Source organism: Melospiza melodia, unplaced genomic scaffold (assembly GCF_035770615.1).
Source record: "Melospiza melodia melodia isolate bMelMel2 unplaced genomic scaffold, bMelMel2.pri scaffold_46, whole genome shotgun sequence".
Lineage (NCBI taxonomy): Eukaryota > Metazoa > Chordata > Aves > Passeriformes > Passerellidae > Melospiza > Melospiza melodia.
In genome coordinates this window covers 3,164-74,513 of record NW_026948783.1, presented here as the reverse complement: position 1 = coordinate 74,513, position 71,350 = coordinate 3,164, and the positions used below count along the sequence as shown (strand labels likewise).

At 51.4% G+C, this 71,350-nt stretch overlaps 1 protein-coding gene across 1 annotated transcript; it reads right to left on the bottom strand.

Annotated features, from left to right (window-relative positions):
• Positions 1 to 25,414: 25,414 nt before the first annotated feature.
• Positions 25,415 to 67,515, bottom strand: LOC134434742 (nucleotide exchange factor SIL1-like). Its single transcript, XM_063183362.1, has 3 exons — positions 67,432 to 67,515; positions 27,846 to 27,942; positions 25,415 to 25,627 (listed from the first exon to the last, which is right to left on the bottom strand). The coding sequence occupies exons 2-3, from the start codon at positions 27,873 to 27,875 to the stop codon at positions 25,415 to 25,417; spliced, it is 243 nt and encodes an 80-aa protein (XP_063039432.1). The 5' UTR covers positions 27,876 to 27,942; positions 67,432 to 67,515.
• Between the last annotated feature and the right edge of the window lie 3,835 nt (positions 67,516 to 71,350).

The following is a 71,350-nucleotide window of genomic DNA, read 5'->3' as shown; positions in this document are numbered from 1 at the left end:
AGAGGACACAAGCAGTGCCGTGTCACAGCTGGCGCTTGAAACACTGCATGTCCTCCTGGCAATACAGCATCAACGATATTCCACCATTCAGAGGCTGCACGATCAGCTGCACAGGGCATGGATCACTCTGCCTCGCCTGTCGGGGCTCGGCTGCCTGCTCTGCCAGATGACTGAGGAGGAGAGCTGATCTGGGAGGCAGTCTTTGCTGGGGCAACCTGTGCCAGGGTTAATTTTCCTTTTCTCTAAGATTTTTCTTTCTTCTTTTCCATTTTTTTTCCATATTGTAAATAAATAAATTTTAGAGTACATAGAATTATATATATTCTTATAGATTATAGATTACTGTAAATAATTCTAGAATGTAATATAATACACAGACTGCCAGGAGCTTTTCTTTGCTGCCCAGGCTCTGCAGGGCAAGAGGCAGGAAAGGGTGAAAAGGGTACTTGTGCTCAGCAGCACAGCAGGCTGAGGGGTGGTGAGGCCCTGAAGGGGGAGAAGGGTGCTTGTGCTCAGCCAGCTGCCCAGGCATGCAGTGCTGCAGGGAAAATGGCCAGAAGCCCCTTGGCCTGTGGTGGTTCTGCTGAAGCCTTTGTGCTGCCCACAGAGCGGCTGGGCAGGGGCCGGGGCTGCGGGGATCCCTGCCAGAGCGGTGCCCAGAGATGGCCACAAGCCCTGTGCCAGGCAGGAAGCGCCATGTGTGTCCTCCTGCCCGTGTGCTGCTGGCTGCCTTGCTGAGGGCTCCCAGGTGCCTCTGGATGGGGCTGCTCTGGAGCTGCTGTGGGGCTGCGGCGCTGCTGCCGGGCAGCTTGGCCGGGCTGGGGCAGCCCCTGAGGGGCTGGGGCACTGGCAAGCCCTGGGCAATGGGCTGGCAGAGGCCACAAGCAGCCCCCTGGCAGCTGCCTGGTTCCTGACAGAGCTGACTTGCAAGAGGGATCCTGGGCATTCTGGAACTAACAGCATCAGTGTTGTTGGAAACCCAAATGCAGGGAAATCTCAGACCTTTGGTCTTGTCAGCAAAGCTTAGAATTAAACACAGGATTTGTGTGGGATCTCAGCACCTCAGGACTGATGTGCAGAGTGACCGAGACCACCCTTGGGGGGCTCGGGAGTCCTGGAATGTTGCCAGAAGTGTCTGGTGGCTGGACTTTGATCCTACACAGGAGACGACACCTGTATGAGGATGGGAGGATTTCACTGGGGTAAATGGTGAAGGGATAAGTTAATTAGAGTGTGAAACACAGGGTTTAGGATTTCTGTACAGGGGGGTCTAAAGAAGTAAGATGGAGGAATTGGGGCGTGTCCTGTCCTTCTTCTTCTTCTTCTTAGCCTCCATCTTCTGTGGTGATGTTGGCACTTTGGGATTGGTTATTACTAAAAGTGCACTGGTCAATAAGGGTAAAAGGTATTGGGGAAAATTGATAAATATTGTATACGTAATTTTGAGTATAAAGATAGGTGACCGCCCCGGGGGCGCGCAGTGTGTGCTCATGGCTGACTTGCTGTGCAGACCTCTGTCGGGCCGAGAGAAAATCTTTTATATAAATAACTAATAAACACTGAAGACCGAGAAAAAACCTGAAGCCTCTTCTCATCCTTTGGAGCGCAGGCTGCCCAAGGCCACCCCGAACCTTCCCGGGTCGTTAAAAGAGCCGAGAAACCAATAGATTTGATCTGAGACCTTGGAAAGGGCTTCCAAACACTAGGTGCTAGAAGCGAGAATGAGGATTTCTAGTTTCTAGCAGAGACATGGGGAGGAATGTTGAAGTGGAGGAAAGTTTAGAGTTTTAGAGTTCAAGATCTAGAAAAAATAAAAGTATTTACAATGGTAAACAAGAAGCTTAGGATGCGGTGCTGTAGGTTTGTGTGTCACAGCATGATTGGCTAAGGAGGCTTACACTGTAGCATGAGTCCATAAGATGAAATATTGAAGGGTTGGCTCCAAAACACAAATATCCTTGTTGGCCATGTCTTCTTGGCCGAGAAATTCTTCAAAGCTCTTGTAACTACAAGTCTTGCAGCCTTGTGAGCCATGCAGTGGAGATGTGAACCAAACTCACCCTTCCTGTCTATGTAGAAGAGAAGAAAAAGCAATGGCATCATCGAAAAAACTCAGAGGTCCGTTCTCTAGCTCATCCCAAAGTCCTTCAACTCCCCCAGAGTAGTATTTAGCTACAAATAGATGACAAGGTGTCTTAGTGCTGCCTCTTTGACTCCAGAGCAGCTGCTTTAGAATCTTTCCCATAACCCTGTGTAGTTATGTGCAAAAAATATCTCATTTGAAGAAACTTTCCCAACTGACTTGCATGGAGGCTTGTCTGAAGAGTATTTGAGGAGAAAGGCTCCCAGCAGAGGTCTGGGCTTTGGCCTAGCTGTGTCCCCTGCTGATTGTGAAGTGTGCCATCAGCTGCAGGGCTTTCTGGGCTAAAAATATCATCAAGTAACTTGGACTTGCTCTTTTTGGCCTCTAAAAGCTGGACCAAATTTTGGGGCAATTTTGGAAACCTCATCTATGGGTGGATGGAGCACCTAGGATTTTCCCAGTTGCTGGGAATGGTTCTCCAGGTCCCTGGAATATCCAGGGCCCTGGTAAGTTCCAGCAGCACACATGCCATGGCAATGAGAAGCAAAGGAACCCAGCCCTTTTTGTGCTGCCTGGTTCACTGCACCAGGGTCATGGGATGGGAACACGCAGCCCTTGTGCTGGAGCTGAGCTCCTCTGCCCAGCACTGGTGGCCGCCATCCAAGCTGGTTTTGCTTGTCCTGGTTCCCTGACAGCTGGGGCCCTGGGCAGAGCCCTGAAAGCCTGGTCTCCCCCCAGGGAAGGAGAAGAAGCCCCTGGAGAAGCTGTACCGGGTGCGATGCTGCTGCAGCTGCTGCTGCTGCTGCTGCTGCTGGAGACAGCGAGGGAGACATCAAGGATGAGAAGCTCTTCCTCAGCCTGGCCACTGGAGGCTGAAGGTGATGGACTTTGATTCTGGCACCTTTTTCAAAGCCAAACTCCCCAGAGAATTTGCAGATGAGTCCCACCTGGGGAAATTCTTCCAGATTTGGGCATGGCCCAGCCTGGCTGGGAAACAAAGGCTCCCCCTTTGCTGGGGCAGATGCAACTCATTCTTCAGTCGCTGCTCAGCTGCTTTTTGCAGGCCTGGGAGGATGGGCTGGGGTGGGTACGAAATGGGATTGGGCTCCTGGTTCTGCCAACAGCCCCCAGCACCCACCGTGACCCGGGCTGGGGGTGGGGCAGCCAGCCCGACACAAACCAACCCCCATGGTGGGAGCAGAGGTGGGGCTCCAGAACCCATGCTGGGGCTGCTTTGCTGTGCAGGCAAGGAAGGGCTTGGGCTGCTCCACTGCCCTTGTTTGCTTTGGGATCACCGTGATTTTGGGGGGCAGTGCAGGGGGGAAGAGAGAAAGTGTGGGCTTCCCTCACTCATGGCTGGGTTTTTCACTGGCATGCAGGGGTTGGGCCTTTTTCAAGGCCCTGACAGAGGATAAGAGTTTTTACTGTTTTTCTTGTTTTCCCTTTTTCAGTCTAATGTATTTTCAAGAATGTGTTGTTTGTTTTTCTAGAGGAAGCGTTCTGGGTGGTCCAGTGTGGATGGGGAAGTGCTTGGGAGCAGCTGTGGTGTGGATGGGCCGTGCCATTGGAGGATGCTGAGGACATGGTTTGGGAGCAGCTTTACTTCAGGGTGGTGTGAGGTGGGTCCCTGTGTGCTTGGCAGGGTGGGATCAGAGCTTTTGGGAGCTGGCAGTGAGCACAGGAGCATCCTGCTCTGGGCAGCTACTGAGGGCTGGATGTGCCGTGGCTGGCTGCAGGCTGGGCACATGTCCTACCCTTCTGCTCTGCTGCCAAAGGCAGCAGGGATGGGCAGCTCTGGGCACAGCTCTGGGCACAGCCAGCATGGCCTGGGCACCGCAGGCCTGGGCACAAGGGCACAGGAGCCCTCAGCTGATGGGCAGTTTCTGCTTTCTCTCCTTGCAGCCAGGCTCTGCGGGTGCTGAGGCTGCTCTGGGCTCTGCCAGGGCTCTGCTGGGCTCAGCCCTGGGCCCAGCTGGGCTGGCTCTGCCCTCACATTGCTCTGACAGCTCTGCATCAGACGAGCCCCTTGCGAGCACAGCGCCTGAGCTTTCTGCTTTGGCAGGTGAGTGAGACTCTGCTGCAGGCCCAGAGATTGCAGCTGGGGACACACATCCAACTGGCAAGGACCCAACATCTCCACAGTCCCAGCTGAATGCCTGGATCTGTACAGGGTGTATTGTGTGTCCCGTTCTTCCTTCTTGATTGGCTGGAATTGTGCAACTGCACTTTCTTCCTCCTCTAGAAGTACCACGAGTGGGCCAAAGCTGGCGAGTGGGCCATGCTCCTGAGGCAGTGCAGTCTGGAGCTGATGGATGGAGAATTGCCCTTCTGCACTTCCAAACCAGAGCAAAAAGCTGTAGGTGGGACTTAGTTTCTCTTTGAAATCCCTGACAGTTTCAAAAGGAATGTGCAGCTCATTCGCAGGGTTAGGAGGAAGGTCATCTTCTAAGGGATTTGGGCTTTGACAGAGTTTCCATTCCCAGTCCTGCTTGGAGCTGGAAGGGCACAAAGCAATTTCCTCTTGCTTTGACCACAATTTCAAATACCAATGTTGGAAACAAAGCCCAGAATCTTTTAAGAGGTTGCTGAGGTCAGTAAGATGGATCCATGCCATCAGCACATTTTCAATGGAAATAACTGAGTTCTCTTTTTCAAAAGATCATTCACTTCTTAATGCAAAGAACGTAACTTTGCATTTATGTTTTGGTTTTTTCACTAACATTATGTAGTGTTTTTTCACTAAAACTTGGATTTTATTCTTATCTTTTACAATTAACCTATTTTTTTCCTTTTTCCTTTTTTTCTCCTTTCAATAGAAAACATATCCTACAGAAGGAATGTCCTTTGCTCCTGGTTCCTGTATGGAGCAGCTCCCTTCCTGCTGGCTGAGCTACTCAGGCAGAGCCCGGCAGCTCCTGGCTCTGCAGGGCTGAGGCTTTTCCCCAGCTGGGCACAGACTGATGGAGCAGCACTGCTGAACACGGGCACACAGAGGCACCAGCAGCAGCTGCCTTTGGCCACCTGAGGCTCCAAGGCCCAAACTCTGAGCAGCCAGGGCTGGAAGAGACTGGCAGGATCTGATCCCTGACTCTGGGCAGACAGGACTGCACAAATGACCCCACAGCAGCAGCAGCAGCAGCAGCAGCACATGGAGCTGACTTTGAGCACAGCCCCTGCCCCTCTTCCCTCCTGTGTGCAGCGGTGTCACAGCAGCCTGAGGCACCTGGGAGCCCCCAGTGCCAGCAGGGACTGGAGATGGCAGCCCTGGGCTCCTGGAGGCTGTGCAGGGAACGGAGCTGGGAACTCCCTGTGCATGGGGAGCTTCCAGATGGAAAAGGCTGCTGTGCCAAGGCAGCTGCAAGGGCACAGAAAGGAGGCTCTGGAGCACTGGATCTGTGCCAGTGCCACAGTCCTGGGCAGCAGCCAGCGAGCCCTGGGGGAACAGAGGGCACAGCAAGAGGGACAGAACCAGGCAAGGGCAGAGACTGGAGAGAGCCAGGCCTGGGAGCAGGAGCAGCTGCTCCATTACACTCTTGGAGAAAGCTCTTGGCTGGTTCGAAGTGCTGAAAGGTGTGAAGGGCAGAGAGGAGGCCACAGCAAACAATGCTCCTGTTTGCACAGCCTCCCCTCTCCGTGTCCCAGAAGGAATTGCATGGACTATGTTCTTCTCTCCAAGTCATCTCGTTCAGCATGAGCAGCTCAGCACCAGGAGCTGAAGGAGCTGAAGCCTCAGGCCACAGGAGCTGGGCAAGAGGGAACTTTTGGAGCAAAGGAATGCTGCTAAAATAGACCCAGCGGAATGCAGTGGATATAATCATGGAATCACAGAATCCTTTCTGTTGGAAAAGCCCTCTGAGCTCACCTAGTGCAGCCAGTCACCCAGCAGTGCCAAGCCCAGCACTAAACCACATCCCTGAAGTGCCAAGGCCTGGACACCAGCCCTGAGTGAGGCCTGGACAGCAGTCCCTGAGCCAAAGGTGGCCTCTGGATGAACCTTCCCAGCAAAGGTTATCTTTGTATCTGCTCCCTGAAGAAATATGCATGGTCATTAGCCCTGTGATAGATGTAGCCACTCACTAGTGAAACATGTCTTGACCTTTGTGTATTTAGAAGCCAGACAAGGCCATGAAATCTGACATCTGGCCTTGTCTGGGGCCTGAAGGATCAAAGTCAGCTCCCTTGGTTCCTCCTTGAGCCCTGGCCAGGCTTTGGGAGGGACCCAAGAGGAGGATGAAAGCAGATGTTGCCACACTAGCAGTGCTGTCAGTTTGTTCATTCAGCACTGTCAGAACTGGGCCCTCTCCCAGCGGGGTTGGAGCCTCACCTGGGGCTGGAGGCACCTGCAGGAATTCCCAGTGCCCAGGAGTGGCTCTGCAGCCCTTGGCTGTGACAGCTTCCCCAGCTGCTATGTGGGTCTGGGGGATAGTAAAGGCTGAGGGTAAATGCTGCTGGATCTTTCTTAATCACTGCTGCAATCTTTGGTGGGGATGGTTGGGTGCATTGCTGAGCTGCTCCTTTTGTGATTCTTTGCTGCTCTGAACTGCAGGAAATGACACTGATTCCTTCAGCTGGAGTCTGTGTCTTTGGTGCTGACTTTGCCCACTGGTAAAACAAAATTGGCACAGTCTGGCCAGATCCCAACAAAATGTCACTTGTTCAATGTAAATGTGAGGAATCAGTCCCATCAGAAATTCCCAGCTGGGAAACCCTTCCCTGGAGTTCCCTGGCTCTTGAGTGGGCTGAGGTCAGAGCCCCGTGTGAGCAGTGGGGCAGTCGGGTAAAAGAAGCTGAACCCCTGGATGGCTTCAAATGCATCCAAAAATTGCAAATGGAAAAGGAAAAGACCTTGTGGGTTTAGGCAGACAAAGATGAATTTGTTGTGAGTACATAGGAAACAGCACCTTCAGAAGGAACAATGATTGTTGGAATGCTCCCACATGGAGCAACAGAAGAAGGTTCTAATCTTGAGCTCAGATGCATTTGTGCAAGTGAAATATTAATATAATAAATAACTACATATATATTTATAGGATAATAATACCTTAATATATACATTTATCTTTTATATATGTCCATATCTATCTATATCTATATTTCTCTATCACTATCTACATATAAAATTATCATAATGTGAAGTAGTGCTGACAATGCTAATTTGGTAGCTTTGGCTGCTCAGGGATGTAACACTAAATACCCTACAGAACAGGATTGGCCAGGACCTTAATGTCAGTGGCCAACTTTGTGAGATTGTATACAATGAAAAAGGAGGAAGGGAGGAAATTGGCTATTTTTACAGGGTTTGCTGATACTGTGATGCAGAGTGCTTTGTCTGTTCCTGTGAAAAATACAGTGATTAAGCCTGCAGGGTTTTTCATGTACCAGACTATGCACAAGCTGCAGGACTGGTTGAACAGGTTTTTAAAAGAGCAGTGTAAAAAATGAGGAGATGGAACCTTTCCCCATGGAGAACCCATCTCTCAGATGTGCTCCATGCCCTTCACAATGGCCCACTGGGGAAATGGAAACCCCCTGGCTGTGCACGGCTGCCCCCAATTTGCAAATCCAACCATGGGCAGTGAGACTTGGGCTGCCTGGGAAATTGTTCTGGCTGTGATGGCCCCTGGCAGGGCCAGCCCAGAGGCTGCAGGGCTGGGCCTTCATGCATTGGAATTAATGAGGAGAAATTCAAAGCAAATGAGAGCTATCAATACCGAAACAGGAATTCAGATTCCTCCAGGACACTTTGCTTTGGTAACTGCTCCCTTGGAGCTTGGCCTTGCAAAGTGTTCCTGTCATGGCAGGAGGAATCGATGCAGAATATCCAGGAGAAATTGCAGTAATTCTGTAAACAATAGTGACCAGGATTGGATTATTCAACCCCATGACAGGGTAGCACAATTACTGATCTTGCAATTTTAAGAACGATTTTGAAAAAGGGAGATCCACCTCCAGTCACCACCATTTGTGGAGATAAAGGGTTTGGATCCAGCAGCCCTAATAATGGAGCCAGAGTGTGGGTCCAGAGGCCAAATGGCCCTCCCGAGGCAGCTGAAGGAACAGCTCCTAAGAAAGACAACTCTGAGTCCTGAAACCTGGGCAGGAACAATGGGAATGTGTCCCTGCAGCCAGGGATTCTGTGTGAGAACAAGGAGATTTGACAGGAGATTGTTTTACACATCCTGCCAGACCAAATCTCCCTGTTTGCCCCAAAGGCCCCTGTGGAAAATGCTCTGATCCATGGGGCTCCATGTGAAGGCTGCTGTGACACTGAGGGACTTGCACAGGAATTCCATCCAGGAGCCTGGGTGCCCCTCAGGGATTGGGACCCGACCCCTTCCAGCCAGAGGGGAAAGGGCCCCCCAAGCCTTGTCAGCCACAGACAGCATGGTAAAGCTGAACAGCAAAGAGCCTGGAGGCATTATTCTGGAATTAAAAAGGTGCCAGCTCCATGGACAACAGAATTCTTGTTCCTAACTCAAATGAGATTGAGAAAAAAGAATGAGGAACGGTGTCACTAAAGTACTACTGATGTCTGTAAGGTGTACCTTGATAGTCAGCCAGAATCTTTGTCTGCCACAAACACCTCTGGTGTTTCACCAAGGGATTGGTCATCAAAATGTAATGATGAGTTATGATGGATTGCTGAGCTTATCCTTTTGTAATTCTTTGCAGCTGTGCATGATATAAATTACAATTCCTTCAGTTGGTGTCTGTCTCTTTGGTAGTGACCCTGCCCACTGGGGACACAAGGCCCCCTCTTGCCTAAGTGTTCCCTGGGAAGGCAAAAGCCCTCACTCCAAAATTCCCCCCTTCCTCCTTGTTTTCCCCCTTCACACCCTGAGCATGATGTGCTCTGGTCTGGGCTATGCCCGGGGTCAGTTGGGGTCCCCTGTCCTGGCTGTGTCCCCTGCCCAGCTCCCCCACAGCCCCAGCCCCTCCCCAGCGTGGCTGACGAGGGGCAGGACAGGCCTTGGCTGTGCTGCAGCTCAGCAAGAACAAAACCATCTCTGCGTGCTCAGCCCTGTGCTCAGCACCCGGCCCAGCAGTGTCTCAGTGCCAGGGGCTGTGCCCTCAGTCCCTGCCAGGGGTTTCCATGGCAACTGCCAGGCCAGGTGACCCAGGTGTCCCTCCCAGTGCCGGTTGCCATGGAAACAGTGCCCAGCCCTGCCCCTTTCTGTCAGGCTGACCTGGCCTTTGGCCCTGGCAGTGCCGGTGCCTGCTGGTTCCTGGTGCCTGAGCGGCCAGCGCGGCACAGGGCAGGTGGCCATGGCACAGCCCCCAGCAAGGGATCCCCTCTGGCTCTGGGCACTGACACCAGCGCTGAGCAAGGGCCCAGGGCAGCTTTCCATGGCCACCAACCATCACAACAGGTCCGGGCATTGGTTGCCATGGCACCAAACCAAGGAACGGGTCCCTGTGGCCATTGCCATGGCACCTGGTCGCACAAACGAGTGTCACCGCAATTGTACCTGGAACAGCCCTGGAACCACTTTGTCCCAGGGTTGCCATGGAGCTGAGGGCAACAACAGGCAAGGGCCCTGGGGGAGATGGGAAGGAGCAGCAGAGCAGGGGCTGATCCATCCCCAGTGCGCTGCACAGCCCAGGGCAGCGTTCCAGAGCGTCCTCATGGAGCTGCCAACAACATCCCCCCTCTGCAGCCCTGGCCTCTCCCCCAGCTCACACAGGTGCCCCATCCTTGCAGGCACAGACACGGCAGCACTGGCTCAGCAGCCCCTGTTTGCATTGCACAGAGCAGGGGGAGCACCCCCATGCTGTTGCTGTGGGGACATGAACCTGAGGGAGCACAAATGCCATCAGCCCTGGGGCCAGTAAGGGCTGGGGCATGGCAGGGAAACCACCCAGGTTTGTCCTAACCTCTGCAGTCAGGCAGAAAGTTTGTTCCCATCAGCTGGGAGTGCCCTGTGAGTGCCATCCTGTGGGTGCCCTGTGATGGCACTCAAGGTGATCTGTTCCATAACCTTGCTGGGCACCCAGGTCAGGCTGCCAGGCCTGGAGTTTTCCAGCTCCTCCTTCCAGCCCTTCTTGGGGATGGGCTCACACTGGCACCTCCAGTCCTCTGGGAGCTCCCTGCTGAGCCAGCACTGATGGTAAATGATGGAGCGCAGCCTGGGGAGCTCATCTACAGCTCCCTCATTGCCCTAGGATGGATCCTGTCTGATCCCATTCACCTGTGAGCATCTGAGTGGCTCAGCAGGTCACCCACTGCTTCCTCCTGGATTCCAGGGGCTGTTCTGCTCCCTGTGCCCATCTACCAGCTCAGGAGAACACTTCTCCTGAGAATATCCTTTCCTAATATTGAAAATTGAAACAAACTAGGGGTAAAGTAGCTCAGCCTTTTCCTTATCTTTTGTTACTATATTCTCTACTGCAACCAATAAAGAGTAGAGGTTCTTCTACTCCTCCTTTTTGCTGTTATTTTTTTATAAAAACATTCTTATTCTTTTTGCAGAACCCTCCAGGTTAAGTTTTAATAGAATTTTCAACTCTCAGCTTTTCTTTCTGTATGACCCAGCAACATCCTTAAAGACTTCCTGAGTTGCTGGTCCTTTTTCCACCCCCGAGTCTCCAGAAAAGCTCCATGGGCAGCCAGGCCAGTCATTTTCCTCACTAGCTCATCTTTTGCCTCACTGGGACAGGCTGCTTTTTCCCCCTTATGATTACTTTCTTGAAATGTGTCCATCCTTCCAGGACCCCTTTGCTTTTACGGGCTGTTTCCCTTAAAGCAATCAGTACCTGATTAGGTATTCCCCAAATCTGCAGCCTAAACAGGCCAAAGTCTGCCCTTCCTATTTCCAGTGCAGAAGTTTTGCTGCTGCCCCTCCCTCTTTCACAGAACATTGAACACTTCATTATTTCATGGTCACTGTGCCCCAGGCAGCCTCTGAGCCCCACATCTGCCACCAGCCCTTCTCTGTTTGTGAATAGCAGCAGACAGAGCTTTTTTTTGGCAGTGGGAGTGTTACCAAAAATTTAATAAAACAGAAAATTCCTTAACCCCAATGTAGCATAAAGAAGCAGCATTCTTTATTCAGCTGGATGCACGGGGAAGAGCTCCTCCCAAAGCTGTGCATGCTGAGTAACGGAAAGTTTCTGCTTATATTCTGTATTTTTCATACATATTCATTGATTGTCCTGGACTAAAAATACATATAATAATCATTTCCCCAAAATAATTAATATATTTCCCCTCCCCTTTACCCGGGCATTCTCCTGTCCTGGGGGTCTCCCTGGTGGTCCCTGGTGGTCATGGACCCCAATGTTCCTGTGGGCCTGGCTGAGCTGGCAGGACACTGAGGCTGCTGAACTTCCAGTTCCCCTTCTCACACAATGGACACTGTGTGGTTTCCACAGGCCTGGGGTTGTGGAGAACAAGCTCCAGGTGTGAGCTCACCTGGTGTAGGCAATTTATCATCTGGTACCAATTGGCCACAGAGTGGGCTATGACATCACAGAGTGGGTTATGTGAGGTCATCAAGCAGCCATGGCATCATAGTCTGCCTCTGTGACATCAGAGATCCAGCTGTGACATCACAGGGCAGAGGTCTGACATCACAGTGCAGACTATGGCATCATAGACTCTGGTGTGACATCAGAGACCAGTTGTGTGACATTGGAGAATGGGCTGTGACATCCCAGCAGGCTGTGTCAGGCCACTGGGTTGGTCACTCTCCCCCAGCTCCCCCTCACAGTTTTTCCCAACAAGTCCAATGCTGTTCATGCCCAGCAGGGTCCCTGTCCCCCAGGATCCCCCTGGGCCACCTAGAGCCACAGCCTCCACCAAAGGATGTCCCACAGGATCCACCCCAGAGCCTGACACGGGGACAAGGGGCCAGGGCTGTGTGACCAGGACATCAAGGACGGGGATTATCCAGATCACTGTGACCTGGGGTTGGGTTCCCCAGGGAAGGAAAGAAGTCTGGCAGCTGGAGCAGGGTCTGGGAAGGGCCTCCAAGGTGGGGCTGGAGCCCTTGCGCTTTGAACAGAGGCTGAGGGAGCTGGCCTTGTCCAGCCTGGAGCAGGGAAGGCTGAGGGGCTCCTCATCCCAGCCTGGCAGTGCGAGCAAGGAGGGGATGGAGAACACAGAGCCAGGCTCTTCACCGGGGACTGGGGGGAGACAAAAGCCAATGGGTGGAAGGGGAAAGAGGGGAGATCAGCCAGGGCATGAGCAGATGAAATGAGTCAGGCTGCTTTCAGCATTTCTTCAACACCAAGAGCAGCCTGACACCCCTTCTCCATCCACCACTGATAGATTTGCAAATCAGGAATTGTTTGAGCTGTTCTGTCCTCAGTCCAGGACAAGAGTCCTGATACAAGAACTTAATTGTGTTTATATCTATCACAGAACCACATTAGTCAAAAATTAATTTTAGTATGCAAATCAGTTGTGAACAGTGGACTCATCAGACACAGCTGGGACATTGCACATAGCTCAGCGAAGAGTTTGTAATTGTGTGATTGTTATTTTAATGGTGTAATTTTTATTAAGTTATATCCTGTTCAACTGTGGTCTGTTGGCTAGGTCCAGTGTGGGCTGGAGGGAGCTCAGATTTGCACAAGGCTGCTCTGAGTGCCAGCCTTGGGTGGGGAAAATGGTGGGGTGTATTACTGCGCCTGAGTGGGTCGCTGCTGGTGAGAGAGAGATGGTGAATTTTGTTTCTTGATCAGAAGGCTGATTTATTGAGATATCATATATAATACATTATTACTATACTGAAAAGAATAAAGAGAGAAGTTTGCAGAGCTGCTAGGCTAGGCTAGGAATCGATAGAAAAAAATCTATAACAAAGTTGTGGCCCAAGGACTCAGTCCCCGGCCTTGCACTTTGTGATTGGCACTTAATTATAAACAAGAAGCATGAGCCAATCAAGGTGCCCCTGTTACACTCCACAGCAGCTGATAATAATTGTTTACCTTGTCTTCTGAGGCCTTTGCCCTCCAGAAGACGCAGAAATCTGAAAGAAAGGATTTCTGTGAAGAAATATCTGTGACATCTCACCTTTCTAAATTGTATAAATTAAAAGAAAAATGCTGATGTGGAATGAACAGGAAATTTCTTCACCTGTAAAATATAGAATACTCACAAATCACTAAAACAATCCTACAATCTAAGAAAATTGCAAGAAACAATGCAAAGAGAATTCAAGTCCATGCAGCTGAGTTTCAGGAACAGTCCAAGTGCTGAAGTTGTTTCCTTTGGAATATCTGAGAGTCTTTTTTGGTCCTGAAAACAAACTTCTGCAAAAGAGTTCCATCAATAGTTATCAAAAAACCATTGACAGTCATAAGACAATTTAAAACAATTTCAAACAATTTGAACAATCTTGGAATGTCCTTTTCTGGCCCTTCAATGCTTCAGTGCTTCAGAGCTGCTGCCCGCTATTTTCAATCTTTTTTATTTAATTTTAAATTTACTTTTTTTAATTTTTTTTTTTTGATCGAAAAGCAAAAGAGCAGCAGCCAAGCAGAGCAGTGCCAGAGAAGGAAAGGCCCTGGGGGCCCTGGCCCATGCTGGACCAGAAACCCCAAAACTGGCTCACAAAGGGGGACCAGGGCTGGTAGGACAAACCAGAATCCCCAAAAACATAAGGAGGCCATGCAGTGGGCCCAGCCCAGGAACTATCTGAGCCCAACGACCCAGGCCAAACCGAGTAGTGACATGCTTCCTTTCCCCAAAACCACTGAGGCATGCCAGCAGCAGGGAAATAGAAGCAGCCCCAAAAATCCTCATCTTGGATCTAGGAATGTTTGTTCCCCACAGCAAGCAAGCCATGATTGCTTCCCGCTGTGCCCCCTGCCTCTGCAATGCAAATGCATCAGGTGTGTCTCCCATCTGCCTCACGGCACCACCCCCACCGGGCTGGGGACCAAAGGCAGAACTGTCGACGGAAGGGAACCAGGACATCAGTTTGATCATCACAGGCTCGATTTTATTGATCAGTACGGCGGGTTAAATACAGTTAATAATGAACTTCATACATATTGCAAAAGTTGAGCTCAGGATTGGTCAGCTTGCATATCAGCACCTACGCCTACTTCTACATTCCTATGGTTCTACTTTTGATACTTTCTACATATTCTTAGGATGTATTCAGGACTAATCTCAACTCCCTATCCTCATGTTGCAGCAAGGTCGCTGCTGACTCTTCCTTTCAGCTTGCTGACTGCTGACTTTTCTCCTTCAGTTTAACTAGTGGCATTATATCAGTGTGGCCTTTCTCAGCTAACCAATTATTAATAATGCTCTCCACATTTCCCCCGTTTTCTTCTTGTGCAAGGAGATTAGTTTGCCATGTTTTTGCTATTGTACGGCTGACCATGTTTTGAATACAGTTAAAGATACAAGGCAAAATAAGCAAAAACAGTAAGATTACACCCAGCAGTCCTATAGCATAGATCACAAGGTTCCTCAGCCACGGTCCGAGTCCCAGGCCTTTAAGCCATTCCTCAATTCCTAAACCGTCTTCTTCCTTAAGTTTGTGAAGTCCCTGTTGTAATTCTTTTATCTTAGTGTGAATGGACACCGAATGATCAGACAGATTCATGCAACACATTCCCTCAAACTCTTCACATCCATGCCCTTGTGCCAAGAGCAAAAATTCTACAGCAGCTCTATTTTGCAAAACAGCATGGTTAACACTTTGCACATCTGCAGTTAGCATGTCTAGAATTTGTGATGTCTTGTTCAGCTCATTCTTTGCCCAGCATCCTAATTGTTTTGCTAAATTCATGGCTTTATTGGCAGATCCTCCTGGTAAGATAGTTGAAACCACCACCTGTTTGAACGTGCCCCAAAATCGTGGATCTCCTATCTTGCTGCAGTCTAAGTCATGTATGCTACGTTTTCTCCTGTTTGAATTTTGACTCAGCTGCATTAGCAAGGACACATTAGGATGAAACAGTGACAATTTTCCCAAAAAACAGGGTCCACCCTGTGGTTTAGCTGGTATACCATTCCATGCCCTGTCTCCACAAATCAAAAATATTCCTGTGGGTAATTTCATTGGTGCTGTGATATTTGTGCCGTTACATTGACTGTAATGCTGTGGAGAGAATTCACTCACATTCAGGGATGAATCTAGGGTGGCCCATGTTTCTTTAGGTTGGTTTAAATTCTGAGCACCCGAAAGTTTGAAGCTAAACCATCCACCAGCTGTAGTGTTAGATATGCTGGCATTTGTACTTCCAAAAAGATCCAATTCCTCAGGAGGAGAGTGCAAAGAGGTGTTAAGTGATTGGATTAGTAAGCATTGACGATAGCCATCACTCTGACCTGCAGTACACCCTTGTTGCACCGGCAATGTGATGTTTGACATGTTAGACATACATAAGGTTTGATTGTTTATCAAACTGCAAAATTCTCCAGAAGACCACACCGGAAGTCCCACCAGGCATGTTCGAAATGGGTTAGTGACTCCTCCAAGGCTAAGACAAAGTGATGATTGGTTAGTTTGATTAGCAAGTGTTACCCATAAATTTTCCCTTGGTTGACTAAAGTGTGTTACTCCTACTGCTTCACTTGCTACAGCATTGAGCAGTATTACAAAAACAAACCTCATTTTTCTTTCTGCTTACTTTGCTTCTCCTTTTCTTCCTTCTGCTTACGTTGTTTTTTCTTTCTTCGCTGTCTTTTCCCTGGTTTGCTAGATTGTCTATTGTAAGGCTGAGTCAATTCTTGAATATACTGATCTAATTCTAAATCAGCATCCTTGCTCACAAGTATAGCACGAGGTAATTTTGAAGGCAAATCAGCTTTACAGCGAGCTGCTATGATACGTGAGGCTCTAGTAATTTCAAATATTCTAAGGTTTTCCTGCAACTTCCACCTAAGATATGCTATAACCACTTGTTCTGCACTCTCAAAGAGCTGTAATCCTGTCCGTCCTGGCAGGCCAGTACTATGTTCAAGAGCTCTAACCCAGATATGATTTCGAATCCACTTTCCAAAACAAGATGTACACCATAAATATCCCAATGACTTCTGTGAATACCAATAAACCTGATTACAATCTGCACAATGCAAAGCTACCCATGCATAGCATTTATCTTTATCCTTTTTGCAAACATAACAAGGAAGCGAATGTAAGTAAGGACCAGTATAAAATTGTGTATCTTCAACCCAATGCAAGCAATTCAATGGTGGTGATCGCAAAGCCTCTTCAGCCTTTTTACTATATGAGGCTAACAGCTCAAGGTCTTTCTTTAACACAAGGTGTATCTTATTTCGTAATCGTAGTTCTTGTTCGTTATCCTCCTCAACAACTATATCCTCCCGAGGGTCCCACAACAGTAAAATTGTTCAAATCATAGAAAATTAATTAGCAATCACTGGTACCCCTATTCAAATGAGACCGTTCCCTTTTTTGCCTTCTTTTTCTTATCTGTCTTCAATCTTGCTGCTCCTAATTTCACTGGTCCTGCCACTTTCAAACTTAATTTTTTCAACTTATCAATGCAGCAATCTAATGCTCTATCAGGATCCCCTTGGAAGGGTCCTACAACTGAATGCTGTGTTAAAGGCACTAATTTCCTACACCTTATAGAAACTATACGTGATTTACTTTGAACCTTAATTCTATTTACAATACATTGTATTTCCCATCGATAATAAGCAAGAACCTTCTGTTCAGGAGACTCATAAAGATTTAAAGCTATATATGCATTCTGCCCCGTTTGTCTCCACAATTCATCTTGCCAGCTTTTTCCCCACGTATGCTCGTGTTCACAAGTATGACACCACAAATCCCGTAATAATGATTGTTCTATCCAAAAAGTTCTTTTACAACCCCCACAACGTAGAGCTATCCAGGCAGCACAATGTGGATTGTGACAGTCAAGGCAATGTAGTTTCGCTGGATCTGTTAAGTGAAAAGTTGATAATGAGTCAATGAAACCAATCAACTCCTGGGCCGTCCGGTAGTGACGTGTCAGTGCTCTGTCCACCGCTTCCGAGTACCCCTTCAATTGAAACAGTAGTGGTTGTAGGACTAGAAGCAGTTTCTTCCCCAGTCGCTCCCTGTCCTCCTCCGTAAGGCGATCCACCAGAGGCTGCATCAAAAACAGGTTTAGTCCACTTAGCAGGCACCCACAAAGGCCCTGTAGGTGAGGAAACACAAAGATACCCCCGACCCCAATATAATACCTTTGCAGGTTTTTCCCATAATCCTGTACTTGGGTTCTTATACTTAACCCAGACCTCTGTTTCCTTAGTATTTTCCTGACCTGACCTTGGATGATGTTTCATTGCAGGGGGGGTATCATCTTCCCCAAAAATGCATAAATGATTAATCACATACAAAACCTTAGCCAAACATGCTTGTGGATCTGTCAAATCTTGATGTTTCTCAATATACTGCTTAAGGGTACCATTTGCTCTTTCCCGTAAAGCTTTCCTTAACTGTATCAGTAACTCATACAATCGTTTATTATTCACTTCCTTAATTGCTGCTTCCTCTATTCGTTTGACTACTCCTGCAACATACATAGAGTCTGTGACCACATTTAAAGGCTCCTGTAAGTTGGACACCGCCCATACTACTGCTAACAATTCCAAAGTTTGTAAGCTATCTGCAGGGTCTGCTGTGAGGAGTTGATGCTTCCATTGTCCTTTTTCTTGCCAGGTAACAGCAGCACGCCTTGATTTCTTTCCTGCATCTGTAAAAACTGTAATAGCTCCTTCTATGGGGTTTTCTTCTCTTAAAGGTCGAGTAATCCAGTTCCATTCTGTCATCCATTGCAAAACTCTAGGCACTAATTTACTAGTCTCTACTTTAGCAGGTGACATCAATAATGCTTCTTGTAAATTCTTTGAATTTATCAAGTACCAGTCCAAGGTTTCTTTTTCCATAGGCAATCTAATAGTAGCAGGTTCTCTACCATCCACTTCAAGAATTCTGAGACGCCCCTTTTTGATTAATGCAGCCAATTGTTCAATTTTTGAAGATATTGTTTTCTTATGCTGTAGTGGTGGTGATAACCATTCCAACACCCGTATCTCCCCCGTTTTCTTTTTGCAACTGAGAGAGAGCACCAAGCAAGTGGCAAGGGCTATTCCAGATAGTAAGGTCAATGGGGTGGTCGAGTTGTCGAGGAGACACATACCCTTGCTGTACACAGTTACTAATTTGCTGCAAGGCAAGATGATGCTCCTTTGTCAGGTGTACAGGAGTAGTAGGGTCCACACCTTTTAACAAAGGCCGTAGGGCTTCTAATAAGTGATTTGGTATTCCCACAATAGGCTTCAGCCACTGTAAGTCTCCCAGCAACTTCTGTGCATCATGTAGAGTTTTAATGTCCAATTGTAATTCCAGTTTTTGTGGTATCACTATTTGATCCGTCAAAGTCCATCCCAAATATTTCCAGGGCTTTGTAGTCTGAATTTTCTCTGCAGCAATAACAAGTGAATATGCAGCAAGAGTATTTTTAATGGTGTTAATCTGTAAAGAGGAGAATGGCTGTTGCTGTGCAAACAAAATATCGTCCATGTAATGATATATTATAGTTGCTGGCCATTTACGACGTAGTGGCTGTAATGCTGCATCAACATAAAGCTGACATAAAGTGGGAGAGTTGCAAATCTCTTCATGTCATCAGGATGCAGGCCAATAGTGAAAAAAACAATCCTTTAGGTCAATAATTAAAAGTGGCCAGTGTTCTGGAATCATAGCTGGATTTGGAAAACCAGGCTGTAAGGCCCCCATTGGTTCCATTTGGTCATTTACAGCCCTCAAATCATGTATCAAACGATATTTCCCTGATTTCTTTTTGATTACAAAAATAGGTGTATTCCAAGGGCTTGTGGATAGTCGCAGGTGTCCCTTTGTATATTGTTCCTGTACCAATTCATGGGCATGCATAAGACTCTCCCCTTTTAATGGCCATTGCTTAACCATCACCGGTGTATCCGTTTTCCAGGTGAGTGGAATGGGGAAAGTCCAAGCAATGGCAATTACCCCAAAGGGTGCTGATTAGTTAACACCACTCCCAATTGTGTTAAAATGTCCCTTCCAATTAAGCAGGAAACTGTAGGAGGCAATTGAACAATTGAAAACACAGCAGATATTTGTTGATTCTCAATGCACACAGACAAAGACGGCGACCTGCTTGCCAATGTAAATCCTCCCACTCCTGTCAGCATGTTTGATGAAGGAAATAGAGGCCAATGTTGTGGCCAGGCTTCTGGAGAAATGATGCTAGTATCTGCTCCTGTATCCAATAATCCATAAAGGGTTATGCTTTGATGCCCATAGGTAATTTCAACCTTTTGTTTTGGTCTATTTTGTAAATCCACAGTTAAAAGTGTAACACCAGTAGAGCCAAAACCTTTTTCATCCCGTGCTTGCCCAGTAAATGATTGTATTCCTGATGTCATTTGTGACAGTGGTACCAATTGAGCAATGCGTTGTCCTTTTGTAATTTTAATCAGAGGATAAAGGGTGTAAGCCATAATTTGTATTTCCCCTGTAAAGTCCGCATCGATAACACCAGGCAAAACAAATAATCCCAACATAGTTATAGAGGAACGTCCCAGCAATAATGCTCCACATGTTTGTCCATTTAGTATAAGAGGACCCTTTACTCCAGTGGGTATCCTCTCAGGCCGGTTCGTCATTAGTGTGACGTCTACTGCTGCTGATAAGTCCAAGCCGAAGCTCCGTGTTGTTGCAGGTTGCAGACAGGAGGTAGCAGCGATGTCACGGCAGCTGCTGGTGTCTCCGATGTCACGGCAGTAACTTGTGTCTGTCCCTCATTGCCGCATCGGTAACACTTGATGAATGGTCTCCAGCCTCTTTACGTGACTGCCAGTGAGCCGCTTTGGAGAGGAGCAAGAGCAGCTAACACCTGATTTTGAGTAGACTATGCTTTTGCAATCCTAATCCTAATTCCTTTAAGGCTTCTGCTATAAATGCCTGTGAAGCTGTTGGCATTAATGCCATTCGCTCTAATGCTTCCTCAATAGTCTAATTTGCCCCTAAAGTAGCTAACACTCTTTGGGTTGCTGGATTGCTATTTTGCAAGGCACACCTGCTTCAATAGTGCCCTGCAACACCAGCCCGATCTATAGCAGTAGCTGTTCTATCGATAAAATTTCCAAATGATTCTTCTCTTCCTTGCTTAATACCCATATAAGCCGGTAACCCTCCTGGCTCTTTAACCATATCTATTGCAGCACGCACTAACCACATAGACTCTCTAAGTTTATCAGCTCCCAATATCATCTGTGCCTCTGTACGTAAGAATGCCTCTAAGCCCATCAGCTCCTTTACTGTTACTCCATGTAATGGGTCATGTGCATTAAACAATAACTGCTGATGCTGAGTGAATATCAACCGAACTATTCCTCTTAAATCATTAGGACATAAAACCTGAGTATTAAAAGGATAATCTAACATTTGCTTAACAGGTTCACTTTTTACTCCAAACTGACTAACCGTAGAACGTAGCTGAGTTAACAACTTCCAATCTAAGGGAGTATATTCTGCTATATTATGCGTAAGGTTCCCCTGTGCATCATACTGTGGTGTGTATGTAACTGGACATGCAAGACTAGAAGCTATTTCCACCGCCTCACCATCCCCCATTTGCATTACTTCTTTCGCCAAAGCAGCCCAAGCTTCCCTCCTCTGTTTAGCCATCTCCCCCCATGGATCACGGTGTGCCCCTGGGATGGGATCTGGCTCTTTAAGGGTGCTATGCTGCTGGCGCTTCGGTGCAGACACCGAGTTTTCGTGCGGGGGGGGCAGTGAAGCAGAGGCTGGCTCGTGCGGGGGAAGCAGGAGCCCCCCCTCCCCCGCTGGAGCTGACAGTGAAACCGGAGCCGACTCACACGGAGCCAGCCTGCGGGGGGGAACCAGCCCCCCCGCTGGAGCCGGCTCAGGCGGGGAAGGTGACCCCCCCACCGAGGCTGTAACCTGAGCCGGCTCACGGAGGGGTAGCGGCGGAGGCAAGGCTGGCGGCGGAGGCGAAGCTGGCTTGCCCCTCCCCCCACCATCCGACCCGCCTGAAGCTGGTGGCGGAGGCAAAGCTGGCTTGCTCCTACCCCCACCATCCGACTCGCCCTCCCCCTCTGACAGGAAAGGTGCAGATGGTTCCACTGCGCCTATAGAGAAATCCTCCACACCACTTTGCTGGGGACTCTTAGGCATAAGTACCTTAGTTACAGAGGGTGCCAGGGGATCATCTTCACGACCATACCCTATATTCCTCTTATGAGCTTCTGTTGCCCTTCCTGCTGCCTTTCTCTCAGAGACCTGCTGAAGTAACGTGTTATACACCACCTGCCATAACTTCCCGAATTTCTTTGCTGACTTATCATCATCTAGTACTGTATCCCACAATATTTCCCCAAACTTTCTCCACTCTGATAACTCATGAACTGTATGAGGATTAGAAAAGATACCCTTAGCATGGCCATAAGCTAATAACCCTGGTAACTCCTTTTTTAAATCTATCCTTTTTATCCCACGCCGCTCTAAATAGGCGGTAAATAAATCATATGCCGCTTGCCTATCCATACCTATTAATCAGCGCGCGCTGTTGCAGCTCTCCAGGCTCCTGCGACACGTATTGGCTTAAGTCACCGTTGTGAACCTTAAGGGTGCTTCAAATTCCGGCACCGTCCTGGCTGCTGGGACCCAAACCCAACTTCCGGACCGTGGCGTAATCCCTTTTTCTTTTAATCCGAGAAAAAGGGCAGAGATTCGGTTATGCCCGCATTCTCCACCATGTGTCGACGGAAGGGAACCAGGACATCAGTTTGATCATCACAGGCTCGATTTTATTGATCAGTACGGCGGGTTAAATACAGTTAATAATGAGCTTCATACATATTGCAAAAGTTGAGCTCAGGATTGGTCAGCTTGCATATCAGCACCTACGCCTACTTCTACATTCCTATGGTTCTACTTTTGATACTTTCTACATATTCTTAGGATGTATTCAGGACTAATCTCAACTCCCTATCCTCATGTTGCAGCAAGGTCGCTTCTGACTCTTCCTTTTAGCTTGCTGACTGCTGACTTTTCTCCTTCAGTTTAACCAGTGGCATTATATCAGTGTGGCCTTTCTCAGCTAACCAATTATTAATAATGCTCTCCACAGACAGTCATAAGACAATTTAAAACAATTTCAAACAATTTGAACAATCTTGGAATGTCCTTTTCTGGCCCTTCAATGCTTCAGTGCTTCAGAGCTGCTGCCCGCTATTTTCAATCTTTTTTATTTAATTTTAAATTTATTTTTTTTAATTTTTTTTTTTGATCGAAAAGCAAAAGAGCAGCAGCCAAGCAGAGCAGTGCCAGAGAAGGAAAGGCCCTGGGGGCCCTGGCCCATGCTGGACCAGAAACCCCAAAACTGGCTCACAAAGGGGGACCAGGGCTGGTAGGACAAACCAGAATCCCCAAAAACATAAGGAGGCCATGCAGTGGGCCCAGCCCAGGAACTATCTGAGCCCAACGACCCAGGCCAAACCAAGTAGTGACATGCTTCCTTTCCCCAAAACCACTGAGGCATGCCAGCAGCAGGGAAATAGAAGCAGCCCCAAAAATCCTCATCTTGGATCTAGGAATGTTTGTTCCCCACAGCAAGCAAGCCATGATTGCTTCCCGCTGTGCCCCCTGCCTCTGCAATGCAAATGCATCAGGTGTGTCTCCCATCTGCCTCACGGCACCACCCCCACCGGGCTGGGGACCAAAGGCAGAACTTTCGGCAGAACCCACCTGCCCCTCGCCACTAGGGCACAAGAGGGGCAGCAGAGATGGCAGCCCCCATGGGACAGCAACCGACCAAACACGCCCCAACCCGCCGAGAATGCTGATCTTGAACGCAGACAGGCAGGCTGCCCCCAGAGTCAGCTGGCAGGCAGCCCCCGCTCCACAGAAGGAGAGACCCCCTGCTGGGGCAGCTGCTAGAGTAGCCAGTCTGGGATGATCCGAGTTCGAACAAGCCGCCGGTGCCATGGCAGTTTCTGACGCCGACCCGGAGGGCAGAGCCTCTGACAACGGCAGAGCCGCTGGAGCGGCCAGTCCGAGCGGCGAGGGGGAAGCCGGAACTGGGGAGGGAATCACGCTGAGCGTGGGATCCGCCGCGGGCTGCCCCAAGGGTCCCGCGGGTTCAGCGCCGTTTCCAACACCGTCCTGAACAGGGACTGTCTCGGCTTGAGGCGATGAGGAGTCCGATGGAGGCAGCGGAGGGGCCGAAGGGGCCTCCTCCTCCCCTGAGCCAGAAGCTGGAGACGCATCCTTGTTGCCTAGCAACAGCTCAGGGACCAGAAGTGCTGTCTCTTCTGCAGTGTCAGATGCAGGCTCTGACAGGGGTGGGGAGGCTGGTGAAGCCATAGGTGGGACCGCCTGGAGAGTCGGAGACGGGATCGCCTGGAGTGATGGCTCTGGCAGGGGCATGGAGGAAGCCTCAGAGACCGGTGCCACCCCCATGTGTGAAGGAGGCGGAGTCTGAGAGGCCAGCTGTGGCTTGAGCGGCGCCGCCTCCTCCCATCCCCCCCGAAGAGAGAGAAGGGGGAGAAGGAGAAAGTTGCCTCTGCGCAGGCTCCGGAGAAAGAGTAAAAAAAACTTCTTCGTACGGCGAAGTTTCAGCCCCCCCCGCCACAAAGCAGTGGGGGCTGGGAAGCAGAATGTCCTCCCCCACTGGGTCTTCTCCCAGGGACGGTGGAAACGGGGTCTGTCCATAACAGTTAGAAATCCATTGAAAGATAGCTGCTCTGCGTTTCAGAACTGGGAAAAGCTTTATAAATGCTGGGTAGATAGAAGGAAGGACACGTCCCGGGCTCCAGACGAACTGGAAAATGGAGTCCATGCACTCCCAGACAAAAACATCCAAAGCATACAGGACATCAGTAAAAAACCCAAAAAGCTTTGCCCATCTAAAGAACTCATAGAGATCTGTTTTTGACAGAAAAAACCCATCTTCTCTACACCAATGTTGCCAGAGGGCAATGAGATTCCCCTCTGAAGGAGTAAATTGAATCTCTTCTGGCAAGGCATGTGTCTGCCATATGAAAAGCCACAACCTACGACGGGCTGGTTCATCAGGGATAGAAAAATGAACAGTACCTTCTGAAAGAGTCCAGCTTGCTCTGGTCAGCTCCACAGGTCTGCTGCTCTTTTCTATCATCTTTCCTGAAGGTTTTCCAGAAGAAGGTTCTCTTTGTTGGCAGCCTTGGCTGTGAACTCTGTCCAAATCAGGATCTTCAGTTCTTCAGCTCCTGGCCTGAATCCACTTCTGTGGTTGCTTCAAAGCAACCATCAAATGCTACACATACAGGATTTTTACCCAGTGCAGCAATTTTGCTCCTCTGGTCTTATCAAATTAATTTCTGCTCTGACACGAGGGGTCACCAGATATTACTGTGCGTGAGTGGGTCACTGCTGGTGAGAGAGAGACGGTGAATCTTGTTTCTTGATCAGAAGGCTGAATTTATTGATATATTATATATAATACATTATGACTATACTAATAGGAATAAAGAGAGAGGTTTGCAGAGCTGCTAGGCTAGGCTAAGAATAGCTAGAAAAGAAATCTATAACAAAGTTGTGCCCAAGGACTCAGTCCCCGGCTCGCACTTTGTGTTTGGCCCTTAATTATAAACAAGAAGCATGAGCCAATCAAGAAACCCCTGTTGCATTCCACAGCATCTGATAATAATTGTTTACATTCTCTTCTGAGGCCTCTGGCCTCCAGAAGACGCAGAAATCTGAAAGAAAGGATTTCTGTGAAGAAATGTCTGCGACAAGGGGGGAAAAGTGTGAGCACAAACCCGAGGAAGCGAGATGCCAGGAAATATGTTCACCCTCACAAAGAGCTAATTAGCAAAGCAAGGCTCTGCTTGCCACTGCTTACTCACACCAAGACAAAATAGGGGGTTTTGGGTGGCTGTCACCTTTCCTGGTACAAAGACGTTCTCTGTGAACTGATATAAAGGCACCTACCATCAACCACGGCAGCTTTCCATGGAAGCAGAGAGAAAATAATTATTTTCTGAGCAACCACCACTCTACTTACCCAAAAATGGCAGCTAAAACCCCATTTTTTAACATTAAGGAGATAAAAAAGGAAAAAGAGATGGTAAGAAAACCAGCCTGAGGACAGACAACAAATCAGGCAACCACCAGGATACTGCTGGCTCCTGGCACAAGCGATGATTAATTCCAACCTGGATATAAAACAAGCCTGCACTAGTCCTCTGCTGTCTGGTATTGTCCCAGGATTATGGTAATTAAGCAATTTGTATTACCTGATACTGATAAGAAAAATAAAGCCCCGTTTATGACACCGTATCCCCTAGATTTTACATGGTAGTTACTGAGGCATTCTTGTTACCTGGTGAACATAATATTCGAGATCATAAAGCGCCGCGACTTTCTCATCCAGCATGGAGGCAGAGCTGTTGAATTTGCTGATTAATTTAACCATAATTTCATAATCTGTTTCTATCTTCATGTTCAGCTTTTCAAACTCCTCCTTTAGTTGCTCTATGGGCCGGAACTTCTTCCTCACCTCTTTCTCTCGGGCCTTGGAAACAAAAGGAGGAAAAACCAGATGTGAGATAACAAGATAGGAGATGAAGAGAGACAAGACAGACACAGAAAGGAATGCCAGCCCCAAAATTCACAAAGGGAACCTGGTTGTCTGTGTCAATGGATTTATTGCTCTACATCAGAGGTGCAGGGGCAGGGTCCTTCTGAGAAGCCCAGGAACCCAGTTAGCTGTGATATACCCACAATATGAGTGAACAGTAGAGCTCTGTGCACCACTTCTACATCTCTACAGCATTTGTGCACTATTTCTACATGCCATTTCCATCCAATTCAACATCAACCCCACAGGCAGCAGTACTGCTGTTCTCTGCTTGCCTGCAAGTGGATCTTCTCAAAACCTGGCTGCAAAAAGCCCTGAGGCACCTCCCTGATCTTACAGCTGAACCTCTCTGGAACTGGACATGAGGCTGGAGAGCTCCAGAGGTCCCATCCAGCCCAAAGTGCCCAGTGACTCCAACGAGTTCTCAGACACAGACAAAGATGCTTTTGCCTTTCCAAGCATTGAGCAAATTCCTGGAAGGGTCTATCTCCTAGGGAGAGGTGTGAGGATAGAAGCTGTCAGAAAGGGAGGCAGAAGGAGCAGTGATAAGCTGGGGGCAGCTGACGTGCTGTGTCATGGGGCTTGGCCAGCACACAGCCTGTCCTGAGCTCATCTCCCTTGCAGTAACAGCACCCCAAGGGCTGCCCTGAGCAGAGAGCTGACACAAAACATGTGATGAGGAGGAAAGGCTCTGTCAGAGATCTCAAAGAGCCCCAGAGGTGCAGGAACATCAGCACTGGTGGCACTGGGGACAGAGCCTGCTGCTGCAGGGGACAGAAGCAGCAGAGAGGCCATGCTGGAGCTGGGCTGCCCCAAGGACAGGAGAAAGGCAGAAAGCCCCCTTTGGAAGGCATTTGTCACAAATGCCAAGATGTGTTTGTATGCGGAGTGAGCCTCAGCTGGAGGGTTTGCACTGTCCTGCTCCCCATGAGGGATCAGAGAGGGCTGGAGGAAAACCAAGTGAGCAATGGAGGTGAAAGCTGTGTCAATGGAATGATAAATTGCCAGAGGTACCACACCCAACCCATCCCTCCCCGAGCTGCCTCTGGCGGAGCACAGAGAGGCTCGGTGTAACTCCGTTTCCTCTGATACTGAGCTTTCAGGGAAGGATTTGCTCTCTGCAGGAGTGACTGCAAATGGAATACTTTAGGTCCATTAGATGTAGCTGCTTTTAGCCCAGTTGCTGGGACAAAAGCTATTTTAACAGGGGGTTTTAAAATATGGCTTATTTTCACCTAATAGAGTATCACTAATTTTTGCATTTCAATGATCCTCATTTCCAGCAGCCCTTTTCAGCAGCCCTGCAATCAATCAGCAATGCTGCTATGGAAATAATCTCCAGCAAATGAAATCATGCCGTGCTGCCACATAAGGGAAGAAAAAGCCTTTCTGTGACACCAGAACTTTAGAGCCTTGACTCCTCTTTCAGTTTTTGTTTGAGTAAGCCAAGACCAAGACAGCAGGAGGAGCGAGGGTTAAAGAAATACTGCTGAGGGGGAGAAGGGAAAGAGGCTCTGATGCACCTGATGAGTCACACATCTTCCCACCTATTTACTTCGGGTTGTGGGTTGTTTTGTAACTAAATGGACAACTTGGAGCTTGTGTAAGGAAACGTCAGCCCCTGCTTCACCATGGCCACTTGGGTTTTGCTATCCAGAGCACAAGGTTGGAAACCCAAAGCAAGGAGAGTAAAAGGAAATACCCTCTGTAAATACCGTCAGCTGCAATCCAGTTCCTTTTGGGGTCTGCAGACATTTTTGTGAATTGAGCTGCAGTGAAACAGATAAATTACATTGTTCAGAGCAGCTGTGGCTGCCCCTGGATCCCTGGAAATGTCGAAGGCCAGCTTGAATGGGGCTTGGAGCAACCTGATATAGTGGAAGGTGTCCCTGCCCATGGCAGGGGTGGGACTGGATCAGCTTTAAAGGTCCTATCCAACCCAGACCACTCACAGAATCTTTGAGTCGTACAGAAAAGTCAGGGAACAATATAACTAATAGGTTAATAAAGGTATTTCAGGTCCATATTCACCACAAAATTAGTTTGCACAGTGTTTTCCAAGCAATCATTTTAACCATTGTGTTTCAGCAGAGTGTAACAGGGTGTTTTCAGATCCCTGCAATGTGCATTGCTTTAGAAATGGGAAACTCACCTTCCTTTCTGCCTTCTCACTTTCCTTCATTTTAGCCAAGGCCTTTTTAAGCTCCTCAGATGTGAATGAATTTGCATCGAGATCAATCTTGCCCAGCCTTGCAGAAAAGACAAAACAAACAAGAACATGTAATGAGTGAAAAACGGCCTCAATTCTATTTTCACTGTGACATTCTAGCAATGGCTAATGGCAGGAGGAAAGGAATGAAAAAACCTACTATACTCAAGAAAAGATTAGACAAAGTGCTGGATTCTGTGTCAGGCTCACAGACAACTCCCCCTGAAAATAAAGGGCTCTGCTGACTCAAATTCTCAGATTCCACCACAATAAAAACATCTGATGAATTGATACCTCAGAATTTTGTGTTGCAATTGAGGAACAACCCCAGCGCCACTATATAACTGCAGAGGGCCTACAAGCTTCAACTTGCAGATTTCAGCTTATGAACATTGTACAAAGAGTCATTGGAGACCTCAGTACCTTTATAGTAAGGGAAGGGACTACAGAGAAGTGGGAGAGGACTCTTGGTCTGGAACTTTAGTGATGGGACAAGGAGAAATGGGATCAAAGTGCAAGAGATAGAAGAGGTTTGATGATGGAAAGAAGTTCTTTACTCTCAGGGTGCTTGTCCCTGACACAGGGACCAGTGCAGAGAGGCTGTGGAGAGGCCCCATTCCCAGCAACGTCCAAGGCCAGGTGAGACAGGGGCCGCAGCAACCTGCTCTGCTGGGAGCTTGCTCAGCTTGGAACCAGAGGATATTCAGGGTCCCTTCCAAGCTAAACAATTCAAGGATTTGATCATTCTGCCATCCCCATCTCCAACTGAATAGCAGCCCTGAAACTTCAGTGACATCACAGCTCCCAGAGGGTTCCAGGTGGAACGTCCAGGACCCAGAAACGAGCACAGCAGACACTTCACCGGCTGCCAAGGGTCAGTTGCTGCTCACCCTGCACTCTGACCCTCAGCGCTGAGCTGCTGCTGCTGCCTGGGCTTTTTCTGCCGCCTGCTCCGGAGCGCCAATCCCAGCACAATGTGCTCTTCCGTGCCAATGGAGGTACAGTGCCATTCCAGGCAGGGGGCACCCAGCTTGGGCAGGCTGCAGCCATGTGGGAATGGATGGTGGAGGACAGGAAGCCCACTGGGAGATTGTGCTGCCCCTTGCAGACTGACAGAGACACTGTGGAGGACATGGAAGTGGACCTGGGCCTGGATGAGGAAGAGATGATGGAGGTGGACTCCTCCTCTACTTCCATGTCCTCCACTGTTGAGGACATGGAAGTAGACGAGGAGGACAACATCGAAGAGATGGAGGTGGATGAGGAGGATAACACAGAGGAGATGGAAGTTAACATAAAGGATGAGGAGGAGCCCATGGTCCTTGGATGAAGATGCAGCCCCACAGGTAAGACAGGCAGATGCTTCCCACGCCCTGCCCACACACACACTGGGTCCCCTGACGCCAGGCTGGGGCTGGGCTGGATGGCCCCGCTCAGGAACACGGTGCCCGCAGGGGGCCTGGATTGTGCTGCCACAAGCACCAGCCCCGGCCTGCCCTGCCCTTGCCTGGGGCCACGCCAGCCCTGCTAACCCCGGCCCAGCCCCTGGGGCCCAGCTGCCAGCCCTGCTGGGCCCAGTGCTGCCGGCTGAGTCCAGCTCTGCTGCTTCCTTTCTTCCAGGACTGATACACATGATGGCACAGAAGCCACGCCTTTGTAAATATGTTTGAAGTTTAGAAGTTCCTTGTAAATATGTTTACTACGTGCGAAGTTTTTTGTAAATACGTTTTCAAGAATGTTAGCCCATCGGATCCCTTGTAAATATGTTCTGTACATTGTTGTTGTTGCTGTTATAACAATTGTTATGACACATGTTCTGTAAATCTGAGATTTGCCGATCTTCAGCAAATAAATACTGTTTCTTTTTAAAACCTGACTTCTCTTGGCCATTCCTTTGGGCACAGGCAGCCTTTGCCTGTGGGTTCCACTTGTGGGTTCCACTTGTTCCGCGTTCCCAGGGCTGGAGGTCCCTGGGGGTGTTGGCACGGCCACACCGGGGCTGGGGGTCCCTGTGCACAGGGGCTCCCACTGACACCACTCCTGGCATTGGGCACTGCTGCTCTTCCTGGCCTGGGGCACAGCGCTGTCCCCAAGAGCTCAGCTCTCACCAACTCTCACACAGGAAGCTCTCACAGCACTGGCCCCTGCAGCCATGCCACCAAAGCAGGCAGCAAACCTTCAGCCACCCTTCCTGCTGCAGCCACAGGCACTTCTGCGCCCAGAGCTGCCAGCAGGCCACAGCCATCCAAAATCCACCTGCACGCTCTCAAGCCCACCACAGCCTTGAAAACTGGGCCACTTGCACCTGGGCTGCTGCAGGGGCTGATCTTTAAGCCTTGCAGCCTCCAAAGACCCTGGGCTCTGCTTCCCAGCCTGTTCTGCACTGCCCTGAGCCCGCATTGTTCCAGAGACAAAAGCCAAGCCAGGGCATCCTCACCCTGCCTGCATTCCTGCTGCTGCCAGCGGCCACGGGCCCCTGGGCCCCCCTCGGGTGACAGCTGAAAGGACAGGGCAGCCTGTGCTGCTTTGGGCCTTTGGGCCCTGCATCTGGTGCTGCTGCTGCTGCTGCTGCTGCTGCTGCTGCTGCTGCTGCTGCTGCTGCTGCTGCTGGGGGCCATGGGCCCAACAGGGCCCCCAGCTCAGCCCCTGCCCGGGCAGCTGCCCCCAAAGCCCCACACTCCCTGAGCATCCCCAGCACAGCTGCCAGCGGGAAACCCCATGGGCTTCAGGAAAGAAATTCCCCATAGTGACTAAACCAAGGGGTCCAAGGGGAAAGTCAGCACAAGCTGATGTTTACATCAACTTGACAAAGATGCCTGCCGAGCAGGTGAGATCTCCAGAGCCTCTGGCAGTGCTTGCTCTGCACGTGAGCCTGTGGGACACAGCACCGGGCTCAGGCCAGCCCTCAGCCCCTCACAGATGATACCAAGGAGCAGGCTTAGAAAGCAGTTTCACACCACTTCCTGCACATATTTCAAAGGACTACATGTCATTCAAGGAAGCCACCTTGCACATTTAGTTTTGGTGTCGTGGCATGAGAAGCCATGACGTTGTCTCTGAATGTGCGCTCAGGGCACTTCCACTGCCATCCCATAGGGAACACAAATGATAGGCCTCTGCTTTCAGCACTTCTGAGCTCCTGACCCAGCAAGGAAGTCTGAGGTAAATGCAGGAACTGAGTGCACCAGGGGACCTGGCCTCTAATAAAAGGCATAAATTACTCAGGCCACTCAAACCAATGCCTTGCATGTCTGTACATTTTTTGTCCTTCTCTCATCCTTCACGTTACTTTCCCCAAAACCTACCATTGGACGAATGGTCAAGGCATGCACCATTAGGGCATCCTTACACCGTGGTGCCAGCCTATATAAGGCTAACAGTCAGGGTGTGGTAGAGGTGCTAGTAGGCTCCCAAGTTTTTCAACAACAAACTATAAAAGATCTGTGCATTATATGTGGAGTGATGGGGCATTTTCAACAGATTTGTTAAAATAAAGGCTATCACCAGGGACCTTCTAACTCTCACAGGCACTGTCCTCACTGCCCCCTCGTCCACACGCTTTCCAACACCAGCTAAACCGCTGGCCTGCGGGAAACCCCACACAGACACAGAAAGGCCCTGCGCAATGACACCAAACGCGAGGCCGTTCCGCCCCACTCTCCCCAACACCGTGGAGAACCAGCACAGTGACCTTCTCAGATCCAGCGGGACAGCTCGATCGCTGCAGAAAACTCGACAGAAGACAGCTCTGCCCTGGAACCCAAAGGCAGCTGGTAAGAGCCTTTTCAATTCCCATCCACGATATTTATGTTCACCATATTCCAACAGGCAAATACAGGCCTGAGGAACATCCCAGAGACATTTTGATTTTAACCAACACCAGGGAAGGGATGGAGACACTCACTATACTACCTGAGGTACTCGCCTTGACATCTTTGCAGGAGATAACTGTCCAGGGTCTATGCTTACTCCCTCCCCTTTTCATTCCAAAAGGAACAGTTACAGCCAGAGCCAACCTCCTACGGGGCATGATCCCCACACCAACTGATCCAATGGTGTTGTGGGCATAGATTACAGGCCCAAATAGACCCATTCTAAAGTGTGCTTTGTTATGTAAGGGGAGAAATAGATGTCTCTTGGGACTATTAGATACAGGAGCTGACATCATCATAATTTCCCGCTCTGATTGGCTAAAGAATCGCCCCTGGTTCCAGCTGCTGGGGTAATTTTAACCATCAGGAGAGCCACTACCAGCTTCTGGAGTCAAGGTACCATCTGCAGGGAAGGTCCTGAGGGCACAGTTGCTACAGTAAAATCATTCGTCTCCTGGGCACCAATAACACTTTGGGGAAGGGACCTCTTGTCCCAATGGAGGAGAAGGCTAGAGATCTGTCATGGTTTGATGCTCGCACAATGCCAGTGCCCCCATGAAAATACACTCTCCCTTGTTTCTGCTGTTAGATGTGATCAGTAATAAGTAAAGGAGGGTCCCACTTAGAAATAAAGAAAACTTTATTAACTAAACTACAACTATAAGTAAAAAGAAACACACAGGGAAAATGAAGACCTGCCAAAAACTTTTCCTCCTCCCCCCACCAAATCTCCAGTACATCTATCCCCAAATCACCAACTCTTGGTCCAGCACCCCCCTTGAGATAATCAATACTCAGTTCATCAAGAGGAGTGGAGTCCTTCTTGTGCCATAGGCTTCCCCAGCAAACACCATTGAAACCTCGTGTGTTCCCACGTCACTCGTGGCACCGCCCAGAGAACATCTGCCATCGTGACCTCTTCCTTCCATCTCCAGTGCTCTCACCACTGCACATGGACCAGAGCTGCTTCTAGGGTCATCTTTTCAGGATGATTTGTCTCGTTCCAAAAAGAGCACAGTCTCACTTTTGGGACACCTGTCTCCCCCAAATTCCACCTCCTGGGGCCGAGGGGTACCAACAATGTACCCTCTTGGCTCTTAGCCATTGTCTCCCCCTGGATGCAGTCTCTTTGTCACAGGAAACATGTTTCTGTCCAGGGCTATAACAAGAAGAGTCCAGCTAAGGCCACTTCATCATCTCTTCCCACCTAAGATTCTTCTCTCCCAACGTCTTTCACTTGCCCAGACCTTCATCACACTTGCCCATTTCCTTCTTAATCTTCCACTCTATCCCTCTTCTAGGGAAGGTTACTTTTCTGTAAAGGTTTTATTGTACCAAAAGGGGTTAAAAACTCAGTCTCTGCCTGCCTGGAGACTCCCACAAGCGGCTGGACACCTTCTCGCTGCACCCCCCCTTTGTCCACAAGCCGGGCTGTTCTGCCAGGACATGATATTAAATTTCAAGGCAGTCCAGGCTCTCTCTCTCTCTGTCTCCTGGGGGGGTCTGTCCGATGCCTCCTGGTGCTTCTCTCTCTTTAACCCCTCCACACTCGGCGCCAGGCCTACCTCTCCCGGCCGCATGGCTTTTACCCTCCTCCGGCCCAGCCAGCAGCTGGGACAGGGGAGAGATCCGAACTCTTTCCCACCAGAAACCCAAAAGAGCTTCCCCCGGGGCATGCTCTGCTTTTGAACCCCTGTGTTCTCAGAAGCGTGACAATGTCCCCAGCAGCCAAACCAGGTGCCAATATTAAAATCTGAAAACCTATTGGTGTGACGACAGCATCCCAGAAAACTTACTTCCTCTCAAACCACGGAAAGATCCTATCAACTCCTCAGGATTTCTAGACGGTGCAACTGAGCAGCACGCCACACTTTAGTCAACCTGGAAGATCAAAGACCCCATATGGGTGGATCAGTGGCCCCTCCCAGGCAGAAAGTAAAAGGCCCTGAAGTCCCTCATGCAGCAGCAGCTCTCTGTGGGCCACGTTGTACCATCTACTAGCCCCTGCAATGCACCTGTGTTTGACATACAAAAGCCTGGCAAAGACAAGAGGCGGCTCCTGCAGGACCTCAGGAAAATCAATGAGGTCATTGAGGACATGGGCGCCCTCCAGTCCAGCCTGCCCTCAGCCTCCATGTTACCTCGAGCTTGGCAGATGGTTGTTACAGATCTAAATGACTGCTTTTTTGAATTCTCCTTGCACCCAATGAAAGCCCCTTGTTTGCCTTTTCTGTCCCCAAATCGACAGCACCTTTACAGAGGTACCAGTGGACTGTAATGCAGTAAAGAATGAAGCAGAGCCCAACTATTTGTCAACGGCTTGGAGCCCAAATTCCCTCACCCTTGCGGAAAAAACATACTAACATTATTATTTTTATTACATGGGTGATACATTAGTTTGTGCAGAAGCTCAAATCATTTTGGATGTTGCAGTACAAGATGTCATCACAGCAGTAGAGCAGAAAGGTTTTGAGATTGCAGTAAATAAAGTCCCAAAGACACCCCACTGGAAGCAACTCGGCCTAAAAAGCACAGAGAGAACCATCACACCCCAAACACTGCACATCAAGGACATCCCAAAGACTCTGCCAGAACCCCAAATGCTCTGTGGAAGCATCAGTTGGGTACATTCACTGCTGGGAATCACCACAGAAGATCTCATGCCGCTGTTCTTCTCCTTAAAGGCAGTGAAGGACTCGATTCCCGTGATCACTGACACCACAGGCAGAAGCAGCTGTACAAAAGGTATCCAGGGTGATTCAAACCAAACAGGCACACAGATACCATACTACGTTTCTTTTCTCCCTGGCAATCCTTGGTGTAAGTCCAAAATTCCATATATTTTTGTTTCAGTGGGACTCAACTATCTCAGATCCCCTGATAATAATTGATTGGGTTTTCAGAGCACACTAACCTACTAAAATGATAACAACCCCACAGAAAATTATTGCACAACTAATTAGGAAAGGTAGGAAACATCAGTGCTCCCTATCAGGAACAGACCTTGTGAATATATACTTACTTCTCACTCAGGAGCACCTCAATTGCCTACTTCAAAAATCTGAACCACTGCAATATGGCTTAGATAGTTTTTGAACAGGCTGGGATCAGCCACCAATTCTACCATCAAAACATTCCTGCACTGCTCAGGATGTTCAAAATTACCCGAGACCCAGCAAGATCCATTTTAGCCACCTGCCCAAATTGTCAGAACATGGCCCTGCTTCTGTCAGAGCTGAAGTCAATCCAAGAGGACTAGAGAGTCTCCACATCTGGCAATCAGACATCACACACTATGCCCCTTTCGGCAGATTAAGTACATCCACGTCTCAATCGATGTCTTTTCCAGTGAGATTTTTGCCTCTGCCCATGATGGTGAAAAATCAAAGACGCTATAAAACATTAATTTTTAAGTTTTTCCACCTTAGCATATCCACAGAAAATTAAAACTGAAGATGCTCTTGCTTATGCCTCACACTGATTCCAACAAGTTTCTGACCATTGCGGTATAAAACATATCACAGGCATACCACACTCCACCACAGGACAGTCCATAGCCGAGAGGGCCAACTGATCCATCAAAAGGATCCTTGATCAACTGAGAGGGGGAGTGCAGATATTATCTTCCATTGAGAGACTGGCCAAGGCCTTTTACGTACTCAACTTTTTGAACAACTCATTTATGGAGAAAACTCCCTTAGTCATAAGGCATCCTACTAATTCAGCTGCAGCCCAATTAAAAGAACAGCCACCTGTGTTGACCAAAGAACCTGAATCTAAACAATTTATGGGCCCTTTCCCATTGATTACTTGAGAAAGAGAAGATGCCCTTGTCTCTACAGCAACACTCCTAAGATGGATCCCAGCAAAATACATTAAAACTGTTTCTGCGAACCGCGAGGCAAATACCAGAGCCACCATCAGAAGAACAGAATGGAAGCCTAAGAGAGACAGCAGCATCCCGAGAAAGAACAAGGAGAAGGACAGAAGAAGATCTCCTAAGCAGCGTTGAACACACACACCAAAACCAAGATAGCTCAGACACCACTAACCAGGTTCTATGTCTTAACATTTGTAAAAATTATATTTAAGCATTGACATATGGTTCTTCTAATAAGCTGTGTTCACACCCTTGCCTTATAGAAGAGAAAGTTTAGTGGGACCACAAATTAAGTTCCACCTTCTAATCTCTTCATCTGTCTACTTTTAGTACACCCAAACCTCCAGATATTAAATTACCAAAGTCAGAGGATGCTGCCGTTGGTTGCTGCTGCAGCAGGAATCTGGATGCTCCTCACTGAGCCACATGCCTTCAGCTGGGCGCTTCCACAGACGAGCCACAAATTCTTGTCCATGTACAAGCCTGTCAGGCATTTGAGGGCATGTGTTTTTTCTACCTGCTGTCACATAGGGAGTCAGCATACCAGGGCATCCAGCTGCTGAAAAGATCAAGGAAACAAGATGCAGATAGAAGGCAACAACGACTGGTTCAGTGGACTTTGCAACCACTGGGGGATGAAAGGCTGGCTTTCATCTTTGCTTAAGACTGTTGTGTGGGTGTTGTTTTTCTTATTCATTGTGTTGGTTATTTTATCCTTTTTTGCTAAAGGCCTGCAAAACTCTATGGCAGAAGACTTCTTTATAGACAACAAAAAGGGGGGAGTAGTGAGGGCCCAGGGGCCTACCACTGGAACTCTAATACCTCAGGGCAAAGTGACCAAGGAAAAAGAGAGACACTGCTCTGAATGCAACGGTCTCACCCATGGGCATTTTCAGGCTCATGGCGTTTTATTGGTAACACCCGGTTCAACTGCTGTATTTTCCTTATATGTATTCCCCCTAGAATGTCCTCACCTCTGCTGTAAAGTTTTAGTCCTGGCTTTTTCCACTGTCCCCTGCTTTTTCCCCCAATTTTCCCTCTGAGTGCCAAGCCCCATTTTGTCTCCGTTCCTGGACGCTCTTCAGTGCAATCCACTCAGGTGTTTCCAGTTCCACACAAAGATCCCTCTCTCGCCTCGTTCACCAGCAGTTTAAGCAAGCACGCTCCCAGCTCTACGTGTGCAGGTCACACACAGAGGTTGCTGTGGGCAGGCTGCAATGCAGGAAGTGAGTGCAACAGAGAACCTGGCCTCTAATAAAAGGCACGAATCCAGCAACCCACCAAAAAAAAGACTTGCAAGTCTCTACTTTTTCCTTATCCTCTCAGTCCTCATGCCACTTTCCCCATCATTTCTGACTGGGAACATGGCTTCTCTCTCTCCTGTCTGCAGGTCCAGCCACACGTACGACCCTGCAGGAACAGCCTCACCCACAGGGAAGTGGAAGAGCACACTATGTGAGGAAATTTAGTGACAGGACAAGGAGGAATGGGATCAAACTGCAAGAGGTAGAGGAGATTTGATGATGGGAAGAAGTTCTTTACTCTCAGCGTGCTTGTCCCTGACACAGGGACCAGTGCAGAGAGGCTGTGGATGCCCCATCCCCAGCAACGTCCAAGCCCAGGTGGGACAGGGGCCGCAGCAACCTGCTCTGCTGGGAGCTTGATCAGCTTGGAACCAGATCATCTTGAGGATCCCTTCCAGGCCAAACCATTCAAGGATTTGATCATTCTGCAGTCCCCATCTCCCTCTGCACAGCACCCCTGAAACTTCAGTGACATCACAGCTCCCAGAGGGTTCCAGGTGGAACGTCCAGGACCCAGAAACGAGCACAGCAGACAGTTCACTGGCTGCCAAGGGTCAGTTGCTGCTCACCCAGCACTCTGACCCTCAGCGCTGAGCTGCTGCTGCTGCCTGGGCTTTCCCTGCCGCCTGCTCCGGAGCGCCAATCCCAGCACAATGTGCTCTGCTGTGCCAATGGAGGTACAGTGCCATGCCAGGCAGGGGGCACCCAGCTTGGGCAGGCTGCAGCCATGTGGGAATGGATGGTGTGGGACAGGAAGCCCACTGGGAGATTGTGCTGCCCCTTGCAGACTGACAGAGACACTGTGGAGGACATGGAAGTGGACCTGGGCCTGGATGAGGAAGAGATGATGGAGGTGGACTCCTCCTCTACTTCCATGTCCTCCACTGTTGAGGACATGGAAGTAGACGAGGAGGACAACATCGAAGAGATGGAGGTGGATGAGGAGGATAACACAGAGGAGATGGAAGTTTACATAAAGGATGAGGAGGAGCCCATGGTCCTTGGATGAAGATGCAGCCCCACAGGTAAGACAGGCAGATGCTTCCCACGCCCTGCCCACACACACACTGGGTCCCCTGACGCCAGGCTGGGGCTGGGCTGGATGGCCCCGCTCAGGAACACGGTGCCCGCAGGGGGCCTGGATTGTGCTGCCACAAGCACCAGCCCTGGCCTGCCCTGTGCTTGCCTGGGGCCACGCCAGCCCTGCCAGCCCCGGCCCAGCCCCTGGGGCCCAGCTGCCAGCCCTGCTGGGCCCAGTGCTGCCGGCTGAGTCCAGCTCTGCTGCTTCCTTTTTTCCAGGACTGATACACATGATGGCACAGATGCCACACCTTTGTAAATACGTTTGAAACTTTTGAAGAGTTCTGTAAATACGTTTGAAAGTTTAGAAGATTTCTGCAAATACGTTCCTTCCATTTGAAGTTCTCTGTAAATACGTTTTGAAGATTGTTAACCCATCGGATCCCATGTAAATATGTTCTGTACATTGTTGGTGTTGTTGTTGTTATAACAATTGTTATAATGACACATGTTGTGTAAATCCAAGATTTGCCGATCTTTGGCAAATAAATACTGTTTCTTTTTAAAACCTGACTTCTCTTGGCCATTCCTTTGGGCACAGGCAGCCTTTGCACACTTGTGGGTTCCACGTGTTCCGCGTTCCAAGGGCTGGAGGTCCCTGGGGATGTTGGCACGGCCACACTGGGGCTGGGGGTCCCTGTGCACAGGGGCTCCCACTGACACCACTCCTGGCACTGGGCACTGCTGCTCCTCCTGGCCTGGGGCACAGCGCTGTCCCCAAGAGCTCAGCTCTCACCAGCTCTCACACAGGGAGCTCTCACAGCACTGGCCCCTGCAGCCATGCCACCAAAGCAGGCAGCAAACCTTCAGCCACCCTTCCTGCTGCAGCCACAGGCACTCCTGGGCCAAGAGCTGACAGCAGGCCACAGCCATGCAAAATCCACCTGCACGCTCTCAAGCCCACCACAGCCTTGGCAACTGGGCCACCTGCACCTGGGCTGCTGCAGGGGCTGATCTTTAAGCCTTGCAGCCTCCAAAGGCCCTGGGCTCTGCTTCCCAGCCTTCTCTGCACTGCCCTGAGCCCGCATTTTTCCAGAGACAAAAGCCAAGCCAGGGCATCCTCCCCCTGCCCGCATTCCTGCTGCTGCCAGCGGCCACTGGCCCTGGTCCCCACTCGGGTGACAGCTGCAAGGACAGGGCAGCCTGTGCTGCTTTGGGCCTTTGGGCCCTGCAGCTGGTGCTGCTGCTGCTGCTGCTGCTGCTGCTGCTGCTGGGGGCCATGGGCCCAACAGGGCCCCCAGCTCAGCCCCTGCCCGGGCAGCTGCCCCCAAAGCCCCACACTCCCCGAGCATCCCCAGCACAGCTGCCAGCGGGAAACCCCACGGGCTTCAGGAAAGAAATTCCCCATAGTGACTAAACCAAGGGGTCCAAGGGGAAAGTCAGCACAAGCTGATGTTTACAGCACCTTGACAATGCTGGCTGCAGAGCAGGTGAGATCTCCAGGGCCTCTGGCAGTGCCTGCTCTGCACGTGAGCCTGTGCGGCTGCTCCCAGTGGGACACAGCACCGGGCTCAGGCCAGCCCTCAGCCCCTCACAGATGATCCCAAGGAGCAGGCTCAGAAAGCAGTTTCAGACCACTGCCTGCAGATATTTCAAAGGACTACATGTCATTCAAGGAAGCCACCTTGCACATTTAGTATTGGTGTCGTGGCATGTGAAGCCATCAAGGTGCTTCTCAATCTGCACTCAGGGCACTTCCACTGCCATCCCAAGGGGAGCACAAAGGACAGGCCTCAGCTTTCAGCACTTCTGAGCTCCTTACTAGCAATGATATCTCAGGAGGACGCAGGGTTTGCAGGCCCAGGGGCCTATTACTGGAACTATAATACCTCACGACAAAAATGACAAATTAAAGTGAAGTGAGACAGCCCTCAAAATACAATGTTTTATCAGTTTTATCAAGGCTTGCTGAATGCACCGTTGGCACCCTCCAGCAGCATGAGGGATGAGGGCTGGCTCAGCTGCTGAAGCTCAGGGGACATTTTGAAACCTCTGCATCCAGAGCCACCAGAGCAATCAATGGGGAGACAGCCGCCTGCAGTGCAGCATCCTTGGGTGATTTTTTAGTCCTCTGGGTGGGCCACCCTTTACATCATGGGCAGCTCTGGGTAACAAATTATCCAAAGATGAGAGGGATACATAATTTCGAGTTAGGGAGGTTCTCCTTTTAGAGGGAAAGACTGTTGCTAAGGGAAGTTGGAAGTTGTTTGTTCATTGGCTCTTTAAAGAGTTCCCAGTCATTTTTGTGTGTTCTGTTCATCTTATAGCATTCTGGGACTGAGTTAGGGAAAGTCTCTATTTTTAGAAAACTCAGGGTGTTAGAAGAGTTGCAAAATTTTCCCCACTTTTTCATATGATTTATAGAGTTTTCTGAAAGGTTCAAAGTTCTAATATTCAACCCAGACTCTTTTCTGCCCCTGGAATTCCTGACCCCACTGATACCAAGATAAGGATGAGAGACGGAAACTGCTGTAAAGCACAGACAAGCCACCTGCTGTCTGACATCTTCCCTCCTTCTCTACCCCCTGCCCACGTCTGTAGTGATCACACAGGCCTGGATTCTACCCTAACCCATTCTCCAGTACCTCTCCTCCCTGGATCCCCCTCAGATAGCTCACAAAATGGAGTCCCTCCTTTGGAAGGGGTTGTCAATGTCAAACTCCCTCCCACCCCCAGCTCTCTCATCGGGTCTTCCCCCTGTTTGGGTCCTACCCCTGCATCAGGAACCACCCCTGCATTGGGATCCAGCGCTTCCTTGCCTACTCCCGCTGCCCTACCCCCTCCAACTCAGCCCCGTTGCGGATCCCACACTGTCAGAGCCGGAAGTGTGAGGGGCGGTAACCGGAAGGCCGCCATCTTGGCTACCAAAGGCCCACAAAACCGGGCCTGGCCAGTCACCCCAAGGCCCCGCTCCTCTGCCAAAGCACAAGTTCCCTCTTCTGGAGAGGAGAGGGAAGGTTCATCTCACCTTCAGCATGAGCCTGAGGATTCTTGGCAGAGGATGGAGAAGCTGGCAGCTGAAGAGGGGGACTGGGAATTGGTAGCTAAAATACAAGCAGCACCGGTGCAGTACCAGAGGGGGGCTAACCCCCAATGGGAAGCTGTCACACACGGGAGATGAAAGACCGTTATAAAGCAGCGAAAGACCATGGGACAGGCTCACTGTATTTTAATAATTTCTTAAATGGAGTCATTGCTTCACATGTAATGGGGCTCACAATCTGCACCATTTTATGCACATCCTACTTTCTCCACTGAATTTGTTCTGTGAGAAGGAATGGGGAAAAATCTAATACAACAACTATTAAAACACTATGCTAGGGAAGACAGGCGGGCACACCTAACACTAGTCCATCTAGCCAGGGAGGAATATTTCATTAAACCTGCGAATCACGCAAGACACCTTCCTGAGCTGTGTTAGAAGAGATAAAAGTGCTGCAAACACAGCTCTCATGCAGACACCCAATGGAGCAACACCTACTCTAGATTTCACAGACAATCTGCAGGGACCTGGGAATACTTTATAAATTTTAGTGACCGCCTTACACAAGCAATAGAGAAGCAAGTTGAACATCTAAAATTCAGGAAGGTACTACTTCCTACCCTTGCTGAAACAAATCTTAACAACACCTGAAAAGACATATTACCCTCTCTACCCCTCACCCCAAAACCTACCATCGCACAAATGGTCGAGGCATGCACACTCAGGGCATCCTTACACTGTGATGCCAGCCTACATAAGGCTACCAGTGAGGGTAGAGGGTAGAGGGTAGTAGAGGTGCTAGTAGCCTCCCAAGCTATACCCTGACATACACATGAAAAAGGACCTTGCTTTAAATCTAGGGAGATGGGGAGATGAGGCATTTTTGACAGAATCGTAAAAATACAGGGTGTTAGCAGGGACCTTCTAGCTGTCACAGCCACTGTCCTCACTGCCCCCCTCGTCCACACGCTTTCCAACACCAGCTAAACCACTGGCCTGCAGGAAACCCCACACAGATGCAGAAAGGCCCTGCGCAATGACACCAAATGCGAGGCTGTTCTGCCCTACTCTACCCATCATCGTGGAGAACCAGCACAGGGCCCTTCTCAGATCCAGCAGGACAGCTCGATCGCTGCAGAAAACTCGACAGAAGACAGCTCTGCCCTGGAACCCAAAGGCAGCTGCTAAGAGCCTTTTCAATTCCAATCCACGATATTTATGCTCACCATATTCCCATAAGCAAATACAGGCCTGAAGAACGGCCCAGAGACATTTTGATTTAAACCAACACCGGGGAAGGGATGGAGACACTCACTGTACTACCTGAGATACTCGCCTTGACGTCTTTGCAGGAGATAACTGTCCAGGCTTTATGCTTATTACCCGCACTTTTCATTCCCAAAAGGAACAGTTATAGCCAGAGCCTACCTCCCACGGGACATGAACACCACACCAGCTGATCCAATGGTGATGTGGGCACAGATTATGGGCAGAAATAGATCCATTCTAAAGTGTGCTTTGTCATGTAAAGGGAGAAAGAGATGTCTTTCAGGACTATTAGATACAGGAGCTGGCATCACCATAATTTCCCTCTCTGATTGGCAAAAAGAATGGCCACTGGTTCCAGCTTCTGAATTGATTATTGGCATTGGGAGAGCCACTACCAGCTTCTGGAGTCAAGGTACCATGTGCATGGAAGGTCCTGAGGGCACAGTGGTACAGGAAGATCATTCGTCACCTGGGCACCAATAACAATTAGAGAAAAGACCTCTTGTCTCAAAGGGGGACAAGGCTAGAGATCATATCAACACCTCAAGATTTCTAGATGGGGCAATCGAGCAGCACGCCACACTTCAGTTAACCTGGAAGACCAACGACCCCATATGGGTGGATCAGAGGGTACTCCCAGGCAGAAAGTTAAAGGCCCTGCAGTCCCTTGTGCAGCAGCAGCTGTCTGTGGGCCACGTTGTACCATCTACTAGCCCCTGCAATGCGCCTGTGTTTGACATAAAAAAGCCTGGCAAAGACAAGAGGCGGCTCCTGCAGGACCTCAGGAAAATCAACAAGGTCATTGAGGACATGGGTGCCCTCCAGTCCAGCCTGCCCTCAGCCTCCAAGTTACATCAATTTTGGCAGATGGTTGTTATACATCTAAATGACTGCTCTTTTGACTTCTGCTTGCACCCCAATGAAAGCCCCTTGTTTGCCTTTTCCGTCCCCAAATCGACAAGCACCTTAACAGAGGAACCCACGGACTGCGTTGCCTCAAAGAAATGGAGAAGAGCCCAACTACTTGTCAATGCCTTGCAGCTTAAATTCCCTCACCCAGGTGGAAAAGATGTCCTAATGCTATCATTTTTCATTATATGGACCATAAATTAGTTTGTGCAGAAGCTCAAATAATTTTGGACATTGCAGTACAAGATGTCATCACGGCAGTAGAGCAGAAAGGTTTTGAGATTGCAGTAAATAAAGTCCAAAAGACAGCCCACTGGAAGCAACTCGGCCTAAAAAGCACAGAGAGAACCATCACACCCCAAACACTGCACATCAAGGACATCCCAAAGACTCTGCAAGAACTCCACCAACTCTGTGGAAGCATCAGTTGGGTCAGTTCACTGCTGGGAATCACCACAGAAGAACTCATGCCACTGTTCCTGCTCCTTAAAGGCAGTGAAGGATTCGATTCCCGTGATCACTGACACCACAGGCAGAAGCAGCTGTACAGAAGTATCCAGGGTGATTCAAACTAAACAGGCACACAGATACCACACTACTTTTCCTTTCTCCCTGGCAATCCTTGGTGTAAGTCCAAAATTCCATATATTTTTGTTTCAGTGGGACTCAACTATCTCAGATCCTCTGATAATAATTGAATGTGTTTTCAGATCTCACCAACCTACTAAAATGATAACAACCCCACAGAAAATTATTGCACAACTAATCAGGAAAGGTAGAAAACATCAGTGCTCCCTTGCAGGAAGAGACCTTGTGAATATATACTTACTTCTCACTCAGGAGCACCTCAATTGCCTACTTCGAACATCTGAACCACTGCAATACGCCTTAGACAGTCTTTAAACAGGCAAAGATGAGCCACCAATTCTACCATCAAACCATTTCTGTGCTGCACAGGATGTTCAAAATTACCCGAGACCTGGCAAGATCCATTGTAGCCACCTGCCCAAATTGTCAGAACATGGCCTTGCTTCTGTCAGAGCTGAAGTCAATCCAAGAGGACTAGAGAGTCTCCACATCTGGCAATCAGACATCACACACTCAGCCTCTTTTGCCAGATGAAAATACATCCATGTCTCAATCAAAACCTTTTCCAGTGGGATTTTTGCCTCTGCCAATGCTGGTGAAAAATCAAAAGATGATGCTATAAAACTTTACTTTTTTGTTTTTTCCACCTTAGCAGTTCCACAGGAAATTAAAACTGATAATGCTCCTGCTTATACCTCACACTGATTCCAACAAGTTTCTCACCACTGGGGTATAAAACATGTCACAGGCATGCCACACTCCACCAAAGGACAGTCCATAGCTGAGAGGGCCAACTGATCCATCAAAAGGATCCTTGATCAACTGATCTGGGGAGTGCAGATATTATCTTCCATTGAGAGACTGGCCAAGGCCTTTTACATATTCAACTTTTTGAACAACTCATTTATGGAGCCAACTCCCCCCATCATCATGCATTTTACTAATTCAACTGCAGCCCAATTAAAAGAACAGCCACCTGTGTTGATCAAAGACCCTGAATCTAAACAATTTATGGGCCCTTTTCCATTATTTACTTGGGGAAGAGAAGTTGCCCTTGTCTCTACAGCAACATTCCTGAGTTGGAATCCCAGCAAAATACATAAAAACTCTTTCTGGAAACGGTGAGGCAAACACCAGAGCCACCATCAGAAGTACAGAATGAAAGCCTAAGAGAGACAGTGGCTGCCTGGAAAAGAAGAAGGAGAAGGACAGAAGAAGATCTTCTAAGCAGCGTTGACCACACACACCAAAACCAAGATAGCTCAGACACCACTAACCAGGATATATGAATTAACCTTTGTAAAAATTATATTTAAGCATTGATATATGATTCTTCTAATAAGCTGTGTTCATACCCTTGGCTTACAGAAGAGAAAGTTTAGTGGGAACACAACTTAAGTTTCATCTTCTAATCTATTTATCTGTTTACTTTTAGGCAATCCAAGCCTCCAGAAAATAAATCAGCTAAAGTCAGAGGATGCAGCCGTTTGTAGTCGCTGCAGCAGGAATCTGGATGCTCCTTACTGAGCCACATGCCTTCAACTGGGCGCTTCCACAGACAAGCCACAATGGCCATGGCTGTCAGGCATTTGAAGGCAGGTGTTTTTTCTACCTGCTGTCACATAGGGAGTCAGTACACCAGGGCATCCAGCTGCTAAAAGATCAAGGAAACAAGATCCAGATAGAAGGCAACAACGACTGGTTCACTGGATTTTGCAAACACAGGGGGTTGCAAGGCTGGCTTTCATCTTTAGTTAAGACTGTTGTGTGGGCTTTGTTTCTTGTATTCATTGGGTTGGTTATTTTATCCTTTTTTGCTTAATACCTCCAAAAGCCTATGGCAGAAGCCTTCTTTATAGACAACAAAAAGGGGGAGATGTGAGGGCCCAAGGGCCTACCACTGAAACTGTAATACCTAAGGGCAAAGTGACCAAGGTAAAAAAAGTCGCCGCTCCGAATGCAATGGTGTCGCCCATGGGCATTTGCAGGCTCATGGTGATGCAGCATGTTTTGCTGGCATCACCCAGTTCAACTGCTGCATTTTCCTTATATGTTCTCCCTCAGAACGTTCCAACTCTCTTGTATCAATTTGGTCCTGGCTTACTGTAATGATCCTGCGCTGTTCACCCCCACATTGTGTGCCCAGCCCCATTTTGTCTCCATTCCAGGACCCTCTTCAGCACAATCCAGACTATGTCAATTTCCACACAACGATCCCTCTCTTGCCTCATCCATCACCCATCCAAGCAAGCCGATTCCCACCACTGCGAGTGCAGGTCCCTCACAGACGTTGCTGTGGGCAGGCTGATACACAGGAACTGAGTGCAACAGGGACCAGGCCTCTAATAAAGGGCATGAATCCCACAGCCCACGCAACCCAAATCCCTGCATGTCTTTTCTTTTACCTTATTCTCTCAGTTCTCAAGCCACATTCTGCATTTTTTTCTGACTGAGAACTTGGCTTCTCTCTCTCCTGTCTGCAGGTTAGGCCACATGTGTGACCCTGCAGGAACAGCCTGACCTACAGGGAAGTGGGAGAAGACCCTTGGTCAGGAAATGTAGTGACAGGACAAGGGGGAATGGGATCAAACTCCAAGAGGTAGAAGAGATTTGATGATGGGAAGAAGTTCTTTACTCTCAGGGTGCTTGTCTCTGACACAGGGGCCAGTGCAGAGAGGCTGTGGATGCCCCATCCCCAGCAACGTCCAAGCCCAGGTGGGACAGGGGCCGCAGCAACCTGCTCTGCTGGGAGCTTGCTCAGCTTGGAACCACATCATCTTCAGGGTCCCTTCCAAGCCAAACCATTCAAGGATTTGATCATTCTGCAGTCCCCATCTCCCTCTGCACAGCACCCCTGAAACTTCAGTGACATCACAGCTCCCAGAGGGTTCCAGGTGGAACGTCCAGGACCTGGAAACGAGCACAGCAGACACTTCACCGGCTGCCAAGGGTCAGTTGCTGCTCACCCTGCACTCTGACCCTCAGCGCTGAGCTGCTGCTGCTGCCTGGGCTTTCCCTGCCGCCGGCTCTGGAGCGCCAATCCCAGCACAATGTGCTCTTCTGTGCCAATGGAGGTACAGTGCCATGCCAGGCAGGGGGCACCCAGCTTGGGCAGGCTGCAGCCATGTGGGAATGGATGGTGTGGGACAGGAAGCCCACTGGGAGATTGTGCTGCCCCTTGCAGACTGACAGAGACACTGTGGAGGACATGGAAGTGGACCTGGGCCTGGATGAGGAAGAGATGATGGAGGTGGACTCCTCCTCTACTTCCATGTCCTCCCCTGTTGAGGACATGGAAGTAGACGAGGAGGACAACATCGAAGAGATGGAGGTGGATGAGGAGGATAACACAGAGGAGATGGAAGTTGACATAAAGGATGAGGAGGAGCCCATGGTCCTTGGATGAAGATGCAGCCCCACAGGTAAGACAGGCAGACGCTTCCCACGCCCTGCCCACACACATACTGGGTCCCCTGACGCCAGGCTGGGGCTGGGCTGGATGGCCCCGCTCAGGGACACGGTGCCCGCAGGGGGCCTGGATTGGGCTGCCACAAGCACCAGCCCCGGCCTGCCCTGTGCTTGCCTGGGGCCACGCCAGCCCTGCCAGCCCCGGCCCAGCCCCTGGGGCCCAGTTGCCAGCCCTGCTGGGCCCAGTGCTGCCAGCTGAGCCCAGCTCTGCTGCTTCCTTTTTTCCAGGACTGATACTCATGATGGCACAGATGCCACGCCTTTGTAAATACATTTGAAACTTTTGAAGATTTCTGTAAATACGTTTGAAAGTTTAGAAGATTTCTGCAAACACGTTCCTTCCATTTGAAGTTCTCTGTAAATACGTTTTGAAGATTGTTAGCCCATCGGATCCCGTGTAAATATGTTCTGTACATTGTTGGTGTTGTTGTTGTTATAACAATTGTTATAATGACACATGTTGTGTAAATCCAAGATTTGCCGATCTTTGGCAAATAAATACTGTTTCTTTTTAAAACCTGACTTCTCTTGGCCATTCCTTTGGGCACAGGCAGCCTTTGCACACTTTGGGTTCCACTTGTTCCGCGTTCCCGGGGCTGGAGGTCCCTGGGGGTGTTGGCACGGCCACACCGGGGCCTGGGGTCCATGTGCACAGGGGCTCCCACTGACACCACTCCTGGCACTGGGCACTGCTGCTCTTCCTGGCCTGGGGCACAGCGCTGTCCCCAAGAGCTCAGCTCTCACCAGCTCTCACACAGGGGGCTCTCACAGCACTGGCCCCTGCAGCCATGCCACCAAAGCTGGCAGCAAACCTTCAGCCACCCTTCCTGCTGCAGCCACAGGCACTCCTGGGCCCAGAGCCGCCGTCAGGCCACAGCCATGCAAAATCCACCTGCACGCTCTCAAGCCCACCACAGCCTTGGCAACTGGGCCACCTGCACCTGGGCTGCTGCAGGGGCTGATCTTTAAGCCTTGCAGCCTCCAAAGGCCCTGGGCTCTGCTTCCCAGCCTGCTCTGCACTGCCCTGAGCCCGCATTGTTCCAGAGACAAAAGCCAAGCCAGGGCATCCTCACTCTGCCCGCACTCCTGCTGCTGCCAGCGGCCACGGGCCCCTGGGCCCCACTTGGGTGACAGCTGCAGGGACAGGGCAGCCTGTGCTGGCCAGGGGGCACGGGGCTTTGGGCCCTGCGCCTGCTGCTGCTGCTGCTGCTGCTGCTGCTGCTGCTGCTGCTGGGGGCCATGGGCCCAACAGGTCCCCAAGCTCAACCCCTGCCCGGGCCGCTCCTTACAAAGCCCCACACTCCCCGAGCATCCCCAGCACAGCTGCCAGCGGGAAACCCCACGGGCTTCAGGAAAGAAATTCCCCATAGTGACTAAACCAAGGGGTCCAAGGGGAAAGTCAGCACAAGCTGATGTTTACAGCACCTTGACAATGCTGGCTGCAGAGCAGGTGAGATCTCCAGGGCCTCTGGCAGTGCCTGCTCTGCACGTGAGCCTGTGCGGCTGCTCCCAGTGGGACACAGCACCGGGCTCAGGCCAGCCCTCAGCCCCTCACAGATGATCCCAAGGAGCAGGCTCAGAAAGCAGTTTCAGACCACTGCCTGCAGATATTTCAAAGGACTACATGTCATTCAAGGAAGCCACCTTGCACATTTAGTATTGGTGTTGTGGCATGACAAGCCATGAAGGTGCCTCTCAATCTGCACTCAGGGCACTTCCACTGCCATCTCAAAGGGAACACAAAGGACAGGCCTCAGCTTTCAGCACTGCTGAGCTCCTCACCCAGCAATAAAGCCTCAGGACAGGCAGGAACTGAGTGCACCAGGGAACCTGGCCTCTAATAAAAGGCATGAATCCCGGTGCCCACCCAAACCAATACCTTGCATTTTTCTACATTTCCCGTCTTCTCTCATCTCTCATGTCACTTTCCCAATTCTCTCTTACTGGGAACTTGGCTTCTCTCTCTCCTGTCTGCAGATTAGGCCAAACGTGTGACCCTGCAGGAACAGCCTGACCCACAGGGAAGTGGGAGAGGACTCTTGGTCAAGAACTGTAGTGACAGGACAAGGGAGAATGGGATAAAACTGCAAGAGTTGGAAGAGGTTTGATGATGGGAAGAAGTTCTTTACTCTCAGCGTGCTTGTCCCTGACACAGGGACCAGTGCAGAGAGGCTGTGGATGCCCCATCCCCAGCAACGTCCAAGCCCAGGTGGGACAGGGGTTACAGCAACCTGCTCTGCTGGGAGCTTGCTCAGCTTGGAACCACATCATCTTGAGGGTCCCTTCCAGGCCAAACCATTCAAGGATTTGATCATTCTGCAGTCCCCATCTCCCTCTGCACAGCACCCCTGAAACTTCAGTGACATCACAGCTCCCAGAGGGTTCCAGGTGGAACGTCCAGGACCCAGAAACGAGCACGGCAGACACTTCACCGGCTGCCAAGGGTCAGTTGCTGCTCACCCTGCACTCTGACCCTCAGCGCTGAGCTGCTGCTGCTGCCTGGGCTTTCCCTGCTGCCGGCTCTGGAACGCCAATCCCAGCACAATGTGCTCTGCTGTGCCAATGGAGGTACAGTGCCATGCCAGGCAGGGGGCACCCAGCTTGGGCAGGCTGCAGCCATGTGGGAATGGATGGTGTGGGACAGGAAGCCCACTGGGAGATTGTGCTGCCCCTTGCAGACTGACAGAGACACTGTGGAGGACATGGAAGTGGACCTGGGCCTGGATGAGGAAGAGATGATGGAGGTGGACTCCTCCTCTACTTCCATGTCCTCCACTGTTGAGGACATGGAAGTAGACGAGGAGGACAACATCGAAGAGATGGAGGTGGATGAGGAGGATAACACAGAGGAGATGGAAGTTGACATAAAGGATGAGGAGGAGCCCATGGTCCTTGGATGAAGATGCAGCCCCACAGGAAAGACAGGCAGACGCTTCCCACGCCCTGCCCACACACACACTGGGTCCCCTGACGCCAGGCTGGGGCTGGGCTGGATGGCCCCGCTCAGGAACACGGTGCCCGCAGGAGGCCTGGATTGTGCTGCCACAAGCACTAGCCCCGGCCTGCCCTGCCCTTGCCTGGGGCCACGCCAGCCCTGCCAGCCCCGGCCCAGCCCCTGGGGCCCAGCTCCCAGCCCTGCTGGGCCCAGTGCTGCCAGCTGAGTCCAGCTCTGCTGCTTCCTTTCTTCCAGGACTGATACACATGATGGCACAGATGCCACACCTTTGTAAATACGTTTGAAACTTTTGAAGATTTCTGTAAATACGTTTGAAAGTTTAGAAGATTTCTGCAAATACGTTCCTTCCATTTGAAGTTCTCTGTAAATACGTTTTGAAGATTGTTAGCCCATCGGATCCCGTGTAAATATGTTTTGTACATTGTTGGTGTTGTTGTTGTTATAACAATTGTTATAATGACACATGTTGTGTAAATCCAAGATTTGCCGATCTTTGGCAAATAAATACTGTTTCTTTTTAAAACCTGACTTCTCTTGGCCATTCCTTTGGGCACAGGCAGCCTTTGCACACTTGTGGGTCCCACTTGTTCAGCGTTCCCGGGGCTGGAGGTCCCTGGGGGTGTTGGCACGGCCACACCGGGGCTGGGGGTCCATGTGCACAGGGGCTCCCACTGACACCACTCCTGGCACTGGGCACTGCTGCTCTTCCTGGCCTGGGGCACAGCGCTGTCCCCAAGAGCTCAGCTCTCACCAGCTCTCACACAGGGAGCTCTCACAGCACTGGCCCCTGCAGCCATGCCACCAAAGCTGGCAGCAAACCTTCAGCCACCCTTCCTGCTGCAGCCACAGGCACTCCTGGGCCCAGAGCCGCCGTCAGGCCACAGCCATGCAAAATCCACCTGCACGCTCTCAAGCCCACCACAGCCTTGGCAACTGGGCCACCTGCACCTGGGCTGCTGCAGGGGCTGATCTTTAAGCCTTGCAGCCTCCAAAGGCCCTGGGCTCTGCTTCCCAGCCTGCTCTGCACTGCCCTGAGCCCGCATTGTTCCAGAGACAAAAGCCAAGCCAGGGCATCCTCACCCTGCTCGCATTCCTGCTGCTGCCAGCGGCCACGGGCCCCTGGGCCCCACTCGGGTGACAGCTGCAGGGACAGGGCAGCCTGTGCTGGCCAGGGGGCACGGGGCTTTGGGCCCTGCGCCTGCTGCTGCTGCTGCTGCTGCTGCTGCTGCTGCTGCTGCTGGGGGCCATGGGCCCAACAGGTCCCCAAGCTCAGCCCCTGCCCGGGCAGCTCCTCACAAAGCCCCACACTCCCCGAGCATCCCCAGCACAGCTGCCAGCGGGAAACCCCACGGGCTTCAGGAAAGAAATTCCCCATAGTGACTAAACCAAGGGGTCCAAGGGGAAAGTCAGCACAAGCTGATGTTTACAGCACCTTGACAATGCTGGCTGCAGAGCAGGTGAGATCTCCAGGGCCTCTGGCAGTGCCTGCTCTGCACGTGAGCCTGTGCGGCTGCTCCCAGTGGGACACAGCACCGGGCTCAGGCCAGCCCTCAGCCCCTCACAGATGATCCCAAGGAGCAGGCTCAGAAAGCAGTTTCAGACCACTGCCTGCAGATATTTCAAAGGACTACATGTCATTCAAGGAAGCCACCTTGCACATTTAGTATTGGTGTTGTGGCATGACAAGCCATGAAGGTGCCTCTCAATCTGCACTCAGGGCACTTCCACTGCCATCTCAAAGGGAACACAAAGGACAGACCTCAGCTTTCAGCACTGCTGAGCTCCTCACCCAGCAATAAAGCCTCAGGACAGGCAGGAACTGAGTGCACCAGGGAACCTGGCCTCTAATAAAAGGCATGAATCCCGGTGCCCACCCAAACCAATACCTTGCATTTTTCTACATTTCCCGTCTTCTCTCATCTCTCATGTCACTTTCCCAATTCTCTCTTACTGGGAACTTGGCTTCTCTCTCTCCTGTCTGCAGATTAGGCCAAACGTGTGACCCTGCAGGAACAGCCTGACCCACAGGGAAGTGGGAGAGGACTCTTGGTCAAGAACTGTAGTGACAGGACAAGGGAGAATGGGATAAAACTGCAAGAGTTGGAAGAGGTTTGATGATGGGAAGAAGTTCTTTACTCTCAGCGTGCTTGTCCCTGACACAGGGACCAGTGCAGAGAGGCTGTGGAGAGGCCCCATCCCCAGCAATATCCAAGGCCAGGTGGGACAGGGGCCGCAGCAACCTGCTCTGCTGGGAGATTGCTCAGCTTGGAACCACATCATCTTAAGGGTCCCTTCCAAGCCAAACCATTCAAGGATTTGATCATTCTGCAGTCCCCATCTCCCTCTGCACAGCACCCCTGAAACTTCAGTGACATCACAGCTCCCAGAGGGTTCCAGGTGGAACGTCCAGGACCCGGAAACGAGCACAGCCGACACTTCACCGGCTGCCAAGGGTCAGTTGCTGCTCACCCTGCACTCTGACCCTCAGCGCTGAGCTGCTGCTGCTGGCTGGGCTTTTTCTGCCGCCTGCTCTGGAGCGCCAATCCCAGCACAATGTGCTCTGCTGTGCCAATGGCGGTACAGTGCCATGCCAGGCAGGGGGCACCCAGCTTGGGCAGGCTGCAGCCATGTGGGAATGGATGGTGTGGGACAGGAAGCCCACTGGGAGATTGTGCTGCCCCTTGCAGACTGACAGAGACACTGTGGAGGACATGGAAGTGGACCTGGGCCTGGATGAGGAAGAGATGATGGAGGTGGACTCCTCCTCTACTTCCATGTCCTCCCCTGTTGAGGACATGGAAGTAGACGAGGAGGACAACATCGAAGAGATGGAGGTGGATGAGGAGGATAACACAGAGGAGATGGAAGTTGACATAAAGGATGAGGAGGAGCCCATGGTCCTTGGATGAAGATGCAGCCCCACAGGTAAGACAGGCAGACGCTTCCCACGCCCTGCCCACACACACACTGGGTCCCCTGACGCCAGGCTGGGGCTGGGCTGGATGGCCCCGCTCAGGGACACGGTGCCCGCAGGGGGCCTGGATTGGGCTGCCACAAGCACCAGCCCCGGCCTGCCCTGCGCTTGCCTGGGGCCACGCCAGCCCTGCCAGCCCCGGCCCAGCCCCTGGGGCCCAGTTGCCAGCCCTGCTGGGCCCAGTGCTGCCAGCTGAGCCCAGCTCTGCTGCTTCCTTTCTTCCAGGACTGATACTCACGATGGCACAGATGCCACGCCTTTGTAAATACGTTTGAAACTTTTGAAGAGTTCTGTAAATACGTTTGAAAGTTTAGAAGATTTCTGCAAATACGTTCCTTCCATTTGAAGTTCTCTGTAAATACGTTTTGAAGATTGTTAGCCCATCGGATCCCGTGTAAATATGTTCTGTACATTGTTGGTGTTGTTGTTGTTATAACAATTGTTATAATGACACATGTTGTGTAAATCCAAGATTTGCCGATCTTTGGCAAATAAATACTGTTTCTTTTTAAAACCTGACTTCTCTTGGCCATTCCTTTGGGCACAGGCAGCCTTTGCACACTTTGGGTTCCACTTGTTCCGCGTTCCCGGGGCTGGAGGTCCCTGGGGGTGTTGGCACGGCCACACCGGGGCTGGGGGTCCATGTGCACAGGGGCTCCCACTGACACCACTCCTGGCACTGGGCACTGCTGCTCTTCCTGGCCTGGGGCACAGCGCTGTCCCCAAGAGCTCAGCTCTCACCAGCTCTCACACAGGGAGCTCTCACAGCACTGGCCCCTGCAGCCATGCCACCAAAGCAGGCAGCAAACCTTCAGCCACCCTTCCTGCTGCAGCCACAGGCACTCCTGGGCCCAGAGCCGCCGTCAGGCCACAGCCATGCAAAATCCACCTGCACGCTCTCAAGCCCACCACAGCCTTGGCAACTGGGCCACCTGCACCTGGGCTGCTGCAGGGGCTGATCTTTAAGCCTTGCAGCCTCCAAAGGCCCTGGGCTCTGCTTCCCAGCCTGCTCTGCACTGCCCTGAGCCCGCATTGTTCCAGAGACAAAAGCCAAGCCAGGGCATCCTCACTCTGCCCGCATTCCTGCTGCTGCCAGCGGCCACTGGCCCCTGGGCCCCACTTGGGTGACAGCTGCAGGGACAGGGCAGCCTGTGCTGGCCAGGGGGCACGGGGCTTTGGGCCCTGCGCCTGCTGCTGCTGCTGCTGCTGCTGCTGCTGCTGCTGCTGGGGGCCATGGGCCCAACAGGTCCCCAAGCTCAACCCCCGCCCGGGCCGCTCCTTACAAAGCCCCACACTCCCCGAGCATCCCCAGCACAGCTGCCAGCGGGAAACCCCACGGGCTTCAGGAAAGAAATTCCCCATAGTGACTAAACCAAGGGGTCCAAGGGGAAAGTCAGCACAAGCTGATGTTTACAGCACCTTGACAATGCTGGCTGCAGAGCAGGTGAGATCTCCAGGGCCTCTGGCAGTGCCTGCTCTGCACGTGAGCCTGTGCGGCTGCTCCCAGTGGGACACAGCACCGGGCTCAGGCCAGCCCTCAGCCCCTCACAGATGATCCCAAGGAGCAGGCTCAGAAAGCAGTTTCAGACCACTGCCTGCAGATATTTCAAAGGACTACATGTCATTCAAGGAAGCCACCTTGCACATTTAGTATTGGTGTTGTGGCATGACAAGCCATGAAGGTGCCTCTCAATCTGCACTCAGGGCACTTCCACTGCCATCTCAAAGGGAACACAAAGGACAGGCCTCAGCTTTCAGCACTGCTGAGCTCCTCACCCAGCAATAAAGCCTCAGGACAGGCAGGAACTGAGTGCACCAGGGAACCTGGCCTCTAATAAAAGGCATGAATCCCGGTGCCCACCCAAACCAATACCTTGCATTTTTCTACATTTCCCGTCTTCTCTCATCTCTCATGTCACTTTCCCAATTCTCTCTTACTGGGAACTTGGCTTCTCTCTCTCCTGTCTGCAGATTAGGCCAAACGTGTGACCCTGCAGGAACAGCCTGACCCACAGGGAAGTGGGAGAGGACTCTTGGTCAAGAACTGTAGTGACAGGACAAGGGAGAATGGGATAAAACTGCAAGAGTTGGAAGAGGTTTGATGATGGGAAGAAGTTCTTTACTCTCAGGGTGCTTGTCTCTGACACAGGGGCCAGTGCAGAGAGGCTGTGGATGCCCCATCCCCAGCAACGTCCAAGCCCAGGTGGGACAGGGGTTACAGCAACCTGCTCTGCTGGGAGCTTGCTCAGCTTGGAACCACATCATCTTGAGGGTCCCTTCCAGGCCAAACCATTCAAGGATTTGATCATTCTGCAGTCCCCATCTCCCTCTGCACAGCACCCCTGAAACTTCAGTGACATCACAGCTCCCAGAGGGTTCCAGGTGGAACGTCCAGGACCCAGAAACGAGCACAGCAGACACTTCACCGGCTGCCAAGGGTCAGTTGCTGCTCACCCTGCACTCTGACCCTCAGCGCTGAGCTGCTGCTGCTGCCTGGGCTTTCCCTGCTGCCGGCTCTGGAACGCCAATCCCAGCACAATGTGCTCTGCTGTGCCAATGGAGGTACAGTGCCATGCCAGGCAGGGGGCACCCAGCTTGGGCAGGCTGCAGCCATGTGGGAATGGATGGTGTGGGACAGGAAGCCCACTGGGAGATTGTGCTGCCCCTTGCAGACTGACAGAGACACTGTGGAGGACATGGAAGTGGACCTGGGCCTGGATGAGGAAGAGATGATGGAGGTGGACTCCTCCTCTACTTCCATGTCCTCCACTGTTGAGGACATGGAAGTAGACGAGGAGGACAACATCGAAGAGATGGAGGTGGATGAGGAGGATAACACAGAGGAGATGGAAGTTGACATAAAGGATGAGGAGGAGCCCATGGTCCTTGGATGAAGATGCAGCCCCACAGGTAAGACAGGCAGACGCTTCCCACGCCCTGCCCACACACACACTGGGTCCCCTGACGCCAGGCTGGGGCTGGGCTGGATGGCCCCGCTCAGGGACACGGTGCCCGCAGGGGGCCTGGATTGTGCTGCCACAAGCACCAGCCCCGGCCTGCCCTGCGCTTGCCTGGGGCCACGCCAGCCCTGCCAGCCCCGGCCCAGCCCCTGGGGCCCAGTTGCGAGCCCTGCTGGGCCCAGTGCTGCCAGCTGAGTCCAGCTCTGCTGCTTCCTTTCTTCCAGGACTGATACTCATGATGGCACAGATGCCACGCCTTTGTAAATACGTTTGAAACTTTTGAAGAGTTCTGTAAATACGTTTGAAAGTTTAGAAGATTTCTGCAAATACGTTCCTTCCATTTGAAGTTCTCTGTAAATACGTTTTGAAGATTGTTAGCCCATCGGATCCCGTGTAAATATGTTCTGTACATTGTTGGTGTTGTTGTTGTTATAACAATTGTTATAATGACACATGTTGTGTAAATCCAAGATTTGCCGATCTTTGGCAAATAAATACTGTTTCTTTTTAAAACCTGACTTCTCTTGGCCATTCCTTTGGGCACAGGCAGCCTTTGCACACTTTGGGTTCCACTTGTTCCGCGTTCCCGGGGCTGGAGGTCCCTGGGGGTGTTGGCACGGCCACACCGGGGCTGGGGGTCCCTGTGCACAGGGGCTCCCACTGACACCACTCCTGGCACTGGGCACTGCTGCTCTTCCTGGCCTGGGGCACAGCGCTGTCCCCAAGAGCTCAGCTCTCACCAGCTCTCACACAGGGAGCTCTCACAGCACTGGCCCCTGCAGCCATGCCACCAAAGCAGGCAGCAAACCTTCAGCCACCCTTCCTGCTGCAGCCACAGGCACTCCTGGGCCCAGAGCCGCCGTCAGGCCACAGCCATGCAAAATCCACCTGCACGCTCTCAAGCCCACCACAGCCTTGGCAACTGGGCCACCTGCACCTGGGCTGCTGCAGGGGCTGATCTTTAAGCCTTGCAGCCTCCAAAGGCCCTGGGCTCTGCTTCCCAGCCTGCTCTGCACTGCCCTGAGCCCGCATTGTTCCAGAGACAAAAGCCAGGCCAGGGCATCCTCACTCTGCCCGCACTCCTGCTGCTGCCAGCGGCCACGGGCCCCTGGGCCCCACTCGGGTGACAGCTGCAGGGACAGGGCAGCCTGTGCTGGCCAGGGGGCACGGGGCTTTGGGCCCTGCGCCTGCTGCTGCTGCTGCTGCTGCTGCTGCTGCTGCTGGGGGCCATGGGCCCAACAGGTCCCCAAGCTCAACCCCTGCCCGGGCAGCTCCTCACAAAGCCCCACACTCCCCGAGCATCCCCAGCACAGCTGCCAGCGGGAAACCCCACGGGCTTCAGGAAAGAAATTCCCCATAGTGACTAAACCAAGGGGTCCAAGGGGAAAGTCAGCACAAGCTGATGTTTACAGCACCTTGACAATGCTGGCTGCAGAGCAGGTGAGATCTCCAGGGCCTCTGGCAGTGCCTGCTCTGCACGTGAGCCTGTGCGGCTGCTCCCAGTGGGACACAGCACCGGGCTCAGGCCAGCCCTCAGCCCCTCACAGATGATCCCAAGGAGCAGGCTCAGAAAGCAGTTTCAGACCACTGCCTGCAGATATTTCAAAGGACTACATGTCATTCAAGGAAGCCACCTTGCACATTTAGTATTGGTGTTGTGGCATGACAAGCCATGAAGGTGCCTCTCAATCTGCACTCAGGGCACTTCCACTGCCATCTCAAAGGGAACACAAAGGACAGGCCTCAGCTTTCAGCACTGCTGAGCTCCTCACCCAGCAATAAAGCCTCAGGACAGGCAGGAACTGAGTGCACCAGGGAACCTGGCCTCTAATAAAAGGCATGAATCCCGGTGCCCACCCAAACCAATACCTTGCTTTTTTCTACATTTCCCGTCTTCTCTCATCTCTCATGTCACTTTCCCAATTCTCTCTTACTGGGAACTTGGCTTCTCTCTCTCCTGTCTGCAGATTAGGCCAAACGTGTGACCCTGCAGGAACAGCCTGACCCACAGGGAAGTGGGAGAGGACTCTTGGTCAAGAACTGTAGTGACAGGACAAGGGAGAATGGGATAAAACTGCAAGAGTTGGAAGAGGTTTGATGATGGGAAGAAGTTCTTTACTCTCAGCGTGCTTGTCCCTGACACAGGGACCAGTGCAGAGAGGCTGTGGATGCCCCATCCCCAGCAACGTCCAAGCCCAGGTGGGACAGGGGTTACAGCAACCTGCTCTGCTGGGAGCTTGCTCAGCTTGGAACCACATCATCTTGAGGGTCCCTTCCAGGCCAAACCATTCAAGGATTTGATCATTCTGCAGTCCCCATCTCCCTCTGCACAGCACCCCTGAAACTTCAGTGACATCACAGCTCCCAGAGGGTTCCAGGTGGAACGTCCAGGACCCAGAAACGAGCACAGCAGACACTTCACCGGCTGCCAAGGGTCAGTTGCTGCTCACCCTGCACTCTGACCCTCAGCGCTGAGCTGCTGCTGCTGCCTGGGCTTTCCCTGCTGCCGGCTCTGGAACGCCAATCCCAGCACAATGTGCTCTGCTGTGCCAATGGAGGTACAGTGCCATGCCAGGCAGGGGGCACCCAGCTTGGGCAGGCTGCAGCCATGTGGGAATGGATGGTGTGGGACAGGAAGCCCACTGGGAGATTGTGCTGCCCCTTGCAGACTGACAGAGACACTGTGGAGGACATGGAAGTGGACCTGGGCCTGGATGAGGAAGAGATGATGGAGGTGGACTCCTCCTCTACTTCCATGTCCTCCACTGTTGAGGACATGGAAGTAGACGAGGAGGACAACATCGAAGAGATGGAGGTGGATGAGGAGGATAACACAGAGGAGATGGAAGTTGACATAAAGGATGAGGAGGAGCCCATGGTCCTTGGATGAAGATGCAGCCCCACAGGTAAGACAGGCAGACGCTTCCCACGCCCTGCCCACACACACACTGGGTCCCCTGACGCCAGGCTGGGGCTGGGCTGGATGGCCCCGCTCAGGAACACGGTGCCCGCAGGGGGCCTGGATTGTGCTGCCACAAGCACCAGCCCCGGCCTGCCCTGCGCTTGCCTGGGGCCACGCCAGCCCTGCCAGCCCCGGCCCAGCCCCTGGGGCCCAGTTGCCAGCCCTGCTGGGCCCAGTGCTGCCAGCTGAGTCCAGCTCTGCTGCTTCCTTTTTTCCAGGACTGATACTCATGATGGCACAGATGCCACGCCTTTGTAAATACGTTTGAAACTTTTGAAGAGTTCTGTAAATACGTTTGAAAGTTTAGAAGATTTCTGCAAATACGTTCCTTCCATTTGAAGTTCTCTGTAAATACGTTTTGAAGATTGTTAGCCCATCGGATCCCGTGTAAATATGTTCTGTACATTGTTGGTGTTGTTGTTGTTATAACAATTGTTATAATGACACATGTTGTGTAAATCCAAGATTTGCCGATCTTTGGCAAATAAATACTGTTTCTTTTTAAAACCTGACTTCTCTTGGCCATTCCTTTGGGCACAGGCAGCCTTTGCACACTTGTGGGTTCCACTTGTTCCGCGTTCCCGGGGCTGGAGGTCCCTGGGGGTGTTGGCACGGCCACACCGGGGCTGGGGGTCCATGTGCACAGGGGCTCCCACTGACACCACTCCTGGCACTGGGCACTGCTGCTCTTCCTGGCCTGGGGCACAGCGCTGTCCCCAAGAGCTCAGCTCTCACCAGCTCTCACACAGGGAGCTCTCACAGCACTGGCCCCTGCAGCCATGCCACCAAAGCAGGCAGCAAACCTTCAGCCACCCTTCCTGCTGCAGCCACAGGCACTCCTGGGCCCAGAGCCGCCGTCAGGCCACAGCCATGCAAAATCCACCTGCACGCTCTCAAGCCCACCACAGCCTTGGCAACTGGGCCACCTGCACCTGGGCTGCTGCAGGGGCTGATCTTTAAGCCTTGCAGCCTCCAAAGGCCCTGGGCTCTGCTTCCCAGCCTGCTCTGCACTGCCCTGAGCCCGCATTGTTCCAGAGACAAAAGCCAAGCCAGGGCATCCTCACCCTGCTCGCATTCCTGCTGCTGCCAGCGGCCACGGGCCCCTGGGCCCCACTCGGGTGACAGCTGCAGGGACAGGGCAGCCTGTGCTGGCCAGGGGGCACGGGGCTTTGGGCCCTGCGCCTGCTGCTGCTGCTGCTGCTGCTGCTGCTGCTTGGGGCCATGGGCCCAACAGGTCCCCAAGCTCAGCCCCTGCCCGGGCAGCTCCTCACAAAGCCCCACACTCCCCGAGCATCCCCAGCACAGCTGCCAGCGGGAAACCCCACGGGCTTCAGGAAAGAAATTCCCCATAGTGACTAAACCAAGGGGTCCAAGGGGAAAGTCAGCACAAGCTGATGTTTACAGCACCTTGACAATGCTGGCTGCAGAGCAGGTGAGATCTCCAGGGCCTCTGGCAGTGCCTGCTCTGCACGTGAGCCTGTGCGGCTGCTCCCAGTGGGACACAGCACCGGGCTCAGGCCAGCCCTCAGCCCCTCACAGATGATCCCAAGGAGCAGGCTCAGAAAGCAGTTTCAGACCACTGCCTGCAGATATTTCAAAGGACTACATGTCATTCAAGGAAGCCACCTTGCACATTTAGTATTGGTGTTGTGGCATGACAAGCCATGAAGGTGCCTCTCAATCTGCACTCAGGGCACTTCCACTGCCATCTCAAAGGGAACACAAAGGACAGGCCTCAGCTTTCAGCACTGCTGAGCTCCTCTCCCAGCAATAAAGCCTCAGGACAGGCAGGAACTGAGTGCACCAGGGAACCTGGCCTCTAATAAAAGGCATGAATCCCGGTGCCCACCCAAACCAATACCTTGCATTTTTCTACATTTCCCGTCTTCTCTCATCTCTCATGTCACTTTCCCAATTCTCTCTTACTGGGAACTTGGCTTCTCTCTCTCCTGTCTGCAGATTAGGCCAAACGTGTGACCCTGCAGGAACAGCCTGACCCACAGGGAAGTGGGAGAGGACTCTTGGTCAAGAACTGTAGTGACAGGACAAGGGAGAATGGGATAAAACTGCAAGAGTTGGAAGAGGTTTGATGATGGGAAGAAGTTCTTTACTCTCAGCGTGCTTGTCCCTGACACAGGGACCAGTGCAGAGAGGCTGTGGAGAGGCCCCATCCCCAGCAATATCCAAGGCCAGGTGGGACAGGGGCCGCAGCAACCTGCTCTGCTGGGAGATTGCTCAGCTTGGAACCACATCATCTTAAGGGTCCCTTCCAGGCCAAACCATTCAAGGATTTGATCATTCTGCAGTCCCCATCTCCCTCTGCACAGCACCCCTGAAACTTCAGTGACATCACAGCTCCCAGAGGGTTCCAGGTGGAACGTCCAGGACCCGGAAACGAGCACAGCCGACACTTCACCGGCTGCCAAGGGTCAGTTGCTGCTCACCCTGCACTCTGACCCTCAGCGCTGAGCTGCTGCTGCTGCCTGGGCTTTTTCTGCCGCCTGCTCTGGAGCGCCAATCCCAGCACAATGTGCTCTGCTGTGCCAATGGAGGTACAGTGCCATGCCAGGCAGGGGGCACCCAGCTTGGGCAGGCTGCAGCCATGTGGGAATGGATGGTGTGGGACAGGAAGCCCACTGGGAGATTGTGCTGCCCCTTGCAGACTGACAGAGACACTGTGGAGGACATGGAAGTGGACCTGGGCCTGGATGAGGAAGAGATGATGGAGGTGGACTCCTCCTCTACTTCCATGTCCTCCACTGTTGAGGACATGGAAGTAGACGAGGAGGACAACATCGAAGAGATGGAGGTGGATGAGGAGGATAACACAGAGGAGATGGAAGTTGACATAAAGGATGAGGAGGAGCCCATGGTCCTTGGATGAAGATGCAGCCCCACAGGTAAGACAGGCAGATGCTTCCCACGCCCTGCCCACACACACACTGGGTCCCCTGACGCCAGGCTGGGGCTGGGCTGGATGGCCCCGCTCAGGAACACGGTGCCCGCAGGGGGCCTGGATTGTGCTGCCACAAGCACCAGCCCCGGCCTGCCCTGCGCTTGCCTGGGGCCACGCCAGCCCTGCCAGCCCCGGCCCAGCCCCTGGGGCCCAGTTGCCAGCCCTGCTGGGCCCAGTGCTGCCAGCTGAGTCCAGCTCTGCTGCTTCCTTTTTTCCAGGACTGATACTCATGATGGCACAGATGCCACGCCTTTGTAAATACGTTTGAAACTTTTGAAGAGTTCTGTAAATACGTTTGAAAGTTTAGAAGATTTCTGCAAATACGTTCCTTCCATTTGAAGTTCTCTGTAAATACGTTTTGAAGATTGTTAGCCCATCGGATCCCGTGTAAATATGTTCTGTACATTGTTGGTGTTGTTGTTGTTATAACAATTGTTATAATGACACATGTTGTGTAAATCCAAGATTTGCCGATCTTTGGCAAATAAATACTGTTTCTTTTTAAAACCTGACTTCTCTTGGCCATTCCTTTGGGCACAGGCAGCCTTTGCACACTTGTGGGTTCCACTTGTTCCGCGTTCCCGGGGCTGGAGGTCCCTGGGGGTGTTGGCACGGCCACACCGGGGCTGGGGGTCCATGTGCACAGGGGCTCCCACTGACACCACTCCTGGCACTGGGCACTGCTGCTCTTCCTGGCCTGGGGCACAGCGCTGTCCCCAAGAGCTCAGCTCTCACCAGCTCTCACACAGGGGGCTCTCACAGCACTGGCCCCTGCAGCCATGCCACCAAAGCTGGCAGCAAACCTTCAGCCACCCTTCCTGCTGCAGCCACAGGCACTCCTGGGCCCAGAGCCGCCGTCAGGCCACAGCCATGCAAAATCCACCTGCACGCTCTCAAGCCCACCACAGCCTTGGCAACTGGGCCACCTGCACCTGGGCTGCTGCAGGGGCTGATCTTTAAGCCTTGCAGCCTCCAAAGGCCCTGGGCTCTGCTTCCCAGCCTGCTCTGCACTGCCCTGAGCCCGCATTGTTCCAGAGACAAAAGCCAAGCCAGGGCATCCTCACCCTGCTCGCATTCCTGCTGCTGCCAGCGGCCACGGGCCCCTGGGCCCCACTCGGGTGACAGCTGCAGGGACAGGGCAGCCTGTGCTGGCCAGGGGGCACGGGGCTTTGGGCCCTGCGCCTGCTGCTGCTGCTGCTGCTGCTGCTGCTGCTGCTGCTTGGGGCCATGGGCCCAACAGGTCCCCAAGCTCAGCCCCTGCCCGGGCAGCTCCTCACAAAGCCCCACACTCCCCGAGCATCCCCAGCACAGCTGCCAGCGGGAAACCCCACGGGCTTCAGGAAAGAAATTCCCCATAGTGACTAAACCAAGGGGTCCAAGGGGAAAGTCAGCACAAGCTGATGTTTACAGCACCTTGACAATGCTGGCTGCAGAGCAGGTGAGATCTCCAGGGCCTCTGGCAGTGCCTGCTCTGCACGTGAGCCTGTGCGGCTGCTCCCAGTGGGACACAGCACCGGGCTCAGGCCAGCCCTCAGCCCCTCACAGATGATCCCAAGGAGCAGGCTCAGAAAGCAGTTTCAGACCACTGCCTGCAGATATTTCAAAGGACTACATGTCATTCAAGGAAGCCACCTTGCACATTTAGTATTGGTGTTGTGGCATGACAAGCCATGAAGGTGCCTCTCAATCTGCACTCAGGGCACTTCCACTGCCATCTCAAAGGGAACACAAAGGACAGGCCTCAGCTTTCAGCACTGCTGAGCTCCTCTCCCAGCAATAAAGCCTCAGGACAGGCAGGAACTGAGTGCACCAGGGAACCTGGCCTCTAATAAAAGGCATGAATCCCGGTGCCCACCCAAACCAATACCTTGCATTTTTCTACATTTCCCGTCTTCTCTCATCTCTCATGTCACTTTCCCAATTCTCTCTTACTGGGAACTTGGCTTCTCTCTCTCCTGTCTGCAGATTAGGCCAAACGTGTGACCCTGCAGGAACAGCCTGACCCACAGGGAAGTGGGAGAGGACTCTTGGTCAAGAACTGTAGTGACAGGACAAGGGAGAATGGGATAAAACTGCAAGAGTTGGAAGAGGTTTGATGATGGGAAGAAGTTCTTTACTCTCAGCGTGCTTGTCCCTGACACAGGGACCAGTGCAGAGAGGCTGTGGAGAGGCCCCATCCCCAGCAATATCCAAGGCCAGGTGGGACAGGGGCCGCAGCAACCTGCTCTGCTGGGAGATTGCTCAGCTTGGAACCACATCATCTTAAGGGTCCCTTCCAGGCCAAACCATTCAAGGATTTGATCATTCTGCAGTCCCCATCTCCCTCTGCACAGCACCCCTGAAACTTCAGTGACATCACAGCTCCCAGAGGGTTCCAGGTGGAACGTCCAGGACCCGGAAACGAGCACAGCCGACACTTCACCGGCTGCCAAGGGTCAGTTGCTGCTCACCCTGCACTCTGACCCTCAGCGCTGAGCTGCTGCTGCTGCCTGGGCTTTTTCTGCCGCCTGCTCTGGAGCGCCAATCCCAGCACAATGTGCTCTGCTGTGCCAATGGAGGTACAGTGCCATGCCAGGCAGGGGGCACCCAGCTTGGGCAGGCTGCAGCCATGTGGGAATGGATGGTGTGGGACAGGAAGCCCACTGGGAGATTGTGCTGCCCCTTGCAGACTGACAGAGACACTGTGGAGGACATGGAAGTGGACCTGGGCCTGGATGAGGAAGAGATGATGGAGGTGGACTCCTCCTCTACTTCCATGTCCTCCACTGTTGAGGACATGGAAGTAGACGAGGAGGACAACATCGAAGAGATGGAGGTGGATGAGGAGGATAACACAGAGGAGATGGAAGTTGACATAAAGGATGAGGAGGAGCCCATGGTCCTTGGATGAAGATGCAGCCCCACAGGTAAGACAGGCAGATGCTTCCCACGCCCTGCCCACACACACACTGGGTCCCCTGACGCCAGGCTGGGGCTGGGCTGGATGGCCCTGCTCAGGAACACGGTGCCCGCAGGGGGCCTGGATTGTGCTGCCACAAGCACCAGCCCCGGCCTGCCCTGCGCTTGCCTGGGGCCACGCCAGCCCTGCTGGGCCCAGTGCTGCCAGCTGAGTCCAGCTCTGCTGCTTCCTTTCTTCCAGGACTGATACACATGATGGCACAGATGCCACACCTTTGTAAATACATTTGAAACTTTTGAAGATTTCTGTAAATACGTTTGAAAGTTTAGAAGATTTCTGCAAATACGTTCCTTCCATTTGAAGTTCTCTGTAAATACGTTTTGAAGATTGTTAGGTCATCGGATCCCGTGTAAATATGTTTTGTACATTGTTGGTGTTGTTGTTGTTATAACAATTGTTATAATGACACATGTTGTGTAAATCCAAGATTTGCCGATCTTTGGCAAATAAATACTGTTTCTTTTTAAAACCTGACTTCTCTTGGCCATTCCTTTGGGCACAGGCAGCCTTTGCACACTTGTGGGTTCCACTTGTTCAGCGTTCCCGGGGCTGGAGGTCCCTGGGGGTGTTGGCACGGCCACACCGGGGCTGGGGGTCCATGTGCACAGGGGCTCCCACTGACACCACTCCTGGCACTGGGCACTGCTGCTCTTCCTGGCCTGGGGCACAGCGCTGTCCCCAAGAGCTCAGCTCTCACCAGCTCTCACACAGGGAGCTCTCACAGCACTGGCCCCTGCAGCCATGCCACCAAAGCAGGCAGCAAACCTTCAGCCACCCTTCCTGCTGCAGCCACAGGCACTCCTGGGCCCAGAGCCGCCGTCAGGCCACAGCCATGCAAAATCCACCTGCACGCTCTCAAGCCCACCACAGCCTTGGCAACTGGGCCACCTGCACCTGGGCTGCTGCAGGGGCTGATCTTTAAGCCTTGCAGCCTCCAAAGGCCCTGGGCTCTGCTTCCCAGCCTGCTCTGCACTGCCCTGAGCCCGCATTGTTCCAGAGACAAAAGCCAAGCCAGGGCATCCTCACCCTGCTCGCATTCCTGCTGCTGCCAGCGGCCACTGGCCCCTGGGCCCCACTCGGGTGACAGCTGCAGGGACAGGGCAGCCTGTGCTGGCCAGGGGGCACGGGGCTTTGGGCCCTGCGCCTGCTGCTGCTGCTGCTGCTGCTGCTGGGGGCCATGGGCCCAACAGGGCCCCCAGCTCAGCCCCTGCCCGGGCAGCTCCTCACAAAGCCCCACACTCCCCGAGCATCCCCAGCACAGCTGCCAGCAGGAAACCCCACGGGCTTCAGGAAAGAAATTCCCCATAGTGACTAAACCAAGGGGTCCAAGGGGAAAGTCAGCACCAGCTGAGGTTTACAGCACCTTGACAATGCTGGCTGCAGAGCAGGTGAGATCTCCAGGGCCTCTGGCAGTGCCTGCTCTGCACGTGAGCCTGTGCAGCTGCTCCCAGTGGGACACAGCACCGGGCTCAGGCCAGCCCTCAGCCCCTCACAGATGATCCCAAGGAGCAGGCTCAGAAAGCAGTTTCAGACCACTGCCTGCAGATATTTCAAAGGACTACATGTCATTCAAGGAAGCCACCTTGCACATTTAGTATTGGTGTCGTGGCATGAGAAGTCATGAAGGTGCCTCTGATTGTGCACTCAGGGCACTTCCACTGCCATCCCAAAGGGATCACAAAAGACAGGCCTCAGCTTTCAGCACTGCTGGGCTCCTCACTCAGCAATGAAATCTCAGGAAGAGGAGGAATTATGTGCTCCAGAGATTCTGGACTGCAATAAACGGCATAAATTTCACAGGCTATCTAACCCAATGACTTGCATGTCTCTTTTTCCTCTTTCTCTCATCCCTCATGTCACTTTCCCCAAACCGTACCATTGCACATATGGCCGAGGCATCAACCATTAGGATATTCTTACACCTTTATGCCAGCCTAGCTAAGGCAACATTAGTTTGAGCAGAAGCTCAAATCATTTTGCATGTTGCAGTACAAGATGTCATCACCGCAGTACGGGAGAAAGGTTTTTAGATTGCAGCAGATAAATTCCAAAAGACAGTGTCCTGGAAGTAGCCTGGCCTAAAAAGCGCAAAGAGAACCATCACACTCCAAACACAGCCAATCAAGGACAACCCAAAGACTTTGCCAGAACTCCACAGGCTGTGTGGAAGCTGTTTTGATGTCGTGGCATGAGAAGCCATGAAGTGCTCTGAAAGTGCACTCAGGGTGCTTCCACTGCCATCCCAAATGGAACACAAAGGACAGGCCTCTGCTTTCAGCACTGCTGAGCTCCTCATCCAGCAATGAAGTCTCTGGAAGATGCAGGAATTGAGTGTACCAGGGAACCTGGCCTCTAATAAAAGGCATGAATACCACAGCCCACCCAACCCAAAGCCTTGTATAACTGTACCTTTTTCTTCTTCTCTCTTCTCTCGTGTCACCTTCCCCATATTCTCTGTCCGGGAGTTTGGCTTCTCTCTCTCCTGTCTGCAGGTTCAGCTGCACATGTGACCCTGCAGGAACAGCCTGACCTGCAAGCAAAGGTCACGTTATTTCAGAGCACTTCACTGCTCCAGCTTGGGGAGGAACTGGGAACTGAAGACATGTGCTCCTCCTTGGGAGCAGCTCCTCCCCATCCTGCACAGTGAGGAGTGGGATATCTACCACTGACCTCCTCCCATGCAGCAGCACCCCTGAAGTGCTGCTTTTCCCTCCCAGAATTGCCACCCTGAGCCACCCAAGGTGTCCCTCCGCTGCCAGGCTGGCTCTGATCCACAGTGGAGGTGGAACCCTGAGCCCAGCAGACACTGATTCCCTCCCTTCTAGCCCAGGTCCTAGCAGAGCACTAAAACTCCACACTAGGAGTGGATTTGGAGGCTACATGGAGAAAAGGGAATTATGTCTGATTAGGGCAGACAGAATAAAATGCAGCTGCCAAAGGGAAATCAAAGCATCCCGCAGAGTACAGCCAGGTATGCTGCACATCAAGGCTGTGCTGGTGTAGAAATACTGTATTAAAAGGAATTTATGATCACTACTATCTGCCAACAAAAATACACAGAATACATTAACCTTCAGTTTTAAATGCAGAAAAGTTAGGAAATTCAGAGTGGTTTTCACCAAACACATCTCAATGGCCAGCCCAGCACTGGGATCAAAGGGAGGCAATATTTTGTTGCTACCTCTTGATGGCATTTCTTCTTCTCCTAATGCAGGAATTCTGCCTGCCCAGGACAGCAAGGATGCAGGTGAACAGCCACAGAGCTGCTCACAGATGGACAGACAGACCAAAGCTGCTCATCTTCCCCCTTCTGAGGAGGATTTCTTATTCAACCTTTACTTTCTCTCTTCCTTTTACCTAAAAAGATACTTGGGATAGAGTAACAGCTTGCAGGAGACAGGGAGCATCTCCTACCAAAGGGAAGTGAAGGCAAGGGTAATTATTTTGTAGAATAAGTACATGTACTCACAGATAAAATCTCTGATCTTGGGAACAAATGGATCGATCCCTCGCTGTTCAAGACCAAAGAGACATTTCCCTGATCAAAGGATCTGGTCCCTCCTGTGTAAGACTGGGATGTTTGTCACAATTCACACACAAACATTTCAAAGCCTGTAGTCATCCAATAGGTATAAATGCTTTTAGAAAATGCAGGAAAATCCATCTTGGAGGATTTCCTATTAAAACAAGGTTTGTATTTCTGGTAGACTCCCTTTCTCTCCATCAGTCCTGTCCACTGGAAGCTGCATTGGTTGCATATGTGAGAGGACAGGTGTGATTATCTCCCCATTTTAGGGGAGGATAGGCTACATGTTCCTCCTCCACACTTGGAATGCTTTCCATGGACAGATCCCAACCTTCTCCTGCTCCTTAAATTTGTGATACACAGGACCTTTAATCTCTGTCTATCTATGGGAGCATCCTCCCACGCTGAGAGATCGGGCTCTGCAGGAATTTGGTGCCCTCACCAATGTGTGCCCCTTGCTGGCGGTGGAGTGCTGGTCAGAAAGGAGTTTGTAGGATCTCCATGAAAAGGCCAACATCACATCTCCCGTCCCGGGCTCAGGCAACACCAGGACAGGGCTCTGCCAGCAAGGAAAACACAGCCAATGCTGACCTGCTCTAGTGGGAGATGTCCCTGCCCACAGCAGGGAGGTGGAACAAGGTGAGCTGTGAGGTCCCTTCCAGGCCAGGCTCTGAAGGATGAAATGCCATTGCGGGCTGAACGGGAGGTGGGAGGACGATCCCCTCCTCTGCAGACACAGCCAGGGCCCGGCTGCCTCCCCCCAAAGCCCAAAGCGTTCCTGACCGTGCCACCAGCGCTGGGCAGGCCAGGTCACAGCCCCAGCAGTGGCTGTGGCAGCTCTGGGCTGTCACACAGCCGGGAATGGCCCCTGACAGGGAGCACAGCACAGCTCCAGCTGCATCCAGCCACAGCAGCCTGCCAGGGAGGGGAAGGAGGTGGATGGAATCCCATCGAGGGAATCACCCAAAGGGAAAGCACAGGAAAGGCTCCAGAAGGGTGGGGGACTGGGGGGCCCAGCCCTCTATTCTCAGTGTGAGAAATGCTACTCACTTCCAAAAAATTTAAAAGGTTTATTAAAACCTTATCAGAAATACAACAGCAGTTGGAATAGAGAAAAGATTACAGCGCTGGGAGCAGAGGATTTTCCCCACCATGTGCTCACCCACACCAGGGAGGTTTCACCTTTTAACCCTTTAGTCCCCCCAAAGTTCTGTCCATCGACTCCTCCTTCCCTGCCCAGGGGTGGAAATCCCTTCCTGACACCGTGAGTGGGGCTCAGGTGCTGCCACAGGAACGAGTGACCCTCCCAAATGTCCGAAACCCAGGGCATCCCTGATAACAACACAAGGGGGTAAAACACAACTATTAAACTTCTGTTAACATTTCCCTTTTAAATGTGAGAGTCAACCATGGCATTGCTCATCTGTCTAATCAGCAAGCAGAAAACAAAACCAAACCCAGGCCTGGTGCTCATGAGCTGCACCCCCAGCACAGTCAAATCCCCGAGGCTGCATCAGCCCAGGCACAAACCCTTCCTGCTCCTCCTTTGCACACTAAATGGGATTCAACCAGGAGCATCCGAACCCCAGAGCAAAACTCACAGCCTTGATGTGTTTAAGCAGCTCTTGGTGCTCCAGAGATTTCCCCTCCCCACCCAGCACAGCAGCCCAGGTTCATGGCACAGCAGGACAAATGCGCTGCTTTAAATAAATAAACCATGAAAAACATCTCTGTTTTCAACAAAAAGATTGACACTGACACATAAAAATGTTACAGCTGCTCAAGGAAGGTCTTCTGTCTTATTTAGTTTGGGGTATTTTGAAGTCAAAAGTGTGTTTGAGGGTGGGTTGGCTTGAATAATGTGATTAAAATTGCTGATTTAGACAAGTAAGCTGGAAATACTGAATTTTAATCATGTTTCAGTATGTAGCTTCTAGACATTTCCCTTAAAAATAGTTGATTCTCTTTGATTCCTATAATTTGATACTATTCAACAACTGGGAGCACACACTGGAGCAATACATGTGTAAGCAATTACACAGCTTCACATGCTGCTAAAACAGAACCATTCTGTTAATACCTTTTTCCCGAGAGAAATTAATTTTTTACTTATTGTTTGCATTAAGTTGCATTTGAGAAATGAAACTCAATTGAAAAAATACAAAACCACGCTTTCATTTAAGCCATTTCGTAACATTTTTTCTCCTTGACACCTCAGACAAATAAAATATGTGTATCCACAGGTAGGCACTTCATAGATGTGTTACTGAACAGTCCCTCTTCCCTGAGAGCTGCAAATCCTACAGCTGCCAGACCTCATCCCTTGCTCCTCATAAAGGGAAAGAAGAGTTTCCATTCAAGTGATTTTCAGCTCTAAATCAACTACCGAGTGAGTAGAAATAGCTGTGAAATCCCCTCCACAAACCTGCCAGAAGGGTTCCAGCTGTGGAGAGGGAAGCAGCAAATTCCTGCTCCACAATTGGTTTGGAACCCTTACCAATTAAAAAATATCCCACTCTTGGGATTTTTTAACCACAACAAAAATAAATTAAAATCAATTAAAAATAAGATCACAGACTCACAGAATGGCTTGGGTGGAAAGGAACCTTAAAGCTCATCCAGGCCACCCCCTGCCATGGCAGGGACACCTCCCACTGTCCCAATGTCCAGCTGGCTTGGGCACTGCCAGGGATCCAGGGGCAGCCACAGCTGCTCTGGGCACCCTGTGCCAGGGCCTGCCCACCCTCACAGGGAACAATTCCTCCCCAGTATCCAATCTGAACCTGCTCTCAGTTGGAATAG

Coding starts and splice junctions, on each gene's coding strand:
- LOC134434742 (XM_063183362.1), bottom strand. CDS start 27,875: ATGAAGGAAAGTGAGAAGGCAGAAAGGAAG. Junction 25,628..27,845: donor GTGAGAAGGCAGAAAGGAAG/GTGAGTTTCCCA, acceptor TTTGTTTCCAAG/GCCCGAGAGAAAGAGGTGAG.